This window comes from Benincasa hispida, chromosome 11, assembly GCF_009727055.1.
Source record: "Benincasa hispida cultivar B227 chromosome 11, ASM972705v1, whole genome shotgun sequence".
Lineage (NCBI taxonomy): Eukaryota > Viridiplantae > Streptophyta > Magnoliopsida > Cucurbitales > Cucurbitaceae > Benincasa > Benincasa hispida.
Window position 1 is genome coordinate 71,496,287 of NC_052359.1, and position 72,089 is coordinate 71,568,375.

At 35.3% G+C, this 72,089-nt stretch overlaps 2 protein-coding genes across 4 annotated transcripts; both read left to right on the forward strand.

The window, feature by feature from the left end:
- The first annotated feature begins 24,110 nt into the window (after positions 1–24,110).
- LOC120091918 (outer envelope pore protein 16-3, chloroplastic/mitochondrial) lies at positions 24,111–29,746 on the forward strand. Its single transcript, XM_039050087.1, has 3 exons — positions 24,111–24,248; positions 24,797–25,165; positions 29,326–29,746. Exons 2-3 carry the CDS (start codon positions 24,835–24,837, stop codon positions 29,469–29,471), a joined length of 477 nt encoding a protein of 158 aa, XP_038906015.1. The 5' UTR covers positions 24,111–24,248; positions 24,797–24,834; the 3' UTR covers positions 29,472–29,746.
- Positions 29,747–37,864: 8,118 nt separating this feature from the next.
- Positions 37,865–42,488, forward strand: LOC120090378 (FT-interacting protein 3). Of its 3 annotated transcripts, XR_005485530.1 has the most exons (4): positions 37,865–38,374; positions 38,972–39,038; positions 39,406–41,933; positions 42,203–42,488. XR_005485530.1 is itself a non-coding variant. In XM_039048000.1 (3 exons), exons 1-3 carry the CDS (start codon positions 37,989–37,991, stop codon positions 41,728–41,730), a joined length of 2,778 nt encoding a protein of 925 aa, XP_038903928.1. In that variant the 5' UTR covers positions 37,865–37,988; the 3' UTR covers positions 41,731–42,488. The 3 variants fall into 3 exon arrangements, 2 of the variants coding, with proteins under 2 accessions (XP_038903928.1, XP_038903929.1); XM_039048000.1 differs by having other exon boundaries at positions 39,406–42,488; XM_039048001.1 differs by having other exon boundaries at positions 38,300–38,374; positions 39,295–42,488.
- The last annotated feature ends 29,601 nt before the right edge of the window (positions 42,489–72,089 follow it).

Sequence of the window (72,089 nt, forward strand, 5' to 3'; positions counted from 1 at the left end):
TAAGCTTATTAAGCAGTGCTATTAGACTACTCTCACCGTTTGCAGATCAAAGGATAATCCCGAACAAACAAGAGTTCATAGCTAGCTCAGGATTAAGATCAAGTTAACCTAGGGTGTATAATAAATGAAATAGTTAGTTTTAACAGTAAATGGCCGTTATAAAGAAAAGTGACCATTTTCGTGGTCTAGTCTATATGCAAACTCATTGTATAGGATGCCCCACACTCATGTCTCAAGATGAATGATTTGTGGATCACATCGTTTGTAGCACCTTACAACTTCTTGTAATAACTACAGAGTGGGCCACATCCAATAATGTTACCAGGATGAGATACCCAATTTCATCCATATACTTATTAGACCATTTAGGCTATATACTATCAACTTGATCCTGTTTATGTCACTACATAAAGTTACAGCATTCAGACTATAACCAATGATGCGTTTACTGGATTTTCATAATAAGATGCAAAATCAACAAGTCATTGTTATTGATTAAATAGAATGTTTAACACGAACTGCGAGTTCTAAGACATTCCCAACAATCTCCCACTTGGACTAAAACTCCAGTGAGAATAAATATATACAATATAATGTTGAGATACATAATGGGAAAATACAATAAATTAGGGCATCTACAATACCATAAACATTCTCCCACTTGCCCTAGATTACACTACTCGGAGTCCTAGTCCCACTAAGTGGCCCTCGAAAACTTTAGCCGAGAGGGCCTTGGTGAATGGATCAGCAAGGTTGTCTTCAGAGACTATCTTTGTGACGAGCACATCTCCTCTGTGTACAATCTCCCGAATGAGATGGTACTTTCATCCAATGTGTTTTCCAAGCTTGTGACTCCTGGGTTCCTTTGAGTTAGCAACAGCACCACTATTGTCACAATATAGTATGATAGGCAGGTGCATATTTGGAACAACTTCCAAATCAGCTAAGAATTTGCGTAGCCATACTGCTTCCTTAGCAGCTTCGCATGCAGCCACGTATTCTGCTTCCATGGTGGAGTTAGCGATACAACTTTGCTTGATGCTTCTCCAAACTATAGCTCCTTCGTTAAGAGTGAAAACTGATCCTGAGGTAGATTTCCTAGAATCTACGTCAGTCTAAAAATCAGAATTAGTGTATCCTGTAAGGATCAAATCTTTATGTCCATACACAAGCATATAGTCCCCCGTTCTCCTTAGATACTTGAGAATATTTTTTTACAGCGGTTCAATGATCGTGTCCAGGATTGGATTGGAACCTGTTGACGGTTCTAACTGCAAAACATATGTCGGGGCGTGTACACAACATAGCGTACATTAAACTCCCAACTGCAGAAGCATATGGAATTATGTTCATCTCCTCAATCTTTTGAGGTGTCTTAGGACATTGTTCATTTGAAAAATGAATTCCATGCTTGAAAAGTAATAAACCTTTCTTGGAATTTTGCACATTATACCTTGACAACATCTTGTCAATATAAGATACCTAAGACAGTGCTTATGTTCTATTCTTTTGGTCTCGAAAGATCTGTATTCCTAGAACATAATGAGCATTACCCAAATATTTCATTTGAAATTATGATGCTAACCATCTCTTTACGTCAGCAAGAAAGCTTGTCTCATTCCCAATGAGCAAGATATCATCAACATACAGAATTAAGAATGCTACAGTTTTGTTGACTATCTTCTTGTATACACAAGGTTCGTCAACATTCTGTTCAAAGCCATAAGATTTGATTGCAGTGTCAAATCTTATATTCTAGGATCTGGACGCTTGTTTCAATCCATAAATGGATCGATTAAGCTTATAGACTTTTTATTCCTTTCCTGTTTCGACTAATCCCTCTGGTTGAGACATAAAAATACTTTCAACAAGATAGCCATTCAAAAAAGTTGACATGACATCCATTTGCCATATTTCATAGTCATAATATGTGGCAATGGCAAGAAGTATTCTTATTGATTTAATCATGGCAACAGGAGAAAAAGTTTCTTCATAATCAACTCCTTCTCTTTGGGTAAAACCCTTTGCCACAAACCTGGCTTTATAGGTTTGTACCTTGCCAGTTTGGTCTCGTTTTCTCTTGTAGATCCACTTACAACCTATAGATGTAACACCTTGTGGTTGATCTACAAGTTCCCAGACTGAGTTGAAGTACATAAACTTCATTTCATCCTCCATGGCTTATCCATTGTTTCCTGTCAACATTTTCCATTGCCTTCTTAAAGGTTAACGGATCCTCTAAACTATCATCTTGTATGTTGTTTTGAGTTTCTGTTAAACCCATGTAGTGTTCAAGTTGTTGAATAACCCTCCCACTACGACGAGGCATCCCCAATTCTTGGGATGGACATGTCGAGACAACAACTATTGTTGATGGACCAGCTTGATCAACAACTCTTGTTGATTTATCTGAAGTATCTTTAGACAGTTCTTGCAATATTCGTTTACTGCGAGGTAGATGATTCTTAATATGATCCTCTTCCAAGAAAGTTGTATTTGTTGATACAAACACTTTATCTTCTTGGGGGATCATAAAAGTATCCTCCTTTTGTTTCCATGGGATATCCTACAAATAGGCATAATTTTGAATGTGTTTCCAATTTTTTAGGATTCTGTACCAACACGTGTGCTGGACAACCCCAGATGCGGAAATGACGTAAACTCGCTTTGCATCATTTCCATAATTGATATGGTGTTTCTGAAACACTTTTGGATGGAACAACATTCAGAATATAAACAGCAGTCTGTACTGCATATCCCCAAAAGGATTGAGGTAATTGAGCATAACTCATCATAGACCGAACCATGTCTAACAAGGTTCAATTTCTCTTTCTTGCAACACCGTTTTGTTGCTAAGGTCCACTTGTTAAACGATCGTTTAGCTTTAGACGTTATACGATGAGAAGAAAAGCTAAATGATGGTTTAGTAATATGTGTTGTTCGTTGTGATGTTGAGCACTAAACGATCATGTACCTGCGGAGCTAAGTGATACGTTCATTTGCTATACGATAGCATTACACGATTGTTTAGTTTTTGTCGTGGGAACTAGACGATTCATTGATTTTGCTAAATTATGGCACTATACAATTGTTCAGCAATGATATGCGCTAAACGATGCGATGAAGTGCTACGTGATAGCACTGAGCGTTCGTTTGGTCGCGGAGCTAAGCGATTGTGTAGATAAATGCTATGCGACCCGATGATGTTTTATACGATGGAGCTATGCGATCGTTTAGCTATGGGCGGATACTAAACAACGACTTGAATGCGGTGGGCGATGGTGTTATACGATCACTTAGTACTATGCAATGAAGCTAAGTGATTGCACTGTGATGGAACGAAACGATCATCTAGTCCTATGCAATAGAGCTAAACGATCGTTCAGGTTTCAGGAAACACTATGCGATCGTGTACTTCCTCACAACCCCAAGCGATGACACTAGACAATTACATCTAGGCGTTACACGATCGGCCTTAACAGCATATTGAGGTTGGACTGAAAGCAACTATTTCAACCGGTTTACTCAAGCTTTAATCTGATTCAGCCTCAATGGTTGTGGTTGGTCCGGTTCAGACTCGTCCAGCCCGGTTCAAGTTGTTTTGGGTTCGGTTTGGCGGTTCAAAGACGGTTTTGAAGCTGTTTGTAATAATTAGCTATCTGTTTGCTTATTTATGCCAAAACAAAAACCATAACAGTTAGTATTTAATTGTTTATGCATGAGATATAAGTGATAATTAAATAAATTCATGTATATGCATACAGTATGCCATGTAGATTTAAAACCCCACCATAGGAAGCATGTTACATGCATTGACAGTGTATTATAATTGTTATAATATATAGTATGCATGTTAGGGTTATGTTTAATATAATAGTTACATTAGATACCTTTGTTGAATGTTGTGGATGTTAAGCATGCTAAATTTTGTAAGTTGCTATAAAATTGGTTAAAATCCATACCAAAGAACAGTTGCATGCTCAATTAGGTTAACAACTAATTTTAATCATTAAAATAGATTGTTGTCTTATAAAATACGGTTACAAACTCATATCGGTTCATAAACATGTCTAAGGCTGGGGGTACTTAAGTTGACGGTTTACGGAACACTTTCTACCTGGGGATTATGACCAAATAATTGAGAGTTGTTAACTAATTTTATGAGCTTACGTGAGTGATGTGAGGTAATAAAATGGTTTATCACCTAGACATTTTAGGTTAAATTCAATTATAAGAGTTATATTTGGATAAACCACTTACACTTAGGTTGTATGAAATTAGCCGTCATGCCTAAATAAATTACCCAAACATTTAGAATACTTCAATGGGAGATTAACAATATATTTGATATATAGTTATTAGCTCTCAAGAGTTCACACCGTGAGATCCATGCTCGGCTTCTTGTCGATTTTACCTCAACTACTCCATACGGAAAATGTTTGCATGGGTCAATAACAAGGTGAATGAAGGAAGTGGTTCATAGTAAGTGGGTGAAGGAAATGTGTCAACATTGTCCTATGGTCTCCTCCATTAGTTTGAACCGTGAGATTCTTATATTGCGCCTGCTGTCGTTTTTATGCAGTACTAGCTAATCATTAACCGCGGCGATCCCTACGGAGGGTTGTAACATATGATTTAGAACAACCCAAGCTTCAGTAAAATGAATAGGGTCTTATAGTTCCATCTTGGATATTGTCTTCTCTCTCGGAGGCATATTCATACCGTCCTATAAGATCTTAAAATGGCGGGTCACACTTACAAGAATTACTAAGTGTTAGTAAAGATCTTGATCGAAAACAATAACCAAAAGAACTATTGGGATATGAGTTATTCTAGATAATAGTATTTGGTCAAGAACTGTCTTGCTTCTGTGAAGGATTCTTAACTGCCCCACGGTAGCACTTGTTTTAAATCACTTAAGTATCGTTGCAAATAAATAAAGATTTATTGGATACTTTATTAGTTTTAGCAAATGGATTTAGATGCATATTTTAATAGAATTTGTTTAAAATGTTTTAGCAATGTCGAATTCGATTATACAACTACTTGCTTCTGAAAAATTTAATGGAGAGGGTTACTCCAATTGGAAATCAAATATCAATACAACATTAGTAGTAGATGACTTGAGATTTGTGTTAACGGAGGAGTGTCCTCCAGTTCCCATTTCAACGGTGACCCGAAATGTTCGTGATGTTTATGATAGGTGGGTAAGGGAGAACGAAAAAAAACCCGGTCTTATATCTTGCCGAGTATATCTGATGTACTCAACAAGAAACATGAGGTCATGCCCACAGCTTGTGAGATCATGGCATCATTACAGGAGATGTTCGAGCAGCCGTCATCGTCTGTTAGACATGAAGCCATTAAATATGTGTATATGACACGTATGAAGGATGGGACCAACATGAGAGAACATGTTCTTAACATGATGGTTCATTTTAACATCGCAGAGGCTCACGGGGCTATGATAGATGAAACAAGTCAAGTGAGCATGATACTAGAATCTCTTCTTGAGAGCTATCTGTCGTTCAGGACAAATGTTGTCATGAACAAAATCACTTATAACTTAACAACGTTGAATGAATTGCAAACTTATCAATCGATGATGAAACTCAAGGAAAAGGAAATAAATGTTATTTCTAAACCCAAAAAGTTTTACAAAGGGTCAACGTCTGGTATAAACCCGTTGATGATAAGAAAGTTGGCCCTTCTTCTTCTTCTAAAGATAAAACCGTACAGATGAAAAAGAAAGGAAAAAGGGAAAAAGAAAACCGCTACGAAGAAAAACAAAAATAAAACTCCCAAGGAAAAATGTTTCCATTGTGAAGAGGTTGGGCATTGGAAGCGTAATTGCCCAAAATATCTGGCTGAAAAGAAAGCAGAAAAGAATAAACAAGGTAAATATGATTTACTAGTTATTGAAACATGTATAGTAGAAAATTCTCACCTTACCTGGATATTAGATTCAAGCGACGCTAATCATGTTTGTACTTTTCTATAGGAAACTAGTTCTTGGAAAAGACTTTCTGAATATGAGATGAGTTTCAAGGTGGGCACAAGTGAAGTTATTTCAGCTAAAACAGTGGGAGATGTGAAATTGTTTTTTGGAGATTCTTTTATCTTACTCAAGAATGTGTTCTTTGTACCTACGATGAAAAGGAATATGGTCTCCATTTCTTGTCTTTTAGAGAATATTTACGGTGTATCTTTTGAATATAATGAAGTGTTTGTTTATTCAAGAGGTGTTCATAGTTGTTCTGCTAGACTTGCAAATAACTATAACAGCTTCTTCTTCAAAAAAATTTCTTTCGAAATTCTGTATTACCCTTTTCTCCAACAACTCCACTCTTCTTTATATATAATAGATGAACATGCAAAGAGATGGAGTGCATGGCTTGCAGCTCATGCTTGGAGAATCAAAATAAAGAAGATAATGCATTTTGTGTGAGCATAAAGATGATGTTAATGGAAAAAACCCATTTTCTATTTTTGTGCAACATGCAAACAAATTTCTATTTTCTTTTTAAAACAAAAAATGATATTAAATCATTTTAATTCAAAATTTTATTTTCTTAAATTAATTTCATATATTAATTTAATATCAAATATTAAATTAATTTTTGCACAATAATCATCTTTATATATTTAAATCATATTTAAATATTTATTCTCTTGTTTCGTTTAATTTGAACGTTTCAAATTAATCTCTCAAGCTACCCTAAAGCTCCAAGAGCATAGTAGGAAAGGCTTTGAGGTGGTTGACGTTGATAACAAGTGAAGACAACAGCTAAACATGCGTTTTTTGGAGAGTTCATCAAAGGTATGTTTAGAAAACCCACTTTTTGATAAGAGCATGCTTTAGTTTTTGCTAAAATTAGTGAATTAGAAAGCTTATGAATCCTTGATACTTCTACTGCATATTGTTTTACTCTTTCAATTGGTATCAGAGCATCTTTTAAGCTTTCAATTCGCTCTAATTTTGGCAAGGTGGATGTTTTTTCATGAGATATATGAAATTAATGCACAGATATGATTTTCTCTATTTTGGCATTTTAATTCTCTTTAATTTCTCAATTAAATTTGTAATTGGCTCTTGTTTGATGAGCATTTATGTGTTAGCAAGAGTCTGTAATTTATTTAAAGTCATTAGAGTTGAAATTAAGATGTAATTGAAGAAACAAGCGAAGAAGGTCGAGTTGCTGTTCGAGATTTTTCACCTTCTGCTTAAATTTGTTGCTGAGGTCCAGTTGCTAAACAATTGTTTAGCTCCAGACGTTTCACAATGAGAAGAAAAGCTAGATGATCATTTAATAATATGCGTTAATCGTTGTGATGTTAAACGCTAAACGATCGTGTACCTGTGAGAGCTAAGCGATACGTTCATTTGCTATACGATAGCATTACACGATCGTTTAGTTTTTATCATGGGAACTAGACGATTTGTTGATTTTGCTAAACGATGACGCTATACGATCGTTCAGTAATGATGCACGCTAAATGATGCGATGAAATGCTACGCGATAGCACTGAACGTTTGTTTAGTCCCGGAGCTAAGCGATCGTGTAGATAAATGTTATGCGACGCGATGATGAATGCAATGTTGTGTACTCATCCCGACATATGCTATGCAATAGGAATTGTCAGCAGATTTCAGTATAATCCTGGTCATGACCATTAGACTGCGGTTAAAAACATTCACAAGTATCTTCGGAGAACGAGAGATTATATGCTCGTGTATGGTTCTAAGGATTTGATCCTTACTAGATACATTGATTCTGACTTTCAGACCGATATTGATTCAAGGAAATCAACTTCAGGGTCAATATTCACTCTTAACAGAGGAGCAGTTGTGCAGAGAAACATCAAGCAGAGTTGTTTGCGGACTCCACAATGGAAGCTGAGTATGTTGCTATAAGCGAATCAACAAAAGAAACATAGCTAATCCATTTACGAAGGCCCTCTTGGCTAAAGTGTTCGAGGGTCACCTAGTAGGACTAGGTTTACGAGTTTTGAATTATTAGGGCAAGTGGGAGAATTGATGGGTATTGTGATTCCCTAGTCTATTGTATTTGTACATTTTATTCTCTCCATGTAAACTTAACATTGTATATATTTGTATATATTGATCCACTGAAGCTTTAGTCCAAATGGGAGTATTGTTGGGTTTTATGTCCTAAAAACTCGCAGTTTGTAAAATGATAAACATTTTCTATTATCAATATACTTGTTATTGATTTCATAAATTGTACAAAAGTCTAAATCCAATAAATTAAGACCCATGACTATTGTATGAGTACTTGAACTTTATGTGGAGACATAAGAGTGGATCGAGTTCGAGTAAATAGTCAAAATGATCTATGGTACATGAATGAGGTTGGGTACCTTATTCTGGTAACACCATTGGATGCGGTCTACTTTGTAGTTGTTACAAAGAGTTGTAAAGTACTACATACGAAGTGATCCTAATTCGTACATGTTATGACATGAGGAGTGGGGGCGTCCTATGCAATGAGTTTGCACAAGAGATCAGGACCAAGAAATAAGTCGCTCTTACTTTATAACGTTGTTTACTGTTTAAGACTGACTATATCACCTATATAACCTAGGTTAACTCGATCATAATCCTGAGCTAGTTATGAACTCCTGTTTGTTCGGGATTATCTTTTGGTCTGCAAATGGTGAGAGTAGTCCAACAACACTGCTCAATAAGCTTAACATTTTGGGGATAAGACCGGATCAATAGCTGGGGACATGGCCTTGCAAGATGGAGTTCACGCTTACCCAATTTAGGGATAGGAGAAAGGTTGTTCTCTCAAGTACTGAATCCAGGTCTTGAACAAGGGGCCCACCCTCTCACTGGGTTGAGAGAGTTTGGTTTGATGATTGGATCACAAACCAGTTATTCATTAGAGGATCAATAGGGACTTGAGGAATAAGACGTAATCTCGGAGGTAAAACAGATATTTGACCCAACCATTATTACGAACAACCTGTGAAGGGTCGACTTGCTGATTATGGTTAAATCATGTGGACATAATATATCTATAGTGAGGGGAGTGCAACTATGGGCTTTAGTGGAATGACCCATTAGTTAATGAATGGGGATTAATTTGGTCTAATGAGTTTAGTCAATTAATCTTGGAACGTTGGAGCCTATGATCTGTAGGTCCACAAGGTCCTCGTACTAGCTCATAACGGACTAGTTTTAGAATAACGTGATAAGTTATTTTGAAACGTTCAAAATAGAATTAAGGGAACTAGTAATTATATGAGATATAATTATATGTTTAATTTTAGAATTAAACGAAATAGGAGAACTTATATATTTAAATATGATTTAAATATATAAAGATGGATATGTGTTAAAATTAATTTAATATTTGATATTAAATTAATTAAGTTTTATTTAATAATTAATTAAATTTTCATTTTTAAAAATCAAAATAGATTGTTAAATCAAATTTTATTTTTGAAATAAAATTGAAAAAGGAAAAGAAAACAAAAACACAAAATGGAAAAATGGATTTTTCCATTATCCATCACCTAAGTAGCTCACACAACATGCAACGGAAGTATTAAGGATCCATAAGCTTTCTAATTCACTAATTCTAGCAAAAACTAAAGCATCTCTCAAGCTACCCTAAAGCTTATCCATTTACGAGCTAGTAAGAGGACCTCGCAGAACCCTAGCAGATCATGAGCTCCAACGATTCGAGATTAATCGACTAAACTCATTAGTCCGATCTAACTCCCATTCGTTAACTAATGGGACACTCCACTATAGCCCATAGTTGAACTCCTCTCACTGTAGATATATTATGTCTACTTAATAACCATAATCAGTAAGTCAATCCTTCACAGGTTGTTCGTAATCACAACTAGGTCAAAAATACCGTTTTACCCCTGTGACTACATCTTGTTCCTTAAGTTTCTACTGATCCTCTAATGAACAATTCTGATTTATAATCTCTATGAATCAAATCCTTTCTCTATCATAAGAAGGCAGGGCTCCGATTGTTCAAGACCTGGAGACAATACTTAAGAGAACAACCTATCTGTTAACCCTAAATAGGGAAGAGTGAATTCCATCTTGCAAGGCTATGTCCCTAACTATTCATCCGGTCTTATCCCCAAAATGGTAAGCTTATTGAGCAGTGTTATTGGACTACTCTTACCGTTTGTAGATCAAAGGATAATCCCGAACAAACAGGATTTCATAGCTAGCTCAGGATTAAGATCGAGTTAACCTAGGTTATATAATAATGAAATAGTCAGTTTTAACAGTAAACGGTCGTTATAAAGAAAAGTAACCATTTTCGTGGTCCAATCTATATGCATACTCATTGCATAGGATACCCCTACTCTCATGTCTCAAGATGAACGATTTGTGGATCACATTGTTTGTAGTACCTTACAACTTCTTGTAACAACTACAGAGTGGGTCGCATCCAATAGTGTTACCAGGATGAGATACCCAATTTCATCCATATACTTATTAGACCATTTAGGCTATATACTGTCAACTTGATCCTGTTTATGTTACTACATAAAGTTACAACATTCAGACTATAGCCAAGGATGCGTTTATTGGATTTTCATAATAAAATGAAAAATCAACAAGTCATCGTTATTGATTAAATAGAATGTTTAATATGAACTGCGAGTTCTAGGACATTCCCAACATGTACGATCGTTTAGATCGCCCTAGCCGTCATTTAGTAAATTCGTATTTACTTGACGACTACGTGAGTTTCTTTTTCGTGAGAGAGAGAACTCAAAAAACTTTTTACGAAAACTTTTCAATAGTTTGTAAATCATAGTAAAATTAGGAAAACTATTTTCCTTTTAAACTCACGGTTACCATGAATCCAATAACCACCCACTAATTTGGTTATTTAAAGAAAAATAATTAATTATCCAATAAGTAATATTATTATAAATATAAATGATAACTAACTTATCATACTATATGTATACCCTATAGTTTTTATATTTCATCTCATGAAATATATAAATCATAGTTCTTTTTCTATTCCATGGTACTTAATGTAAATCTCATTTACATCAATCCTCTACTAGTTATATCTCATAAATCATACCGATTATATCACGTATAATCAAAATACCTCTTGTTAATTTGAACTTTTCAAATCAACACCAAGAACTGATCCTCAACTGAATCCAATGAGCTACAAAGAGAACCTTATAGACCTGTAGCTCGAAGTTCCAACAGTATGTGAATAACTGACTAAACTCTTTAGTCATGGGATCTACCATCTGTTAACTGTCAGGCACTTCACTAAAGACCGACAACTGAACTTACCACATATATATTATGTGTCCATCTTAACCAATTCGCAGTTCGACAACCCTTCACAGATCGCTCGTAAATACAGCTGGGCCAATAACCATTATGCTCCTTTAGTTACATCTGTCTCCTTAAGTACCACGGATCCCTCTAATGAACATAAATCATAGTCCTACTATGACTGAGTCTTCTCTTCGAAAGAGAAGTTGTGGCCATTATGTTCAAGCCCCGGAATTAGCCCTTAAGGGAGCAATCTCTCTACTTATCTTTGCTTCGGGAAAGGAGTGAATTCCATCTTGTGGATTGAGTTTCCAACTCCTAGATTAGAAAAATCCTCAAAAAGGTAGGCATGTTGAGTTGGCAATCTAACCACTCTCACCCATACTAATCAAAGGACCTCCCTCAAAGGTAGAAGTTTCCAAAACACTCAGGATTGAGGTCGTGTCACCTATGGTTGTTTAGGTGAGATGCAAGTCTCTAGTATCAACGGTGTTATATACAGAGTCTAGTCATCTCGTGGTCAAGGTCTTATACAAACTCTTTGTATAGAACACCCCCGCTCGCACGTCTCTATATGAATGGCCAGGATCTGCCATTTATAGTAGTTTACAACACTTGCAAACCTCTACAAAGTGGGTTGTATCCGTAGTGTCACCAGGATCAGATATCCCACCTTAATCCTTATACTACAAACCTTTTTAGGTTATCACTTAAGGCATGATCCACTTGTATATCACATATACATGCTTAAGTTCACATAAGATAACCAAGGAGCTTTGTTTATTGGATATGAGTAATGCCAAAAGAATTAATTAACACTTATTTTATTCATTAAACAATGTGCATCTTTACAAAATAGCGAGACTTTGGAGAATTAGGACGCCAATCCCAACAATCTTCTACTTGTCCTAATGACTCGGAAGGCTAATGTACAATACAATAAAAATGTACAATATACAATAAACAAGGGCATATCCCAGTATCATCTCCCACTTTCCCTAGACAAAATGCCACATGTCCCACAGATCCAGACTCTCTAGGTGACCCTCGAACACTTTAACTGTGAAGGCCTTTGTAAAGGGATCAACAATGTTGTGCTCCGATGCGATCTTCGTGACTATCACATCACCGCGATGCACAATCTCCCTGATTATGTGATATTTCCATTCTATGTACTTACCCTTACGATGAGTCTGAGGCTGCTTCGAATTTGCACAGCCTCGCTTGTATCACAATAAAGAGTGATCGACAAATCCATATTTGGAACAATCAAATTGGAAAGGAACTTCCTCAGCCAAATAGCCTCTTTAGCTGCTTCACAAGCCGCTACGTATTCGGCTTCCATAGTGGAGTCCGCAATGCATCCTTGCTTGATGCTTCACTAGACTACAACCCTTCCATTCAGAGTAAACACTGACCCCGATGTCCATTTACGAGAATCTCTATCGGTCTGAAAGTCGGAGTTCGTGTATCCTGTAAGGATCAGATCCTTATCTCCATAACACAAAACATGTAGTCCCTCGTTCTTCGAAGGTACATGAGGATCGTCTTGACCGGTCGTCCAGTGATTAAATCTTGGATTGGACTGATACCGACTGATAATCCCTACTGCATAGAAAATGTCAGGTCTGGTACACAACATTGCATACATCAAGCTTCCTATAGCAGAAGCATAGGGAATCCGTCTCATCTCCTCAATGCCTTGAGGTGTCTTAGGACATTGATCCTTAGACAGAACGATTCCATGCCTGAAGAGTAATAAACACCTCTTGGAATCCTGCATCTTGTACCTGATCAACATTTGATCAATGTACGATGCCTGAGACAGGGATAATCGTTTGTTCTTGCAATCCCGAATAATCTAGATCCCGAGAACATACTGTGCCTCACCCAAATCTTTCATTTGGAACTGAGTAGCTAACCAACTCTTAATGTCAGTTAGATACCCTACATCATTCCCAATGAGTAGGATATCATCCACATACAGTACCAGGAAAGCTACTAAGTTGTTGATGATCTTCTTGTAAATACAAGACTTATCAACATTCTGGTCAAAGCCAAACGGCTTGACAGTAATGTCAAATCCGATGTTCCAAGATCTAGATGCTTGTTTCAGCCCATAAATAGACCTATTAAGCTTGCAAACTCTTTGCTCTTGATCTGGAACTACGAACCCCTCTGATTGAGTCATATAGATGGTCTCCACAAGATTACCATTAAGAAAGGCAGTCTTGACATCCATTTTCCATATTTCATAATCATAAAATGTGGCTATGGATAGAAGTATCCTGATAGACTTCAACAAGACAACAGGTGAGAAAGTTTTCTCATAGTCAACTCCCTCAACCTAGGTATAACCCTTTGCCACGAGTCTAACCTTAAAGATTTGCACCTTTCCATCTACACCTCGCTTTCGCTTAAAGATCCATTTACACCCAATAGGTCTTACCCCATTAGGTGCATCAACAAGCTCCCAGACGTTATTGAAGTACATAGACTCCATTTCCTGGTTCATGGCCTTAACCCATTTATCTTTGTTAACATCCTCCTTTGATTTCTTAAAAGACAACGAATCCTCAACCCCATCATTCGTAATGACGTTTTGGGCTTCAGTCAAACCCATGTAGTGATCCGGTGGGTTCATAACTGATGCGTTATTTTATGAGGTGGAATTATGGATGAAATACGGTGATGGAATGCGTTAAGCAATCAAGATTTCTCAGTGGAATCCAAGTATAAACCCCACTGAGTTTCCTGGTAAGTCCAGGGTCGAATTCAAGGACTTAGAAAAATAATATACGGTGGTAATTTTTCAGGAAACTTTGCGGTAACCGGTAACTTAAATAGTTGTTTGATGTTGTTGGTTGTGGTGATAAAAATAAAAAATGCAGCGGAGTTTCGAAGAGAGTTGATAAAACGGAAGATACGATGAGTATGCGGTGAACGGGTTGAGAAGGGTTTGGCTAACACTTCATAGGATGCGTTCATGTTATACGACCATGCAACACACAAACAATAGTAAACCATCTCTCGATGTGAATGCTACGGCTTCCAAGGCTAGAACGCATGCGATATATGCGATGAGTCTATAGGACCTCCACATAAGCCTCTATTCTTATTCATGCGATGACAAGAAGAAACACACACAAATAAGGGGACCACATAATATCATAATCTATCTCTAGGGTGCATGCGATGCATGTTGGCAAACAGAGTTTATCTCTAAGTCCCTATCTCTTGTTTATCCAGTTCCATCTTGCTCTTTCGAGTCTAGATTCTAACCTAGCTCTCTCAAGTCTTAGGTTTTTTCTTTAGACACTCTCTCGAGTAGCTCTAAAGGGTTGTTGGGTACAACATAAAACAAGATAATCGCAAACAATAAAAATCCTAGGTCATGTTAGCTTAGTTCTTCTCAACCCATTCGACAAGTTTAGCTACTCATGCATGCTAAGAGAGTGAACAGATGTAGAATAAGAACTTCCATTGTATAAATATAAATTTGAAGTACAAAATAACAATGCAAGAAGAGAATAAAGAGACTGGTTGCAATCTCTTGCTTCCCAGGCTTTTACACTGTCTTTTTTACTCGTGTTCAAAAGATAATCTCGCTCTTGCGAGATTCGGCCCGCTCTTTGCTTTCTACGCCTCCGGGTTCTCTCTCGAGTTGCCGTGAGCGATCTTCCGGCATCTCAGCTCTTCTCTTGCTCTGACTTTTTAAGAATAAAAGAAAACTATGGACAGGCTAAACTATGAACAAAATCTTGCTGAATTGCTGAACCAGCTGAACTGAACCCCTTTTCTAAAGGATGCCTTCGGTATTTATAGACCTTCGAGGTTAAAGTGGCTTCTCGCTTATGGTTGCACATATGGGATGACTTTAATTCTCTGACTGATGTGCCAAATATTTGTCACCAAAAAGCTGAGTATACTTGTTTTCATTAGTGGCTTGTCAACTTAATTCAGATTCGACCGTCATCAGCTTTCTGTCCCATCGTGGTTAATTATGCCTTTCACCTAGATGCGCCCACCAAGTTGTACTGACTCTATGCGATAATTCTTCTTGAGAAAATGTTTGCGAGCACAAATCATCGTAGAGCCTTGCGGTAATGCTGTGCTCGGCCATTGATTTCTTTGATCTCGCTTTCCGCCTTGCATCAACGCATATTCTGCATAAAATACAAGAATTAATTGTTCTTATGCGATGAACGCATGCGACCACAATATTATGAACTTAATGCTTTTTGGACGCAATCTAACATATTTTATCAACGCAATCCTTCATTGTTTAATAACTTAGCACTGTAATGACGTGCATTTCTACTCGTTAATAATAACCCTTCCACTACATTGAGGCAGTCTCAACTCTTGAGCTGGTTGACTAGACATTCTGACCTCAACAACTCTTGTTGATCTGTCGACCTATTCAACATCTCTTGTTGAACCCTCAACAGTCTAGGTCTCAATAGAGATCTCACGTAAAATGAGCTTACTTCGTGGCTTATGATCCCTCATGTGATCTTCTTCCAAGAAGATAGCATTTTTGAAAACAAACACTTTGTTCTCACTCGGATCATAGAAGTATCATCCTCTCGTTTCCTTGGGGTAGCCTCCAAAGAGGTAAACCTTCGAACGCGGTTCCAATTTCTTTGGGTTAGTCGCTAGCACATGTGCCAGACTTCCCCAAATCCTGAAGTGGCGTAAACTACCTTTACGGCTTCTCCATAACTCAAAAGGTGTTTCAGAAATACTTTTTGAGGGAACGTTGTTAAGGATATAACATGTAGTCTGCACTGCATAACCCCTAAACGAGTCTGAAAGATGAGCATAACTCATCATAGATCGAACCATGTCCAACAAGGTTCTGTTTCTTCTTTCAGATACACAATTCTATTGAGGTGTACTAGGGGCCGAGAATTCAGACACAATCCCATGTTCTATCATATAGTTCTAGAATTAAAGTCCATATACTCTCCACCATGGTCAGATTGTAGTGTTTTTATCTTCTTATCTAACAAGTTTTCAACTTCAGCCTTATACTCCTTGAACTTGTCAAGGGCTTTAGACTTACGTTGCATTAGGAAAAGATACCCAAACCTTGAATAATCATCTATAAAAGAGATGAAATATTCATACCCTCCTTTAGCTCTAACATTTATCGGATCATAGAGGTCTGAATGTACAAGCTCCAAGGCTTCCTCGGCTCTGTAACCTTTTCCAGTAAAAGGTTGTTTGGTCATCTTGCCTTTGAGGCATGATTCACATACCGATAAGGAGTTTTCTTCTAAACTCTTTAGAAGTTCATTTTGCACCAACTTCTCAACCCTATTGAGGTTGATGTGACCTAACCTTAGATGCCAAAGATGGGCGTTTTCCTTTGGAGAAACCTTTGGTCTTTTAGCTATTGTTTCCGTACTGAATATTTCAGTGTTAAACAAGGTTTTTATGACTAATGACCTTAGTACATATAAGTTATTTTCCATTGAACCATAACCAATCTCTATTCCATTCTTGAAAATAAATACTTTATTTTCAGAAAAGGAGACGACATAGTTTTGTTCAATGAGACAAGAAACTGAGATCAAGTTTCTTTTAATATGAAGAACTACAAAAACATTATCCAGTAATAGATAACATTTCTTGTCAACAAATAACTTCAGCCTGCCTATAACAATAACTGAAACAACCTCACCAGTTCCGACTCGAAGAGTCATCTCTCCCTGTGGCAACGTTTGCCAGGAACTGAATCCTTGTAAGAGAAACTGACATGATTGGTAGCACCTGAATCAAGGATCAGGCAGAATCATCATTCTCTACCAGACATGTCTCCAAGACCAATAAATCATATTTATTGTCTTGTCTCCTCTTTTGGAGAGTAGTGGGATGGAGGTCGTTTTCCACGAAATTCGTTTCACACGATTCTTTCCACCATATATAATCAGTCATTTTTAAAAGCTTTAAACGGAAATACTAATGAGTTTCTGAAAGGAAAAACACATTGATCTACGTTAGGTTTTAAGCAAATACTCGTTGTAAAACAAAACAACATCCAATAAGATTTTATCAAAACTAACATGAACACCGTGTGACATCTAGTTTCGCAATGACGCTTCAAATGCTTAGGACAAAAGCTGCCGAAGGAAGGTCAATTATCCTTCCTCTAAATTGATAAGTTCTCAACCAGTCATTAATACTAGAATAAATCTTGCTCCTATAACGACAAGTCATCATTGATTTGACCAAGAGATCATTAACTTAATTAACAATCTCCCATAAGTGTGACCTGCCATTTTAAGCCCTAGAGGTCCGTCCCAAAAGGCCAATCCGAAGGGAAAAATTTGGTTGGGGTAAAACCTAAAGCGATCCTATCCATTTTTGGAGTTCACCTTGATATCGACCAACTGCACAAAACCCATTCGAAAGAGGACTCTCCAAAGGCGACACGAAGGCATACAGAATGATCTCACGGTGTGAACCAATGACAGAGACCATAGGACGTGTTGACACACACCCTTCACCCACTTACTATAAACACTCTCTCTGTTCACTTTGATATTGACTCATGCAAACACCATCTGAAGGGGGATGCATCCTGGGCACCACGAGGCCAAACATGAATCTCACGATGGGAACATAGAAGAAGAAACGTGAGTGGAATCATTGACATATCTGATATGCCTCTTCCTCTATTGAGTATTTTATAACCTAAGGTTTAGTTTACTTAGAAAAAACACGACTAATGATTTTAAGTAAGTGACTTTTGGGTTTGCTCAAGAGTAACTTTTATCTTGGATAGTGAAACAACTTTTGATCATCGTCCATTAAACTCTTTAACGAAATTTTTGACCAAAATGTCGCATGCTTGTTGAAAATCTATCTAATTCACTTTTCCAGGTAGGTTCCCCAGGTAGGGGTGTTATGTTTCCGTCAACTTAAGAACCCCAGCCTAGCCAGAATCCGCCTTAGACAAAAGGTCCGTTATAGATAGGTTCACAACAAATTTAATCTTTTATTTAACTAATTTAATCCTATTAAACTAATTTTAAAAGACTAATCTAGGTTACTAAACTCTTTAGAACCACTTGACTTTAGGTCTATCTCAGTCCAATTTTAAAACCCTTTTAAAAACTTGAGTTCACCCTAAGTTCGCATGCAACTCTGAATTATTGATTTTAGGTTTAATTTCCTTTATAACACTTATAAACGGAAACAACCATCACAATACAAAGCTAATACATGCAAGGCATTCATAACGCCTATAAACAGCCTATATGTCATGCTCAATGCATTGTCCATTCATTGCTACTTCTTTTATATAACACTTATACAAAACGGTAATGAAAACAAGCAAAACATGCTTCCATTCACCCTTAGATTATAACATTTATAATAAAAGGATGATGCATGATAATGCTCACTACATGTAAAATATAACTCTTATATTTCATGATGCATGCCCATGCTTTCAAGTAATTTTTTCATGCTCGATTATAACAATTATAATACATGATGCATGATAATTGCACAACCTAAGGTGAGTTTTAACTATATGACAAACACTTTGGCATATAAGTACCATACATCACATGTATAAACAATACAAGTTGATGAACATAGTAAAATTGCCTGAAAAACACAAAAATAAAGCCAACTATTACAAAGACAAGGAGTCTCTGGTTCAAACAAGCGAACTGGGTCTTAAACCGTTTGGGCAAAGCATTGCTTCTCCAACCATCGTGTACTAAGCACCCCGCGATCGGTCACAGGATCCGCGGTCAGTCAAACCCATGTAGCAATCCGGTGGGCCTATAACCCACAGGTCACAGGATCAAAACCTGTCTCTGATACCAATTGAAGAAAATCATATTCGACATTTCCATGAGCAATGGAAGAAAGATTATTCCAAATCACAATCATAAATGAACAATACATTTACAGTCGACTTCAAACAAGCGGTTATACAATTCATACAGAAATTACAGCATGAAAAACTCAAATGCACAAAGGGAAAAACTGTACGAACAATTGCAGATGTGTCTTCACACTCTTTTGTGCACGACCACTTGGACAACAACAACTTCAAATGCTCGATCTATACGATCGCAACACCGAACACGAACACCGCACTCGTCCTCAACGATCACCTTAGTCATGAACTCCTCTGCAATAGCGCGAACTCCTTCGCATCACCACGAACGGCCTCCACAGAACCTCGATGGTGTCGAGTTGAGTCTGACACCACCAACAAGGCTACCTTGGTATTCTCGGTGTGAGAATCCAGAGGGTGGACTCTGTTCGGACTTGGAATGAGGCAGATGAAGGAGGAAATACCGATTGTGTACACAACTAGGCAAGTGAAAGATGGTGGAGACCTATCGTATAGGTCGATGCCTAATCGTTTAAATAAAGCTATGCGATCGTCTAGCAAAAGCTATGCGATCGTTTAGCTCGGTCTGTCGCGTATAAACTCTACACGATCGTTTACTTAGGGCAAGCGATCGTTTAGTAAAACTATACGATTGTTTGGTAAATACTGTACGATAATTAAGCTCGCCACTGTACGATCATTTAGGTTGCCCTAGCCGTCGTTTAGTATATCCATATTTACTTGACGACTACGTGAGTTTCTTTTTCGTGAGAGAGAAAACTCAAAAACCTTTTTACGAAAACTTTTCAACAGTTTGTAAATCATACTAAAATTAGGAAAACCATTTTCCTTTTAAGCTCGCGGTTACCATGAATCCAATAACCACCCACTCATTTGGTTATTTAAAGAAAAAGAATTAATTATCTAATAAGTAATATTATTATAAATATAAATGATAACCAACTTATCATACTATATTTATAACCTATAGTTTGAATATTTCATCTTATGAAACATATAAACCATAGTTCTTTTTCTATTCCATGGTACTTAATGCAAATCTCATTTACATCAATCCTCCACTAGATGTATCTTATACATCATACCAATTATATCACATATAATCAAAATCTCTTGTCAATTTGAACATTTCAAATTAACACCAAAAACTAATCCTCAACTGAATCCATTGAGCTACCAAGAGGACCTTATGGACCTATAGCTCGAAGCTCCAATGGTACGTGAATAACTGACTAAACTCTTTAGTCACGGGATCCACCATCCGTTAACTGCCAGACACTCCACTAAAGACTGATAGTTGAACTCTCCTTACCACAGATATATTATGTGTCCATCTTAACCAATCAGCAGTGCGACAACCCTTCACAGATCGTTCGTAAGTACAGTTGAGCCAATAACCATTATGGCCCTGTAGTTACATCTGTCTCCTTAAGTACCATTGATCCCTCTAATGAACATAAGTCATAGTTCTACTATGGCTGAGTCTTCCCTTCCAAAGAGAAGCTGTGGCCACTATGTTCAAGTCCCGATATCAACTCTTAAGGGAGCAATCTCTCTTCTTATCCCTGTTTCGGGAAATGAGTGAATTCCATTTTGTGGATTGAGTTCCCAACTCTTAGATCAGACAAATTCCCAAAAAGGTAGGCATGTTGAGTTGGCAATCTGGTCACTTTTACCTATACTAATCAAAAGATCACCCTCAAAGGCTCCAAAAACACTCAGGATTGAGGTCATGTCACCTATAGTCGTTTAGGTGAGATGCAAGTCTCTAGTATCAACGGTGTTATATACAGAGTCTAATCATCTCGTGGTCTAGGTCTTATACAAACTCTTTGTATAGCACACCCCCGCTCATATGTCTCCACATGAATGGTCAGGATCTACCATCTGTAGTAGTTTATAATACTTGCAAACCTCTACAAAGTGGGCCGTATTCGTAGCGTTACCAGGATCAGATATCCCACTTTAGTCCTTATACTACAGACCTTTTTAGATTTTCACTTAAGGCATAATCAACTTGTATATCACATATACATGCTTAAGTTCATATAAGATAATCAAGGAGCTTTGTTTATTAGATATGAGTAAATGTCAGAATTAGATAACACTTATTTATTCATTAAATAACATGCATCTTTACAAAACAATGAGACTCCGGGAGAATTAAGACACCAATCCCAACACATAGACCATTAGAGGGTCCATTATATGATGACATTGTCATAAGACCTCACGACTGTTTGAATGACGATGATATAAAGGTTGGTTAAATTTTCTTATCGTTTATGATTATATAAACAATCGTTTATTATTATATAAATGATCATTTATTAGCTAAAGGATCGTTATGATTAGCTAAATGATCGTTTAGGAATAGTTAAACGATCGTTTAGGACTATCTAAACGATCATTTAACAATGCATAAATGATCTTTAGCTTATCCTAAAGGATTATTTATCACTCAGACATTTTAAAAAATACACAGCAGATACTGAACCAACAACTTCATTTCATTCAGTTTTTGGGTAATGCGTTCATGTTGATGATTAAAGACATCACTCAACTAATGGATAATAATTGTCAAGTTCATTAAATCTTTGCAAACTTCCAATATTTCCCCTTTCAAGACCTTATAAGACTTTGAATGCTTATTGCTTCCCGAGGACTTAGATTGCTTTTCTGAAGAATCATGCCTTTTTTTCCCTTATGAACATTAGTCGGGTCGGTCATGCATTCACGAGGTCGTACATTTGGCTATGATGAATGCTCAATCACAGGCTTCTCCTCCACAAACGGACGTGATGACTAAGGGGGATCATACTCATGAGTATATTCATTAAATAGTTCATGACCCTCAGACTTCTTATGATGACCAACATGGGTATCGTGGGAGTGTTGATCAGTGTTGTTCTCATTAAGTCTTATTTGGCAGTCTGCTTGCATCAGATCCACCACTCCTAGTCGATTTTCCTTGTACCTCAACTCATCCGCTGTTGGTATAAGTCTCGATGTAACAATAGTCTACATGTGAATGATGTAAACAAGTCGATACATATCAAATACACAAGTAGTTACTAAACGATCGCCCACATATTTCTAAACGCTCGCTTAGACAAATTTCAGCGATTGTTTAGATAATTTCTAAACGATCATTTAGATTTGCTAAGCGATCGTTTAAATAATTTCTAAATGATTATTTAGATTAATGTGAGAGATCGTTTAGAATTATGTGGGCAAGTGTTTAGTGTGATTACAATATGGGCGATCATTTAGTAAACTATAAGCGATCGTTTAAAAACTCTAATAGATGCTTACTTTTCTAGGTTGGAATACATTTCTATCCAACAACTTATACGATGGAGTCTGAGACCATGTCCACCTAAGAATTCGTGGTATTGCCTTCTTGCTCACTTTATTGGCTCTAAACTTACTAGATATTGATAGTGTTTCGTAAGCCCAAGCCTACAATATGGAAGAAATATATACATAAATAACAAACCAATTAAAATTATATTGAATTAAATTGGAATAGCAAGTACGTACCTGAAATGCAAGTACAAATCCCTTTATACAGTAGTATGTGACGTGTTTGGGATTTGCTGCTTTTTTTATATCGTGTGACTCTTTCTTCCCGCGTAAAATGCACTTCATGTTATTCAACAAATGTTGGAATAAGACAATCGACCTGTCATAATGTCTAAAGACTTTGGTGTCATCGACGATCCCAAATATCTTATCATGGAATTGTGTTTTCTTGTGTTTTCCCATCATCACAAATTCTATTTACAATGCCAATGCAACCTTTATGACATATTCATCGTTTGTAAATCTATATTTTTCAAAAGCAGTCTCAACATCCTTACAAAGTTTTTCCTTCTTCTCATTTGGGTCCTTTGGTTCAAACAGTAGATGTCGTAGTCTCTCACCACTTATATCTCTTTCAATTGTTTCCTCGGTCGGTCGCAACCCAGTTATCAGATTAAAATCATCTTAGGTGAATGTAACATTCTTTCCCAGTATGTTGAAACTTATATATTCGGGTTCTCATCACTAACCTCCCTTAACACAAAATGGTGGAATAGTTGCTCATTAAACACAAGGTCCACGTCCAACAGTGGACCAAAATAGGTTTTCCTAAACATAAACATATGCTCTGTGGTAAGTTTCTTCTTAATCAGGTTATTCATTTTGTAGACCATGCAAGAGAAGGTAGCAGAGAAATATTTCTCAGTAGGGAGCCATCTTAGTAAACTATAACAAACATATACATTTGCAATAATAAATAGAATATCGTGCAATAAAACCTAAACGATCGCTTACTAAAACCTAAATGATAGCTTACCAAATCCCAAACGATTGTTTAACCTAAGTTGAGCGATTGATTGGCCTAAGTTGGGCGATTGTTTAACCTAAGTTGGAGATCTCTTAACCTAAGTTGGACGATTGTTTAACCTACGTTGGGTAATCAATTTCGTTAAACTAACCATTTTGATATGGCTGAACGAAAAAATCAACATGCATTGAAGGAAACGAGTAAGATACCTTTCAAATCACGAGAACGCTGGTGAAAAATGTGTAGAAAGTGACCGATAAGCAGTGAAGAACTGTTCGAAGATGACATTGAAGGCAAAGGAGAGTTGAGAGAAAACTGAGAGCAAAAAATAAAAGTATGAGAGAAATGTGAACGATCCCTTAGTTTTAGTTTGCCACCTATTTAAGTGCCACCTGAGTTGTATTAAAAGTGGAGGTAAAAATAGTATTTCACATGACAAGAAGGTCAAACATAGACAAGTTTTTAGAAAGATGTCATCTATAGTTGGTTTTTAAGTTTTTTTGTGAAATTTTTCGGGGTATTTGACAATTGACAGAGATTAACCTTGTATTTTAACTTTGCCATATACATGGACGGGGGTAGTATAGTAATTACGAATCCATCTGGGAATGGGGTTGTAACGGCGTCAGATTGAGTAAGACGAGTTGAAGAGAAGCTCTTCTTCTCGAGCCGGTTTAAGAACTTCAGTCTCCTCTTTCCAGCGAGCTTCATCATCGAAAGGGGTATGTGTTTCTCTCTTCAATCCAATCCTTCTTGTTCTACTGTTCATCGATTTACTAATTTGCAATACTTTTCGACCTACGATTATCGCATTCGATGTAATTGTTAACGCATTTCGTCTAGGTTTTACCCCTCTGGGTTTGCTTTGATCTGCCTCCCATTTTATCGCTGAAGTTCATTTTCATGTTTCTCTTGATGAGGGAATAGAGAAATTGAATATTTATCTGCAGTTGTAGCGGATATCGTTTGGGGCTTCCGGCTTGATCTGAACTTATTCATTTGGTTTAATTTTCGAATTGTTCGTTATCTAGCGGGTTACTGGTTCGAATTGACGATGTTAGATTGCTCGACTCTTTTTGCTGTTTCATTAGCATATTTGCATCTAGCTGCTTGTATTTCACAGGATATTAGAAATTCTCCGTGGTTTTTTTGTCCATTTTTTCTTTTTTCTGCTGAGATAACGAATTAATTTACTGTTAATGTAAATGATTTTATTATGGGATAGTTTGAAACGTTTAGGTCTGAGTCTTTGTTTCTTTTCTTTCTGCAGCTTTGGTCATCACGTAAACTTGAAGGGAAAAACAACTCATGGATGCTTCAGAGCGTAGGTACTTGGAGGATGATGATACGTCATTAATGAAAACGATTAAAGGTGCAACTACAGGATTTGTTGCTGGGACAATTTTTGGGACAATTGCTGCCACTTGGTATGATGTGCCCCGTGTTGAGAGGAATGTTGCTCTGCCTGGGCTTGTGAGGACATTGAAAATGATGGGAAACTATGGAATGACATTTGCTGCTATTGGAGGGGTATACATTGGCGTTGAGCAGCTTGTGCAGAATTATAGAATGAAGAGAGACTTCATTAATGGAGCTGTTGGTGGGTTTGCAGCTGGAGCATCTGTTCTTGGATATAAAGGTTCGACTTTCTACTCTTCCTAGATCTAGATGCAGTTGCAGTTTGAATTCTTTCATTAGCAAATGTGAAGTTGTTTTCGAAGTGTTGTTTCTTCTTTCTCTGCTTTCATCTCCTGGAGGATGGGATGAAGTTTTAATTTATGAATGTGGAGAGATTTTTTGTCTAACTGCAGTTTATGTGGCATATTTACACCTGTGGATGGGTGATAAATGCAACCTCAAATTGATGCATGTTTGAGTTTATAAATACTAATTCCAAAAACTTAACACCATTTGTCATCTGATTCACTCATTGTCGTGTTCCATCTAACCTTTTTGGTTTTCTTACTCCACCTTTTTATGAATGGTGCACTGTAGGGGGATTGAAAATATGTTTCTTAAGCTCAGCTAATTAGGAGTCTTTTCAACTGTGATTTTTGCATCCTTTTGGTGTTCTCTTTCTAATCCTGATTATGATTTTGTGCATATTTTGGCTAATTAGGAGTCTTTTCTATAAACCCTTTGGTCTAGTGGGGATATCTCATCTCCCTTTTTATATGACTTTGTTGCTGTCGATATATTCCTTGTTTCTTATAGGAAAGAATACACAAATTGTGAAAGACCACTGCTATTCTGCAGTTCAATACTGACATGGTTACAAACTAAGCAAATGGAAGTAGCACTATGGCATAACTGTGTGAAACTGATACCGTTACTCTCAAGACTTTAAAAGGCTTTGAACCCTCCCAACTAACGTTTCATTCCAGTGCAAAGATAATATCTACTTACTGCAGCCCCCTTTACATCTATATTGACATCTAACTACCATACCATTTGCAACAGAAATATAGAAAATGACCAAAAAGTCCTTGCTCTAATGATGTTGCATTGTCAAAATGAAACCTCTTACTTGTCCTCTTTCCCTCGAATGTAAGTGATGTGGGTGTGTGACATGAAGACACGAGGAAAGAGGAGGAAAACCAAAAAAAAAAAAAAAAAAAAACGTGGAGAGGAGAGGGAGAGAGAGCTATTGTGTCTTCTTCCTTCCACCCTTTTCTCAATTTTCTTTGTTTTTTCCTGGTTATTTTTTCTTCTCAGAAATCTGTTTATGTCTGATTTCCTTTCCACCTTTAGTTTGGCCTCTGGTTTGCCACCCTTTTATCTTGCTTTTTTGTTTTGTTTTGTTTGTTTGTTTGTTTTTATTAGAAATTTGGAGGAAATAAAAGGTTTATTTTCTTAGATGATCTACTACCCCTTAGTTTTTTTGTTAAATTATTGAGTATTATGTTATGTAAGTTTATCATCAACGAATTTAAATTATCACTAATAGTCCGGGACTAAACTGAAAATTGTTGAAACATAAGGGACTGAATTAAAAATTTAGATAGCAAAGCAAGCATAAGTAGTCAAGAAAATTGTAGAAACATTTTGGAGCTTTATTCATAGAGGTTTGGATGAACTGGAATTTTTAAGATCAGATGGTATTCTCACTCTTTGAAATGAAGATAAGGTGAAGGTAAATACGATGGAAAATTTTCAAGAAGCCTTTTCTATTTCTGTGAAAATAATGTTGCAGGATAGGAAATAATGTTGGGTGTCTAAATTTTGAAGATAACAGCATTCAAGAAGAGATTTTGCATATTTTCAGCGAGCACTACGACAAGAATAATGAAGTACTGTTCATTCTCGAGATTTTTCAATCTCGAATGTTCATGGGAAGTGGAAACTCTTGCTCACCTATTCCTCCATTGTTCTTTTGCAAGACAGTGCCGGTTCCTTTTGTTTAAAGTTTTTGACCTCTCTATTTGCTTAGCTTACCCAAGTTGATTATGGGTTCCGGAGGTTCTTGGTGGATGGTGTTTGAAAGGAAAGGCTAAGGTATTTTGGAGGTTGGGTCTTGTGTGATTATGTGGGGTATTTGGCAGGAACATATTGAAAGAATGTTTGACGATAAGTCTAATGATATCTTTATTGTTTGGAACTTTGTCCAGCTCACCGCTTGTTGGTGTTGTCACAGTTATAGCTAATTCTTTTGTACCCCCCTTGCATGATCCTTCAAGATTGGAAGATGTTTTGTAAATAGCTGCTTTGGGAGGGGAATTTCTCCTTGGCCCCTAGGATGTCTTTCTAATGCATGTTTCCAGGTTTCTTATAAAAAGGAATACTCATTCTTGAGGTTTTAATTGGCATCCTATTTGAATTGAGGGTAGTAAATGATATATTGAAGATATTCCAAGACTTTTTGGGAGAGTCACCTCATTTTTTTTGGTCTTATTAAGAGCAAAGCGCTGAAAAAGGGAAGGACTAACCAAGCTATCTACCAAGTCGTTGCTTTAAGGTCTTGGCTAAGAGATTAAACTGTCTGTTGCTTACAAAATGTCAGCAAGTCCGAATGCTTATACGAAAGGACTGCAGATAAATGATTATATTCTTGTTCAGAATGAAAAAATGTAGGATTATATAAATTGGAAAAAGTGGGGATGGATTCTTAAGTCTAGTCGATTGGGAAGTTTTGCTAATGGCGTTTAAAAGAAAAGGCTTGGGATGAGATGGATAAAGTGGACTAGAAACAAATTCTTGGATCGTGTGATAGCAAACACTAGCTCCCACTTATGGAATACAACTTTATATATATATAATTTTTTTTTGTTTAATTTAATTTAATTTAATTAATTTATTATTTAAACGGAGGATCAAGAGGGTGGTTGAGGGCTAGATTCAAAACAAGGAGATGCTCTTTCTCATTTTCCATTTGTCTTGGTTGGAAATGTGTTGAGTAGGTTGATTGAACATAGTATTCACGGGGTCTTCTTGAATATTTTTTTCTTGGGAAGAAGGAGCAGTTTCACAAATTCAATTTATCAGTACTTCTATGCAAAGATGATAGGAAAATATTAGATCATTTATTCAAGGTACTTGAATTTTTTATATTTATGCGAATCAAAAAATAAATGCGAAAGACCTCAGGTTGTGGTCTATAATATTTCTTTGCTGAAGTGAGGAATTCTGCGAAGAGACTGGGGTGCAAGCATGTACCTTGTCAGTCTCTTACTCGGGGATTCCCTTGGGCAATAAATCCATAAGGCTAGAGTTTTGGAAGCTCTGGAAGGAAAAATGGAAGCTTTACCTTTCTAATGGGTGAGATTCTCTTTGTCAAGCAGTTCTTGCCACCTTACCTACCTACCTATAATTTCATGTCATGTTTTCCTATGCTTAGGGAAGTGGTGGTAAGTTTTGGAAAGAAAGTTAAAGGAATTTTTATGGGGATGGTAATTCAGATAGGAAGCTTAGCCATCTTGTAAACTGTAATGTGATGTCTTTTCCTATCGATTGTGGTGGGTTAGGGCTATTTGAGATTGAAAAATGAACTTTTATCGCAAATGGGTACGACACTTTTTCGATGAATCAAATCAGTTTTCGCATAAAGTGATCTCTAGCAGTCGTAGAAGCCTAGGAAAAAAGGGGGAGAATAGTCGTATCCAGATGTCATTCCACGTCTCCCACCTAAATATGGAACCAAAGACTGCAGGACATCTCTATACCTGGTGATACACCTACTTATCCTTCCCATTCTTGCTAGCAGCATTTTTTTTGCCATAGTGCATTGTTTTCTAAAGGAGCCACGAAATGCATATCGTTAAGAATGAATCGTTTCACTTAGCTATATTCATGAAGCCAGGACCCTCGTGTTCCAAAGAGTGAGAGATAGGACACTACTTTATTAATAGACAACCTCCATCCTAGTGTGCACCTCCCTAAAGGATCCCCTCTCATGTGTGTATCAAAGCTTCTACCAACTGGAGCCTTAAAGACACTAATAATTAGTCTGCACATTAGCAACAACCCCTTAGGCAGGGGAGAGCCATAAGTTTAGCTGGACCTCACATCACTCTGTGATAATCCCGACCTAATCCTGGCGTAGCTGAATGAATGAAATTCGTATCCACACTGTAAATTTCTCCGAAGAGGTGGAATTGCCCAATATGGATACAGTTTGTTTGTTATATACTTGTACTTATCACAATAATCCCTATCAACACATGGTTGTAAAGTGAAGTGGCATTCTCATCTTTCTGATCCATTTCTTTAGGATGTGGCTATAATCTGTTTTTTTCATGTCTCTAATAAGTTAACTTACTCTGAAAAGTGGTTAGGTTAAATGTTGCTGTTGTTTTGTTTCAGGAAAAAGCATTTCAACAGCCATATCTGCTGGAGCTGCTTTGGCAGTTACTTCTGCAGTAATTGATGTTGGTGGTCAGACCACAAGAATTGACAATGGCAAGGAGTACTATCCCTACACCACCAAGAAAAGATCCCACATTGAGTAGCATTAGTAAACTTTGCAGCATATTGGAAGAGAAGAAATTGGTTGGCTTTCTCTTTTGGTTTTCCAGAGATGTAATTATACTCTCAGTTTCTCTTTGAGTGAGCTTAACAGGGAGATGGTTGTATGAATAAAAGGTACTGTCAATTTGTTTGACTTGTTTTTGGTTAGTTTTGGGCTTACCACCATTGATATAAGTTGGAAGCTTTTTACTAGCAATTTGGGATATGAATATCAAAGTGGTTGGGAGAAATTGTCAATGGTACTCTGTTTTTCCTTTTCAGGGCTTTTTTTTTAAAAAAAAAAAAATATTTTAATCTCAATTTAAGTCCTACCTGGCTACCTATGAAGTTAGCATATGGCCAAATATTATTGTCACCTCACCATTTGTTTTGTCAACATCTTCTGTTTGGTGATATAATATGGGTTGCTTTTAAGTTTTAAGGTCAACAATGTAGCTAAAAGGAAGGGCTGAAATATCTATGGTTATTTTATCCTTTAGAGTAGAAGAAATGAAGCATAAAAAAAAAAGGCTATTCTAATTAGTCAAGGGAGTAGAGTCAATAACTTTAGGTAAAGAAAGAATTGAAGAAGGCTGCAACAAAACGACTTTTCGTTGGCCTATGCTAATACGTGCACCTTGTGTCAGTGTAGTCCTGTCTATGTTTTCTTCTTCTTCTTTTTTTTCTCTTTGGGGTAATATATATATATATATATATATATATATTTTGTATTATTGTTTCCTGAAGAACCTTGTTCAATCCTGTCTCTTATACACATCTAGATGTGTATAAGAGACTTGTATTATTGTTTCCTGAAGAACCTTGTTCAATCTTTCATTGTATTGCATGAATTTAAACCATACTTTTATTTTCTTTTAAGAGACAAATAGAACAAAGTCATAACTAAAGAGACGACATGTTACAAGACACACAAGATATAGTAGCATCCAACTATGGAAGGTGGTTTTAAGCTAAATCATGAGTAACAAAATTACTACTTCGAAGACTAAAAGAAAATCCCAAAATGAGTCTTTAAAGGTAGGAAAGTTAACATACCATCAATAAGGACTAATGGTTTCGAACTTCAAATAAATTTCAGAGGATGCAAAAATCTATCTGTGACTCAAAATAGAAAAATCTTAGTTTGAGCCACTAGAAGGATACTGTCAAATGAGCAACAACCTCTTAGTGAGTTCCACAGAATCAATAAACTTCCAGAACTGTTTGCATTTAAATCATATTTCACCCTTAGGTTGCAAATATAGCTCCAAAGTCCATCAATCTCATACTTATGTTGCTCTCTAATGCTAAAGGCATTGAAACTTTAGTTGTCACATTACTTAAGCATTTAATATTACTCTCTCTCTTCCCTGCCTAGCTTAACACAACAGATTAAAAGTTTGTTATAACCCTAAAAAGGATAAGTGGTAAAAAGTGAAAAAAAAAATGATGGAAATAGTTTTTCCTTGCTAGCATCTCTCTAAAGATAAAACACAAAAAGAGAGAGAATATGAAGTTGTGGTCCATATATCTCTAAAGAAACAAAGAAACCAAATTCTATAACTTTCATAGAGAAATTGGAGGACGTGTAAAAAGAAGGCTTACATGAAATATCACTCATCTTGTGCTAAAAAAGGCACATATCTCTCTTACTTTAATCAATAAATGTACTTGATAATAAGATTAAACTCACATAAGCTTACACTTTGTGGTATATTAGAGTAAGAAGTCCTATATTCAAAGTTGGGTAATGTTTTTTTCTTTCAAATTAATACTGTGATATTCACTTAGGAGGCATTTGGTCCACTAAGTAGAGTTAACAAATCTAGGGTGGGTTAATATATTGGAGTTAGTAAGTTTGTATTTGGAGTGTAAAGTAGTAGGGATGTTCATGGATTTGATTGAAAGACTTTTTAGACCCAATCCAATTCTTCGGGTTGTAAATTTCTTCAACCAAAATAACCCTTATTAAAAAATGAACCCAACTCAACCCAACCATGAAATATTTGGGTTGGGTTGGTTCCGATTAATCGGGTCATTTGTTTAAAATTTTGTTCTAAAAAGCACATGTAAATATGTAAAAAACTTATTTAATTATTTTCATACATTGAATTAAGATTAACAACTCAATTTCAATTTATATAGTGAAAATTTTCTTTTCTAAAGTGCAAAGAAACTATTTTAAGAGTTGTTGAAAAATAAATTATTAAAAAAAATATTAGAATTAGATAAAATTAAAATCAATATATGTATAAATAGTTGTGTTATATGTAATAAAAAAATATATTTTAAAGTTAATAATAAATTTGGGTTGGTTTGGGTTATATTAGGTAAACCCATGAACCAACCCAACCCATAACATTTTCATTTATTTGAACCCAATCCAGCCCAAATGAGTTGATAACCCAACCCTAAACGGCACGAATTGGGTTGGGTTGATCGCTTTTTTCAGGTTATCGGATTTTTTGAACATCCATATAAAGTAATAAAGATTGAATTTTTCGATAATTGTGTAAAGTAGATTAAGAAAGTAATATGAAGTTACTTGGTAAATGCGAAAAGTAGAAATAAAGAGGAACAAGAAGTTCCTTGATAAATATAAAAAAAAATTTAAAAATAGAAAGATGAAGTTACTCGATAAATATGCAAGTTCAGTGCTGTTTAGTATTGAAGTTAGGTTATTTACACCAACTTAATAAGTGGTGGGTCAAACGATCCCTTAGTGTTTTTTTTTTTAGATTGTTTCTAAAACCCAAACGGAAGGTGAGAAAAAGAATATTAAAGTATTGATTAAAAAAAAATTAATTTATCCCTATGTATTAGCTTTACAACTTTAATATTTAGAATTAGAAATAGCATGTGGTGATTAGATTTTAGTGCAAATCTTTATTTATGAATATATATATTTTTTTATGTAGGGTTACATGAGATTTGAAAAGTAAAGTGATGCTAAAAGAGATATCTTTATGGTCAAATGGTTATGTGGATACAAGTACACTAGGTATTTTTAGGTAGTTCAATCCTACATTTATAAATGAAACATTTTGTTGTACCATTTTTTGGTAGCTGCTTTTATTTCTTTATTGAACAAATATAATATGGTTGTTGATTTGGAGACATATCTTATTAACTTACAAAGCCATCCAATAGGTATATAAAAAGGCCAATTTAAGGATAATAATTAGTGAATATTGAATAATTAATAATCCTTTATTCATAGGGGTATCTTTCTTAAAGGATAAACTCAATTACAACTTAAATAATTAGTACTTTAAAAGGTGATCTATTAAAAAAAAAATGAAGAAAAGTGCTATCTTGGATGATTAAGTGACAGAGAAAAGGGGCATTGTTATTTCAAATGTTTTTTTTTTTAATAATAAAGTTAGCTATAAGCACAATTGAACAATTGAACTTTTGTTTAGCTATTGTGCATGGGGGTTCCAATTTTTTAAAAATGTTAATAAATTAAAGATCTATAAACAAAAATATGAATATTTAAGTACTTAACAATCTTTTTCTAAGTTTCAAAGATATTTTAGAAAATACTATAGAACGTTCAAGAACCTTCTAGAAGCTATCGTGAAAATTTAAGGATAAAACTTGTAGTTTAACCCAAATTTAATTAAATCATTATATATAAAAAAAGGGTTTAATAGAGAGCACAAGTGTCATAATATTATTGTTTTAATAATATACTAAGACGTGTGTGATGTGACATGCCATAAAAAATAAACAAACTTTTCTACTAAGTTGGTAATTGGTTTTTTATTTGGTCGTCATTGTCGTCAAACGAAGTCCACAACTTTAATTAAGTAGGTTAATGAAACAATAATGTAGGGATGCAATAAATTTTTTGTTAACATTTTTGGCAATTTTATTTTGGTAGAATTGGATATATTGAGAGTAAAGTTAAAGGTAATAATAAAAAAAAAAAAAAATTAAGAACCATCCAAATCGAGAATTACACTAAGAATATAACACAACCGATTTATTTATTTACCTTCGTTTTAAGAGGATAGAGATTCAAATCCTCCAAATATAGTTGAACTGAAAGAAGAATTCAAACAGATATATTTCTATCTATTTAGTCTCGCATTAATTTATGTCTTGAATTTGAACTCTATTGAATCTAACACTTTTTCCATTGCTTACATTAAGGCAATATAAAAATTGTGTTTGGCAAAATTTGGATGTTGACAACATCCATGTTAGGGTGCCAAAGTTTTGTTTTGTTAGACTTTATTACTTTTATGCCCAAAACTAACAAAGATTTTCATTTGTGTGAAGTTAATTCCAATGATGTTGACTAGATCTTATTTATATTTATATATATACAAGTCCCCATACTACATCTTTTTAAGCCAACTTTAACTTTCGATAGTTTGGTTTACATTTCATTTAGGGGTGTTCATCGGTTTGTAAATTCTTCGACCCAAATCATTTTTATAAAAAAAATGAACCCAACCCAACTCAAGCATGAAATATTTGGATTGAGTTGGTTTGGATTAATCGGATAATTTATTTAAAATTTTGTTCTAAAAAAAAGCAAAACGTAAATATATAAAAATCCAATTTAATTATTTTCATATATTAAATTAAGAATAACAACTCAACTTCAATTTATATAGTGAAAATTTTCTTTCTAAAGTGCAAAGAAATTACTCTTAAGAGTTGTTGAAAAATAAATTATTCAAAAAATATTGAAATTAAATAAAATTAAAATCTATCTATCTATCTATCTATCTATCTATATATATATATATTTAAAGTTAATAATAAATTCGGGTTGGTTCATGTTGGTTTGGATTATATTAGGTAAACTCATGAACCAAGTCAATCCATAAAATTTTCATTTATTTGAACCCAACCCAACCCAGTTATAACCTAACCCAAACCACATGGTTAGGTTGATCGATTTTTTCGGATCATCAGATTTTTTGAATACCCCTAATTCCATGGTAGCCTAAACAAAGATTATACTACAATAAACATAACATAGTATTACATAATCTATTCGCAAATAAGATCTATAATTTAAAGAAAGAACATCACACAAAAGTTTGACAGCCACAACACAAGATAGATTAAATATTGTTTAAAATACTCTAGCTAACAACATAATTACCAAACATAGTTTTCAAACCCATATGAACAAATTTGACAATTTAACCATAATTCTTTGACCTAAAAACCATAAAAACATATAAAATCCCTTCCTTTTTCCTTCCAAAGTGTCAAAATCTTGAAATCAAAAGGGTAACTTCTCTTCTAAGGAATGTATATATACATACATATAGATATATATGAACCAATATACATAAACCCTAATATCACCTCTACCATGGGATTCTTCTTCTTTTTTCTTGGCCAAAGGAATAATTGGGTTTCTTCAAAAGCACTATATCTAACCAAAGCTTTATTCTTTACATTTTGTTGTGTTTCAAAAAAGAGAGCCATCTCTCTTTCAATGGAATATGTGTTATATATATGGAGTTGTGCTTGGTTCTGATGCTTTGGATGCCACCCCACTACTTTTTCTTCTGCCATATAATATATGTTTCTTTTTTCTTTTTCCTTTTTTTGCCATTTTATCCTTCTATAATATAAAGTCATTGAGTTTATGCAATTTATCCATGCAACTTGACTTGCTTGGTTAGTTTACCCTAGAATAGTATTGGTTTCTAATTACTCTTATATCATACCTAAGAGACCTAATTTTAATTTTAGTTAATAAATAAGGATGAAAAAATCCTTGAACATGTCGATATATTCGTAAATCGAAAGGTTTGATATCAATGTTGAATATCCATTGATATCTTCAACATCTTTAAATGCTCGTAAAATATAAGAATGTCATCTCTCTTGTCCAATATTAATATGATTGTTAATAATAATATTCGTTACTTAATTTTGGAGTCAAAATAATTTAATTATTAACATAAATAGATTTTACAAATTTCGTGACTTATAAAAATATTTAACGATATCAATATTTTAATCCTTGTTTATAAGTTGTAACTAATCAACTTTATAGAGTAGTTTCATGCATCTTTTAACATCCATATTGTTCACATCTAATGAAGAAATAATCCTCCATAATTATTGATAATACATTATTTTATTTTATTTTCACGATAAATTAACCATATACATAAAAAGAGTGTTAATTACTTGGAGCTGTCTCTATGGTAGATTAAACTAGAATTTTTACATATGATTCTCTCTAGAAAGGTAAAATTTTTTGGCCTACTGATGCTTTTGATCACTACTTTTCTTGAAATTTTCTTTTAAAACCTTTTTTCTTCCATCCCTTGCTCTTACTCCGTTTTTTGGGTAAAATATTGGATGTGCAAAAAAAAAAAAAAAAAAAAAAAAAAGAAAAAGTCTTTTAGAAAAGGGAAGACAAAAATAATACATTAAAAATATTGGAAAGTTACTTCTAGGATCATTCACTCTCATGACAAAATTTACCTACATATGTCTATATATTTACATATCTACTCATATAAATGTACGTTTAGTAGGTAAAAATGGTTGGCCATTTATGTAAAAACATCTTAGTATATGTTTGGCAACAAAATCCACAATAAATATTGAAGTTATCTATCTACCTTGAAAAGTACCATTTTCAGTCTTATCTTTTGGGCTAACATGTAAAAAATTCCACAATAAATTTGTGGTCAACTATCCAAATCCTTGAGTTAGCCACTTAAATACATTTTAGAATTTTCTAAATGCTTTTTTTAATTTAATTTAATTTTTTTTAGATGAATAGGAATGCAAAATTTAAACTTCAATCTCTTGTTGAGAGGTATGCACATGTTAACAACTAATTGTGTTATGTTCAAGTTGACATACTAATTTGATTAATTAATTTTGAGCCAAAAAATACAGTAAATGATCTCTCATTCTCAACCTTCTATTTTTCTTTTATTTTATTATATCTTATTCTAGTATGAATTGTGCAACAAATATATATTGGCATAGTATCTAACCTTTCAAAATATTGATTCTCTCTATGTCATTTTTAATATATTTTAAAGACGTTCTTGAATTGAGTTGAGCTTACTTTATTATTAATTTAGGTTAACAATTCTATAATTCATTCGATAAGAAATTATTTGTAAAAATTTGAACTATTAAATGTATTGAAGAGAATTTGTAAAAATATCTCGTATTCAATTGAGAGCATGCACGTAACTCTTTTCTTCGTATACTTTATGCCAAAAATGCAATTTCTCAATCAAACTTTTTTTTTTCTAGACATCTCTATTTAAATGAAGGTTGATACAACCCCTCTTACCAAATTAATATGCTAACACTTAGACCTAAATATTATCTCTTTTTTATTTTATAGGCTTAAATCATATTTCAATCCACTACTTTTAGCTTTGTCTCTATTTCTTTAAAGGTGAACGTTTCAATGAACTTATTTATTTTTATCACAATATATTAACTAAAAACAAGAATCAATAAATTGTTTGAAATATTGTCAAACATATGTATTAAAGAGTTCTTAGTATGTATAGAATCTATATTAGGATTTCACATGTAACATATATGAATGAAAAATTAAAAGGGAAGAAAATTAAAATAAACCTTTTGGGACGTTTGGGACAAGGGTTATCATCAAAATATAATAATCACTTCTTGCTATAGTAAAAACTATTTCAAAACACTTATTTGCTAAGGTATTTACTATTTACTATAGTTTTACTATTTTACATTCATCATTTTTTTTATTATTTGTTACAGTGTTTACTATTTCATTCCCAAACTAAAATAGTAAACACCTCAACCACATACTATTATAATCCAAGCTAAAATAATCTACACCCCAAACGCAAACTATCATAACCCAACTATAATAACTTAGGATTATAATAACTAACTCATTGCTCTAAACGTCTCATTTGTGTTAAATTTAGAAGGTAGATGTTTAAATTTCCTACTTTCACATATTGTTAAACTAAAAAAAATGTACATAGATGAATTAAAGTAGGTAAAATTGAAAATATTGAAATTCAAAATTAATAATCATCAATACCTAGTCGACTTATAAACCAATTTAGAAATATACTCGCGATTCTATCTATTATCTTTTATTGAAGTAAAAGATTCTAAAATAATACCAATTTAAACGACTACATATCTATAAAAAAAAACGATTTAATTATAGATTTAGTGTTTAAACTTTGAAATTCATTTTAAAAGAATCATTTTTCATTAGAATTTGAGTTTGGTCATTTTTGAAGAGGAGAAGATCCTTCTAGACTCGTATTGTCATATCTAATCCAAAGTTCTATTCCATTAACATTGTTTGTCCAGAAGTGAGAGGGAGAGAGAAGAAAAGAAAAGCATTAGAGAAGAAGAAGAAGAAGAAGAAGAAGAAGAAGAAGAAAAGAAGAAGAAAAGAAGAAAGAAAGAAGGGTTGTTGATTCTCCATTATACTATATGTGTGTGTATATATATTTATTAGGCCAAAGGCACAGAGAAATCCATGGCACCTGTGAGCTCCCATGGTGGTCCTTCACACGCTTCTTTTGGGCCCCTCCACCTTCCATACTAAATACTCTACTCCACACCACACCCCCCTTCTAACCATTTCTGTATATTTCTCGCAGATTCATCAGATCCCAACCCATAAAGCAATTCTGCAAAAAGCAAAAGCACTTCTGCTCTGCAAACTCCTCTTTCCTTTCCTTTCCTTTCCTTTCCCTTGCTTTCCCTCTCCCCTCGTTCCTTTTTTCCTCGTTTTCCCTCCTTATCCTCACCCCCCCTACCATTCTCTTCCTTATCTTTTTGCAACTTCACCATTTTTCTTTTCCTCAACTGGGTTTCTGTTGCCGATCATTCTTTTTCCCTCTTGTAATCGCTCTCATCAATCGCCTTCACCCCATTTTAGGTACTCTCTCAATCTCAAATGGGTTTGCATTATCGTTTTGATTTTCGTGTGAAATGCTTGCTTCGATTGGATTTTCCCCCCCGTTCTGTGTGTGTGTGTTTGTGTGGCTTAATCGGGTTTGTTCTTTTTTGCTTTTGGGTTTTGTGTTGGGGATATGATTTATTTTGTTGTTGTTGTTAGTGGCTTTAATGCCCTGTTTTCTCTGACTCTGTTTCTTTGGAAATTTTTTTGAATGGGGCATGAAATTGTGTTCTGGGTTTTTGTGGTTTTGAAACTAAACACTGATTGGTGTATAGAAAGTTCTCGAAACCCAAATGGTTGTTTTGGGTGTGGCGTAATTAGCATTATACACGAAGGTCTGTTTTGTTTCCACAAAATGACGAACTCACCGCTACTTTCATGGCTGTGTATTTGTTTTTGTCCTTTCTTGTGGATGATAACGTAGTATTCTTCATCTTTAACCGGCATTTCTCTTTTGCGTTTTTGCATCTTTGTGGTGTTTTTAGATGAAAGCCCCTTCCTCTCTCTGTTTCTGATTGTTTTTCGTTTTTCTTCTTTTGGTTTAAACTTGTGGATTTCTCTGTCTTGAATGTTCAGGGTTCTGGCATTTAGATCTGAAACCGTCCGACAGGAACTGTTTGGATTTCTTTGTACTACTTTTGAGGTAATATTATTTTATAAAGTTCTAAGATCTATGTCTTTTCTCATTCCATTTGCATTGGTGGTATTCAAAATAGTTTGGGATATCTTAGCTACTTTTGTGTTGTTTAATTTTGCGAGTTCGAAGCAGCATGACTATGTTTGGAACTGCTAATATTTTGAGTCTTTTAAGAAACTTTGGTTTAAAATTCTCATATTTTGAGGTGATCAACGGCTAGCTGATTCTGTTTTAATTTATTATGTTCTTCCCTATTTTATAGGCTTCTGAGAACTGTTTGACATAAATTTGGATTCAGCTTCAGCTTCTGTGAAGAAATCTGACCGTCTTCGCCTACTAATTATTTTGGACTTGTTTCTTTATCACCAAGAAGATGCAGAGGCCACCACCAGAAGACTTTCTATTGAAGGAGACCAATCCCCATCTTGGTGGGGGGAAGGTCACCGGAGATAAGCTCACGAGCACGTATGATCTCGTTGAGCAAATGCAGTATCTCTACGTCCGTGTTGTCAAAGCGAAAGAATTGCCTGGAAAGGATGTTACTGGTAGCTGTGACCCTTATGTGGAAGTGAAGCTTGGGAACTACAAGGGTACAACTCGACATTTTGAGAAGAAGTCAAATCCTGAGTGGAACCAGGTTTTTGCCTTCTCAAAAGACCGGATTCAGTCTTCAGTGCTTGAGGTTACTGTGAAGGATAAAGATTTTGTTAAGGATGATTTCATGGGTCGTGTTCTGTTCGACATGAATGAGATTCCAAAACGTGTTCCGCCCGACAGTCCATTGGCTCCTCAATGGTATAGACTGGAGGACAAGAAAGGCGATAAACTGAAAGGAGAGCTGATGTTGGCTGTTTGGATGGGCACTCAAGCTGACGAAGCATTTCCTGAAGCATGGCATTCAGATGCTGCAACTGTCAGTGGAACTGATGGTCTAGCAAATATTCGATCGAAGGTGTATCTTTCACCTAAGCTCTGGTATTTAAGGGTTAATGTTATCGAAGCTCAGGACTTACAGCCTACTGATAAGGGTCGATACCCTGAAGTTTTTGTTAAGGCTATCCTGGGAAATCAAGCTTTGAGAACAAGGATTTCTCAGAACAGGACAATCAATCCAATGTGGAATGAGGATTTGATGTTTGTAGCTGCAGAACCATTTGAGGAACCCTTGATTTTGAGTGTTGAGGACCGAGTTGCTCCAAATAAGGATGAAACCCTTGGTAGATGTGCGATTCCTTTACAATATGTGGACCGGAGATTGGACCATAAACCTGTGAACAGCAAATGGTACAATCTGGAGAAGCACATCGTCCTTGAAGGAGAAAAGAAAAAAGAAATCAAGTTTGCTAGCAGAATTCATATGAGGATCTGTTTGGAAGGTGGTTATCATGTTCTGGACGAATCGACACACTACAGCAGTGATCTTCGTCCTACTGCCAAAGTACTGTGGAAGCAGAGCATTGGGGTGTTGGAATTAGGTATCCTCAATGCTCAGGGATTGATGCCCATGAAGACTATAGATGGGCGTGGGACAACGGATGCATATTGTGTGGCGAAATACGGGCAGAAGTGGGTTCGAACTAGGACGATCATTGATAGCTTCACACCCAAGTGGAATGAGCAGTACACTTGGGAAGTTTTCGATCCATGCACGGTGGTTACGATTGGTGTTTTTGATAATTGTCATTTGCTCGGTGGAGATAAAGGTGGAGGGACAAAAGATTCACGGATTGGGAAGGTGAGGATACGTCTTTCAACTCTCGAAACAGATCGAGTCTACACACATTCATATCCTCTTCTGGTTTTGCACCCAAATGGAGTGAAGAAGATGGGTGAGATACACTTGGCTGTGAGGTTCACTTGCTCTTCCTTGCTGAACATGATGCACATGTACACACATCCCCTGCTTCCCAAAATGCATTATATTCATCCTTTGACGGTCAGCCAGCTTGATAGCTTAAGGCATCAGGCGACTCTGATTGTGTCAATGAGGCTTTCCCGGGCCGAGCCACCATTGAGGAAGGAAGTAGTCGAATATATGCTGGATGTCGGTTCCCACATGTGGAGCATGCGAAGAAGCAAAGCAAATTTCTTCAGGATTATGGGAGTTTTAAGTGGATTAATAGCAGTAGGAAAATGGTTTGATCAGATTTGCAACTGGAAAAACCCCATTACCACTGTACTGATACACATCCTGTTCATAATACTCGTCATGTACCCAGAGCTTATCCTTCCTACCATTTTCCTCTACCTCTTCTTGATTGGAGTTTGGTACTACCGGTGGAGGCCGAGGCATCCGCCACACATGGACACTCGTCTGTCACATGCAGACTCTGCACACCCTGATGAACTCGACGAAGAATTCGACACATTCCCGACGTCCAGGCCTGGTGACATAGTGAGGATGAGGTATGACCGACTTAGAAGCATTGCTGGGAGGATTCAGACTGTTGTGGGCGATTTGGCGACTCAAGGAGAGAGGTTGCAGTCCTTGCTTAGCTGGAGAGACCCAAGAGCCACTGCCTTGTTTGTTCTGTTCTGTCTTGTTGCTGCCATTGTCTTATATGTCACACCATTCCAAGTTGTGGCCCTGCTCACCGGATTTTATGTTTTGAGACACCCCAGATTCCGCCATAAGCTTCCTTCTGTGCCACTGAATTTCTTCAGGAGGCTGCCTGCAAGGACTGATTGTATGTTGTGATGAGAGCCTGACCAATGTCTGCGTCTCCCCCTCCGATTCTCTTGGACTGACCGACGACGATGACGACATCGCCACAGTATTGCAGTTTTTTCTGCATTTGTCTTTTCAGTTAGATAATGAAGACAGGGAAGAAAGAAAGCAAAAGCAGTCTTGTTTGCTTCTTGCATCTTGAGTGGCTGATTTTTTGTTCTTTTATGTGATGCGTATGACCTTTCTTTTCCTTCCTTTTTTACCCTTTTTTTTCCTTCTTAACAAAGCCAATGCAGTGGCATGTGGGGTTTTTCATTTCATTTCATTTTATTTTTTTCTTCCTTCCCTCTGTGAATCATGTTATAAAATAGAGATATCTTCCCTTCCCTGAACAGAACAGACCCTTGTGTCAAAAACTCTTTTCCCATGTTCATATATTACTGTTAACTCATTCATCGTCTTAGTTTCGCCCAAAAACTAACTTGCCCCTCCGATCGAACAGGGAAGCGATCGTATCCAGCGACCGTGGCTGTCAGATGGCGGGTCGAGCTGACCATGGATATGAAATTGTTGCTATTACTATGTCGAGAATGGGATTTGGAATTTGTGTGTTCTGTTTTCTGTTTTGAAAGTATATGAGGCTGTTGATTGATGGTGTGGAATTTAGTGACAGTGATATGGCTTTTATCGTATAGATTAATGTAAAGGGAAAGACAAGTTCATGCGAGACACGAGGCTGTATGGACTGGTCTTTGTGCTAAAACCAAAATTGTCTGTCGGTTCTCTTTCTTTGTTCCTTATCTGTTTGGTTTTGGGTCTTTGCTTTTTCTTAAATTATTAGCCAAAAATTCCTGTTTTCTGGATTCTGTCAATCGACGCTAATAATTTCAATCTCGTTTTTATATCCATTTCAATTTCTATGGTCACTTTTATATAGTGCACCCTTGTATTTTATCTAAAGTTTAAGTACTATTTTAATTTTCACTCTCCAAGTTTATTCCATTTTGATTTTTTGATTTTTAAACATTTAGAATGTTAAAGACGCTATTAAATAATCATTTAGGTTTTATTCTGTAATCTTTTCGCTCTTTTTGATAACCATATAAGCTTTATTGGGTAATAATTTGGTTTTTGATTTTTTGTTTTTGAAAATTAAACCTATTTCATCTTTTTTTAAGTATAATGGTTAAATTTTTAGTCAAATTTAGTTATCAAATGGGGCATTAGTTTTTGTTTCTATTTTTGAAATTTAAGCATATTTCAACTACATTTCTTACGATGTTTTGTAACGTGTTTACGTATAATGGATGGATTCTTAATCAAATTTTAAAAATAAGAACAATTTTTGGAAAATTACTTTTTTGTGGGTAGTTTTGTCATTTAAAATAATTTCTTCTTTTTAGTTCTCAAAATTTGGCTTGGTTTTCTTAAATAATTAGTAAAAAGTAGATAATAAAGGAAGAAATAATTTGGAAGTAAAAATAGCATCCATAGGCTTAATTTGTTTTTAAAAAAACAAAAAACAAAATGGTTATCAAACATGATTTTTGTATTTTGTTTTTGATTTTTGAAAATTAAATCTATTTATTCTCCATTTGATTTGTATCTTTTTTAAGTACAATGATTGAATTCTTAGTCAAATTATATAAAAAGAAAAATTTTAAAGCAACTTTTTTAGTTTTCAAAATTTAGCATAGATTTTTAAATTATTGGTAAAACGTAGATAAGAAGAAAAAAAATTGAAAGGTAGAAATAGTGTTTATATGCTTAATTTTTTTTAAAAAAATAGAAAATCAAATGGTTATCAAAAGTGTTTTAATCTTTTAAAATTGTGTTTGTTTGTTTGTTTGTTTTTTTTTTTTTTAATTTTTGAAAAGAAACAAACGTCTAAATTATTAGTTAAATTTTTAAAACAAATATGATCTTTTATGGTATTGAAAATACTCCTGGGGTTTAAAAAATTATACTTTCAGCACTAAGTAAGGATTAATGTAGTTTAAAAATCCACCAAGTAAAGCACCACAATTAACTTGTTAATTAACAGAAATTGATTGTTATAACTAACAAATGTAGTTGCAAAGCAACAATAGAAGATTGTAATTAAGTAATTGTCACAAGTAGGGTTAAAAGTTAAAAATGTCTAATTCTCAACTTTAATTAATGACTGAAAAGTGGTAGCTAATTTCTTGACTTTTTGAAGCAATGAAAATTCCTTGAATATAATTTTTATGAGGAGAATTGTTAGATAGTTAATATATTTGAGTTAATATTTGTAAATTTAGATCCATTAACGTTTAATTAGCTAATTGTTTTATTTTCTTGTAAGGCTATAAATAGTCACTTTAAGGTTGTAATAAAAATCTTTTGAATATTATTTGAAATAAAACATTTTGTTGTTTGGAGAATTTCCTCTTAATATTAGAGATGGATTTTTCTTGTTTGAACATGAACTTAGCCTAATATCTTTGCCTGCTACATCAATTTTTGAGTGATCAAAATGTACAATGTTATTCAGTTATTGAGATGGTTTAAAAGCTTCTATTGGATTTTTTGAGCCCAGAAAATACTTCAAATTCGAAAACAACTATACATAAACTCATTAGTTTGTTCCACAATTTGGCTCAAATTAGAGATACATCATTACACGATGGTTAGTAATAGCATGCACGATCAAACTAGGGTATGATTTTCCGTTGTTTCATTTTAGATGACGAAAATGGTTATTTGTTAAAAATAGATAGATCAAACTAACAAAAATTGGAAGTATAGAGATCCAAATGAGCTTTCTGATTCGTCTGAAAGAAAGACATGGACCAAAATAAATTAATCTCAAAAGTAAAGTGACCGAGGTAGCATTTGGTTGGTTGTAACTTTCATTTTCTTGCCGTTTGCTTTTCATCTGTGAGTTTTTACCCTTATTCATGACTGTATTTGTTTTAACTCCTTGAAATGGTTAAACTTCACAGTAAATTTCTTTTCATCTATGGTGACTACTTTGGAGAGAGTTGTAAAAAATTCAAACCATCTTGTTTAGGCAAATCTTTAGAACACTCAATATTGCCATTATTATTGTGTTTGGATCTTTCAAGCCCCTCCATTATCCAACTAATTAATGGTATACCTTTTTGTAGTGGAGTAAAAACCACACTTTATTGTCATTCCATGACTTTGAAACTCATGACATATTTATAGCTTGTCACCAGTTTATTGAAAAAAGTTGCATTGAGGACCTAACCATTCATGAATGGGAAAGGTACATCATAGGGTTGAAAAGTAATAGTGTATTAGTTAAAGATATTGAGATTGTTATAAAATTTAAAAATAAAAGATAATCAGAAAAACGTACACGATAGAGAATCGATACAAAGATTTACGTGGTTTACTAATAGTGCATTAGTTACGTCCACGAGTAGAGAGAAAAAGTAATTTATTACTAAAAAGAATGATTTAAATTACGGAAAATATAATTTTATACTCCAAATTTTGTGGTTGTATCAATTTAAACCTCAAACTAATAATTGTATTAATTTAAACTTTAAACTTTGATAGTTGTATCAATTTAAATCCCAAACTAATAATTGTATCAATTTAAACCCTACACTTTTATAGGTGTATCAATTTAAACCCTTAACTTTCCTAAGTATATCAATTTAAACCCTCCATTATGTTTTATTTTGATACACTTATAAAAGTTTAAGGTTTAAATTGATGTACTTATGAAAATTCAGGGTTTAAATGATATGCTTATGAAAGTATAGGATTTAAATTGATATATTATTAGTTTGGGGTCTAAATTGATACAAAATCCAAAATTCCGAGCTTAAATTCATACAATTATTAGTTTAGGGTTTAAATTGATACAAATCTCAAAGTTTAGAGATATAAATTGATATTTACCCTTTAGATTATAGATCAAAGGTGTCTTTAGAGTTAGAAAGGTTATACAGTGCATTTTTCTAAACTAGATCGCATTTGTTAATTCAAAGTGCTAGATAACTGATTCAAGACATTCTAACATAGATTTTATTAAGTAGTTTAATTTTCCAATTCCTACTAGAGGATATTTGTTCCTCTCTCCCGTCCGTATACATTCTTAGATTCTTTCGTATTGAAGTAAATTTTTTCTTCCATATTCACAGAACTCAACCTCATGCATGTTAAATTAGATGTCACGAATGTTGCTACGATGTTAAAGACTACGGCCCTGAAAGCAAATATGGCGCGACCTCGATGCAAAAGGATAAAAATTTAATTCCTTTTCGCATAAGCACAATTTAACCACCCATTCAATGATGTCACACATGTGATGAAAGGATTATACTTCCATCATTAACTCACTTTAGATTCTCATCTAGAATGCCTTGGTATTTAAACCTTCTAGGCAATTCATAAACTATCCATGTGGGACAAAATTTCTCACTCTCCTTTACATTTTCTATGCGCCTAAGCCCAAAAGTCATTTCCTACAATCCCCACAAATGTCTGTTACAGAAAAGTTAACAAGTAAAAAGTTTAAATGAAAAAAAAAAAAAAAATAGGTGTTCTAAGCAAATAAAGGAGATCACTTAAACATCAATATCTAACGATTTGAATTGATGCATAGTGAAGTAGGGCAACGACCTTGTTAGAGAGAGTGAGTTACCTCTTGAACTTTCAATAACATTGGTTGAGACCCCTAAAATATGCCTTACTCCTCGTCCTTCTCTCGATTCTGCGATATAAAGTATGCTTATTATGGCCATACACATAAACCTCGAGTCACTGTGAAAGCTCTAGAAAGCAACCTTCAAACTCTTTCATAGAAGGCGGCCACATCTTCACAATCACGTTAATTACTTCATCAAGTCTATCGCAATAGACCACTTAAACTAAGCTATGAAGACTTCTCATCTAGTCCATACTAGGACCTTCTTCATTAAGTATGTTAAAGACAAACCACTCAAAACTAAGCTATGAAGATTTTACACTTATCCATCAAGTCCATACTAGGACCACCCAAAGAAAGGCTATGGAGCATCAAGTCTATCGCAATAGACTACCCAGATAAAGGGCTATAGAATCCTATAAGGATTTAAGTCCCATGTTTACTGATGATTCTAAAATTATTTTCCTTGTTAAGCCTTTGGTCACAGGGTCAGCCAAATTTTGCTCATACCTCACAAAATCTAAGGAAATAATTCATCCCTTTATCACTTGTTTCACAGCTCCATGTCTAAGATGTATATGTCTCCTTTTGCCATTATATACACTGTTCTTGGAAATACTTATGGCAGCCTGTGAATCACAGTGCACAGATATTGGTACTGATGCCCCCCACAATGGTACATCCCCTAGTAGGTTTCTAAGCCATTCAGCTTACTGTTCTGCTAGTTCTAAAGCAATAAATTCTGATTCCATAGTAGATCTAGCTATGCAAGTCTGTTTAGCAGACTTCTATGATATTTCTCCTCCTCTGAGTAAAAACACATAATCACTTGTAGAATTGACTTTGTCATTATCAGATACCTAGTTAGCATTACAATAACATTCTAAAACAGTAAGGAAATTGTTAAAATGTAAACAATAGTTCACGGTTCCTTAAGATATCTTAATAGACGACGAAGAGCACTCCAATGTTTTTTTTTTTTTTTTTTTATCAGGATTATGTATATATCTACTCAATCAACTAACAACATATGCAATATCAGGTCTGGTATAGTTCATTACAAACATAATGCTACCTATAATCTTCGCATATTCAGACTGAGATATACTATCACCTTTATTTTTCTTAAGAAATATACTAGCATCATAAGGTATTCTTGCAGGAGGATCATCAAAACAATAAAACTTCTTTAGTAATTTTTTAATGTAGTGTGATTGGCACAAAGAAAAACCATTTTCAGTTTTCCTTATCTTAACACCAAGTATTACGTCAGCTTTCCCTAAATCTTTCATTTCGAAATAGGAAGATAATAACAATTTGGTATTACGTATCACCTCTATGTTTGTTCCAAAAATGAGCATATCATCAACATACAAACATTTTCACACATTCTGCTCCAAACAACTTTGAATAAACACACGTATCTGAAGAGTTTATCTTAAACCCATTATTTATCAAAGTATCATTGAATTTTTCATACCATTGTTTGGGAGCTTGTTTAAGACCATAAAGAGTTTTTTTTAGTTTACATACTTTGTTTTTCTGACTGACCGTTGTGAAGCCTTCAGGTTGTACCATATACATTTCTTCTTCTAGATCACCATTGAGGAATGCAGTTTTTACATCCATTTGGTGAATTAGAAGTCCATGGATAGCAATCAATGCAATCAAGGCCCTAATAGTAGCTATTTTTGTTACAGGGGAATACGTGTCAAAGTAATCAACACCTTTTTTTTGTGTATACCCTACTACTACCAATCTAGCCTTGTATCTTTTAATCGAACCATCTGGCCTCATTTTCCTTTTGAAAATCCACTTGCACTTAATAGGTTTACTTCCTTTTGGAAGATCTACTAAGTTTCAAGTTTGGTTCATGATTAGAGAATCTAATTTGCTCTTAATAGCTTCCTTCCATAAACTAGCGTCTACAGAACTTAAGGTTTATTGGTAAGATTTAGGATCCTCATCTATAAGGTACATACATGCAAACTGATAGTCAATATCATTTGATCTCTTAAGTAAAAAAGTAGTTAAAAAATCAGGACAAAAAATTTTCTCAGTTCTCTGTCTCTTACTTCTTCTTGGTTCTATAATAGGCATTTTATTCGTACTGCTAACATCTACAATGTCAGACATACTACTAAAACCTATATCATGCATACTATTAGACAAAGAAGGCATGGAAATAGAATCATTAGACAAAGAAGGCATGGAAATAGAATCATTATCATAATTAACTGTTCTAACAGATTCATCATTTCCCTTTTTCAAAGGAAAAACATGTTCAAAAAGTTCCGCATCCCTATATTCACACACAGATTTATCATTCAAGCACATAAATCTGTATGCAACACTATTTTGTGTATAACCAATAAGTACACAATCAAAAGTTTTAGATCCTACTGTAGGTATCTTGAATGGAGGATATGGAACCTTAGCTAAACATCCTCATACCATCAGATAAGAGAGATTAGGTGCATATCCCTTCTAGAGTTCATAAGGCGTCTTATCCAATTTTTTGTGAGGTACTCTGTTAAGAATAAAGCAGGCAGAAAGCACAACTTCCCCCCATATGTTATCAGACAATCCAGAACTTATCAACATAGCATTCATCATTTCCTTAAGAGTTCTGTTTTTACGTTCTGCTATACTATTTTGTTATGGTGAATAAGGAGCACTAAATTCATGAATAATACCATTCGATTCACAAAATTCTTTCAGTATATTATCACTGTATTCACCATCTCTCTCTGATCTTAACCTTTTAATCCTTTTATCTAATTGATTCTCTACTTCTGCTTTATATTTCAAAAATATACTACTAGCTACATCTTTTGTCTTTAAAAGACAAATTCTAGTATATCTAGAAAAATTATCAACAAAAGAAATGTAGTAATTTTTTCCACCTTTACTTTTGTTGTTTTTGAAATCAGCTAAATCAGAGTAAATCAATTCTAGTAATTCTGTACTTCTAGATGTGACATGTTTAAAAGGTTTATTGATAACTTTGATTCTACACAAACAGGACATTTACTAGTTTCATGTGTTTCAGATGCATTAATCAATTTCAAATCCTTAAGTTTCTTAACTGATGCAATATTCACGTGACCTAGTCTACCATGCTACATATCAAGAGACTCAACTATGTAAGCAAAATTAGAAGTATTTGCATTTATCATATTTGAAATAGAGACAATATTTAGTACAAAAAGACCATCAACAAGATATCCCTTACCAACAAAGTCTCTATTTTTTGTGAGGACAAACCTTGTTAGCTTCTAGAACAATCTTAAGCCCAACCCGATTCAACAAACTCCCAGATACCAAGTTCCTACGTAAGGAAGGTACATACAATACATTACTTAAGGATAAAGTTTTTCCAGAGGTTAATTTTAAAAGAATTTTTCCTTTTCCAAGCACTCCTGTTGTGGCCAAGTTACCCATGAATACACATTCTCCATCAACAGTGTCCTCGAAATCATGGAAGAGCTCTCGGTTTGTCAGAAATGTCTTGAAGCTCCGGTGTCAAGTATCAAATCAATTTTGTTTTCCACCAGGTTTGCTTCCATAATAGTAACAATTACGTCACCTTGTTCAACAAGATTAGCTTATGGTGTGGGTTGCTGATTTAGTCTTCCTTTCCTTTGACTACATTGGTAGGATTTGTGCCTAGATTTTCCATAGACATAGCAGATCGATTTTTTCTTTTCAATCTTCCCATCACCAGTTTTGCGATGTCCATTCTTCTCGAAAGACGTAATTTTTCTAGATTGCTTCTTATGATTTTTGGACCTGTCTTTGTTAACAGCAGAAAATTCAACCAAGTTAGCATTAACTGAATTTAGATTACCAGAAATTAGCTTATCTTTTAGCCTGTTGGCTTCTTCCATGCGCATGTGACTGATCAACTCTTGGAGTGTCAGATCCTTCTTTTTTTGTTTTAGATGATTTCTGTAGTTGCTCTAGGATGGGGAAAATTTCTCAAGCAATACATTAGCTTGTAGAATCTCACACATTTTCATGCCCTTGGTCAGAATGTTTGCCACTAAATTTCATACTCATGTATCTGCTCCATTAATGGTTTCTTGTCCGTCATTTAGAATTGAATCCATTTACCAACAACATACTTTTTGCAACTAGCATTATCTTCTCCATATTGGGACTCCAATGTACTCTAAATTACCTTTGCTGATTTTTGGACCACGAATAAATCGAACATTGAATCTGTCATATGATTCAGCAGATGGTCGTAGACTATTTTGTTGTCTTTCTTATACTTATCAAGATCAATTACGGACTACTTTGATTGATCAAAAATATCAATGAGTTAAACGGAGGATTTTGAATCAGAGACAGTGCTCACCTTTTCAGTAGGCACTTTTGTGGGGATTATGTAATCAATCTCCAGCTGCTCGAAGAAGATCAATAATTTCTGAGACTAGCAACGATAATTTGCTTCGTCCATGGTTCGAGTTGGATAGATCAGGGAGAACCTTATCGTTCTTGATCGAGATCTGTGTTATTTGCTTTCAGATTGTTAAATCAGATATCACGAATGTTGTTGCACCGTGAAAGAAGCACTGCCTTGAAAGAAAATACGATGTGATCTCGATGCTAATCGCTTGAACCGGTTGCTCCTCAAGGTTAACGCAGCCTCCTAATTCAGGTGTGTACTCATCGGAAAAAGGACTAGAATCGAAGAGAATGATGCTCAGAACAATAAAAATGAAATGGTGAAAGGAGAATAAATTTTGTTGTATCCTATTCACAAATCTGAATGTGTTTATATAGAAGAGGAGAGGAGGACACCAACGGACGGAATGGAAACTAAATGGTCTGTTAATGGACGAAACCAACTGTCGGTCAGTTAACAAAGGTCAATCAATGGTCAGAATTCCAACGGACCAATAACGGATTGAATTCCAACGGTAAAGAAGTCAACAATATTAAACAAAAATAAAAGGATAAGTAATAAAAATTTAATTCTTTTTCATGCAAGCACAGACCAAAGGCACAATAGTGGAAACATATGTGGTGAAAGAGTTATACTTCCGCCATCAACTCACTTTAGATTATTATCTAGAATGCCTTGTTATTTATACCCTCTAGGCAATTTAAAAACTATCCATGTGGGACAAAATTTTCCGCTCTCCTTTACTTTTCCTATGGACCTAAACTCAAAAGTCATTTCTTACAATGCATACAAACTCAAAGGTTAGTTTATCCATTTTGTTTATCTATTGTATTTTGAATTTTTCATTGATAACAATTGTTTCAATCTAGTTTTTTCATAACAAACTATTTATTTATATATAGTTAATAGGAAACTACCATGAGTTTCTTCCCTTTTTTTCATCCCCGTAAACTTTTTTTAATGGTTGATTTAGATAAGAATACTATGTCTATTGTTCTTTTTATTTATTGATTCAATTTGTTTACATAAATGTGATGCATTTTTTGTTTTTGTATGTTTGTTTAGATTAGTTAAAGATTGATTGGAGAAGAAATCAACTAAAAGAGGTTTTTATTTTATTTTATTTATTTATTATTTTTAATTCTTCCTGAATAAATTAAATAAACAAATTAAAAATTAAACGACAAAAATTAAAAGAAAAAAAAATTAAATATAAAACAGCAAAAATTAAAATAAAATCATTTGTATACTGAGGACCAAATCGTCAAGGGGCATAATAGTAAATGACTATACTTTCTTTTCATTTCTTCTAAGCATCCAAAAAAAAAAAAAAAAAAAAATTAATTTAAGTCATTTCAAATCACTTTGGTTCTAAACGCAAATAAGAATTTAAATTTATTTCCATATTTTAAAATCATTTCTATCCAAATCCTTATGCCAAACAGAGCATAAATGAAAATACTCTAGGAAATTACGTATGTAATTGAATTCTATTAGAAATGTGTAATTGGTTATATATTTGTTTAAGATTTTTGGTATTTGTTTCTTGATCTTTTTCCATGATGTCCTAGAACTTGTTCCAGAGATTGTCTCACAGGATGTTGTTTCAACATAATATTTCTTTTTTTTTTTTTGGATATTTTTCATCTTTCCTCTATGCTATTTAAGTCTAAGAAATATCTTTACTAGAGTTGCTGCATGTACTGCTATGTCAAATTTTTTTTTTTATTGAGTTTTTAGGAAAATGTATGTTCAGTATTCGAAAAACAAGACATAATCTTAGCTCTTAGGTCTTGGTGGCTCGTTCTCTATCTGTTCTTGTGGTGAATACTTTCATCCTGGAGAAGCATTATTTTGTCTTGGGGATGTTGGCTTTTTGGCTCTTAATCTCAAATTTAATTAATTTTAATTAATAAATTAATTAATATTTTGATGATAACAAACCTGATTTTATTTCTTAAGAATTTGAATGTTTTGAAGTATCCATTATGTAGAGCTTGGAACAACGATTTCAACGCTATTTTAATCACTCGAATCGGAGTTTAAACAAAGAAGATATGGTCGAAACAAGTTGAATGGAAAAATCCTGAACTGATGATGTGCTAAAATTTTTCTGATTAAAATGAACCAATTGAAAGGTGTCACTTAGAGCAGTGGAGGAGTGACACATGTTGGTCTTTTGATTTTTAGATTAATTTTTTTTAAAAAAATGAATTTTTAAAAAAGAATTTAATATTATTTATGTTTGTGTCTAAATGCTAGTTTTTGACACAAGGTAGGCTTTTACTTTTTGTTGGATTTTAAAAGAAAATGATTTAAAAAAATTATTATTATATTATATTATTTTGTGTCTTAATGGCTAGTTGAGTTTAAATCTCCACCATTCAATTTTCTTTTACCAACATCCAATGTTCCAAATAAAAGGTGGTTTTCATATACTTCCTTTTTAAACTCTTCATCTTCTCCAAAATTAAAAGCAACAATTTCACATCTTTTTACAGTCCTCTATAATTCATTAAATCTCCATTGTTGCTTTGTTCAAACTTTAATTTTCTTCTATTTCATCTTATTCTTGAGACAAATTTATGTATGGTGAGGACTGATTTGTTGTGAGCATAAAATTTGTAAATCTACTCTTTTAGAGAGTTTGTCAAGTGTATTCTTTAATTTTTCCAAATCATTGTAAGGGTTGCTTTTCATTCAAAAAAACGAGTGATTGCAATAGTTTGATCCTCAACTGTGAAAAGGATTGGGTTCATTCTTGCATCCAGAAAAGGAACGTTGTAGCGGTTTGACTCTAAGCTGTGGAAAAAGTTAAGTTCGGACATATCCAAAAGGAGCTTGGAAAGTGGATTTAGGCCGAGTTGTGCCGAACTATTATAAAATTATTGATGTCAATTTTCTATCCTTTTCCTATTTAATTTTGCAATTAATTTGTCAATATATTTCATTGCATACAGTCAATTGCTACAAATTATTTTATGTCAATTTATTGATCTCTTTGAAGTGGATGGATTTGCATAAAATTCTTGTTTAAATTACTTGTTGGCAAAAAGTTTATTAAAATTTTCAATTGGGTCTACATTAGGAAAAAAAATCTTCATTAGTTTTAAATATACCCTACTCACCCCCTCTAAGGTTTGTCATACCGATCCGATGAATGGAGCCTAAGGCATCATTGATTGAGAAGGGTTTCTCAATGTTAGGCGGAGCCTAAGAGTTCGTTCTTAGAGAAGGAGTTTTCAAACTTGGGGGGAGTCTAAGTTATTCAAGGGAGTTCATAAGGAGGAAAGACATCTTCATAGTGAGAAGAAGTCTCACACTTAGGCCTAAATGTTTCTTCATTAATATCCATATACTGAGGAGAGCCTAATTTCGACAGAGAAGGAGTCTCACACCTAGGAAAAATCTAGGTGTTCAAATAAGTTAGACTCTACATGTATCATTTTAATTGATTGTCACACCCCACCCCAAGTTACCCTACAAAACCTAGAACGTGGTATGATGACAATAGATTTCAATTAAACTATGACATCCATTGTCAAACTCTAAAACATTTTTCAAAATAACTGGCCAGCAAATATTTCTTTTTAAAATTCTATACAAATTTCGATAGAGTTTTCTCTAAATATTGTGTTAGAGATGTGTGAATTGGCTCTATATTTTTTTCTAAAGCAGCTTGTGGTGATTTTTGTTGTTGTTACAAATGTAGTCTTAACATCAGTCACAAACAATATTATTTCCTATAGTGTATTTTGTATCCTCATATGAAATTTTTTTGCATATTTATTTTGTCGAATATTTTTCTTAATTATGGTGCTACTTATTACTTCAATTGAGGAGTTTGTTTCCTTTCTTGGTCACGATTTTAAAAGAAGAAAAATGGTGTTTGTTTAGGGCTATTGCATTTGTTTATGGTCTAAAAGTATTTTTGTTCTTGGCAGTTGATTTCTGCAATATTGAAGGTTATTTATTTATTTATTTATTTATTATTTTTTTATATCTATACTCGTTGTATTCTACTATGTGATTGCACTAATTGAAAATTGTAATACCTTGTGTTAGAGTATATTAACATGTAGCAGAGGAAAAACAAAATCAATAAGTACTATAATCATACTTAATTTGAGTTTAAAGCATGCTTCAAAGTAACTTTTACAAAAGAAGGTTTGCTGAACACAATACCTTTGAAGTATCCTCTTCAAGTCCAGCTGAGTTCCACGTGAAAGCTTCAATCTTCAAGTAGACAACCACCAAAATCTTCTCTACTATTCTCTTACATGGATCGTGTGGTGGAAACACTAAATTGAGCTGGAAGTATATAAGATATGAAGAGGGTTTGGAGGTTTCTGCAAAGTTCTCTTTGGAGTTCTTGTAAGTATGAATCATTATTCATCTCAATACTTCAATTTATAGAGCTTTCACCATGCAAATTCATGGCTTGCATTAAGGCAGCTCCTACTTCATGGAGGAAATAGAGTTACGTGAATAAGGTAGTTAAATATATAGTGGAGATTTTGGAAATCTCCATTTTGAAAAAAAAATTTCAAAAAGTTTTCCCCAAAATGATTTTTAAATTAAATTTATTTAATTTCATTTATTATTTTTATAAAAATTAATTCAATTAATTAATTTTTAAATAAAACTAATTAATTAAACCTTTTAATTAATTTTGTTAATTTAATATCTAATATTAAATTAATATTATACAATTAATATTTAAATCGTATTTTAAACATTAATCGTTTCACCAATTTCGTTTAATTTCGATAAAATTAAACATTTTAATTGTGAACTCTTTGTAATGCTACAGATGTAACCCGTTTTGTGGAATAGTTACAAGTGTTGTGACTTGCTACAAATGGTCTGATCCTGATCATTCGTATGGGGACATGCGAGCAGGGGCGTCATATGCAAAGAGTTTGTATAAGATCTGACCACGAAGTGTTAACGTTTTGTTATATAACGTCGTTCATGACAGAGACTTCACTTCACTAGAATGACCATAGGTAACATGACCTCAATCCTGAGTGAGTTGAGAACGAGCCTTTGAGGGCGGTCCTTTGATTTGCATGGGGTGTGAGTGGCCAAGCTGCCGACTCAAACCTACCACTTTAGGATTCGTCTGATTTGGGAGCTAGGAACTCAGCTACATAAGATAAAATTCACTCCTTCCCCGAAGCAAGGGTAAGTAGATAGATTTCTCCCTTAAGGGCTGATCCCGGGGCTTGAACGATGTGGTGCCACACACTTTCTCATGCCCCAAAAGGTGTCCACACATAGTAGGACTATATTGTATTGTTTATTAGAGGGATCAGTGGTACTTAAGAATTAGATGTAACTACAGGGGTAAAACAGTAAATTGGCTCAGCTGTACTTACGAGCATCTGTGAAGGGTTATCGTACTATTGATTGGTTATATCCAATAGATACAAAAATATATTTGTGGTAAGAAGAGTTCAGCTGTCGATTTTTAGTGGAATGACTGGTAGTTAACGGATGGTGGATCTTGTGGCTAAAGAGTTTAGTCAGCTATTCACTTACCGTTGGAGCTTCGAGCCATAGGTCCATAAGTTCCCTTGGTAGCTCAATGGATTTAAGTTGAGAATCAGTTTTTGGGTCAATTTGAAATGTTCAAATTGACAAGAGGTAGGCCACGGTTAATTATATACGATATGATTGACTTTATGTATGAGATACATTAATTGGAGGACAATGGATATAAATATGATTTATATCTAGTGGAGGAGAAAATACTATGGTTGATATATGATATTAAACTATAGGTTAATGAATATGATATGATTATATTTATTATTTTATTTTGACAATTATAGGATAATTAGTCGCTGTTTTCTCCGTAATCATGTGTTAGTGGGAAGTTCCAATCAGTTTTCGTAACTGAAGAATAAAAAGAAAATTGTTTTCATTTTCAAAGAACATGGTATTTTTGCTCATGAAGTATTTGCTGCTTAACGCTTAGTAAATTGAGAGACTATTCGATAGCTCGGATTTACTACACGATCGCTTACACACGTTCACCATCTTTCTAAACGATCGCTTACATTTTACTAAACGAAGATGATCACTGCCTATTTACTAAACGATCGTGTACTTCACCTAAACGATCAAGCATTTTGTCTATATGATAGACTAAGCTTTCTCCTACTTACTTGATCATTGTATACGATATGCTTATCCTCCTCCCCTTTACCAAATCCCAACAGAGCCCACTCTTTGGATTCTCACATCGAAAATACTAAGGGTTCCAAGTGGTGGTGTCGTCCTCATCTTCGTCTGTTTGTATGGAGGCCGTTTGTGGTAGACGACCGGAGTTTTGGTGAACGATAGCTTGACGTTCCAGCGAGAGTGAGAGCACATGTTCCATTGTAGAGAGCGAGATTTGCTGAGGAGAAAAGTTCTTCAACTGGTAAGTTATCTTGTTCTCGTGTTTGTTAATCTTAAAGCATGCGGATAATTTTATAGTATGATGCATATTTATTTGTTTGAATGTGAATGTGGTAATTCTATCACAATGTCTTTGGAAAGATCCGCTTCCACTCAGAGTTACTCTTGTATAAGAGCTCCTTTAGTTATAAAGAAAAGTGACTATTTCGAGGTCTGGTCTTATGTAAACTCATTGCACATGATGCCTCCACTCACATGTCTCTACATGAATGATTTTTGGATCACATCATTTGTATTAGTATACAAAATGGGCCACATCCAATAGTGTCACCAAGATGAGGTATCCTATCTCATCCATATACTTGTAGACCATTTCGGTTACATACTAAAACTTGATCCATTTTTATATCACTACATAAAGTTAAAGTATTCATGTTATAGACATGGATTCGTTTATTGGATTTTCATAGAAGGATGCAATATCAATAGTAATTTATTGAATAAAAAACTCAACAACATATTTATTGATAAATAGAATATGTTAACAACATTTACTAACTGCGAGTTTAGGTCATTCCCAACAATCCCCCATTTGGACTAACACTCCAATGAGATAAACATATAAATATATAATGTTTACAATGTTAAGAAATAAAGAGAGAAAAAATACAATAAACTAGGGATCCAAAATACCCTTTAATATTCTCCCACTTGGTCTAGATTATGTTGCTTGTAGTCCTAGTCCAACCAGGTGGCCCTCAAACACTTTAGCCGATAGGGCCTTCTAAATAGATCAACAAGGTTGTCTTCTGAGACTATCTGCGTGACTATCACATCTTCTCGGTGTACAATCTCCCTGATGAAATGGTACTTTCTTTCGATATGTTTTCCACATCTGTGACTTCTAGGTTCCTTGGAATTAGCAACTGTACCACTATTGTCCCAATATAGAACAATGGGCAGGTGCATATTTGGAATGACTTCCAAATCTGCCAGGAACTTGTGGAGCCACACTGCTTCTTTAGCTGCTTCGCATGTAGTTACATATTCTGCTTCCATCGTGGAGTCAACTATACAACTTTGTTTAATGCTTCTCTACACTATAGCTCATTCGTTAAGAGAGAAAACTGATCCTGAGGTAGATTTCCTGGAATCTACGTTAGTCTGAAAATCAGAATCAGTATATCCTATAAGGATCAAATCCTTAGGTCCATACACAATCGTATAGTTCCTCGTTCTCCTTAGATACTTGAGGATATTTTTTACTGCCATCCAACGACTGTGGCCTTGGTTAAATTGGAACCTGCTGACGATTCCAACTGCAAAACATATGTCAGGACGTGTACACAACATAATGTACATCAGACTCCTAACTACCGATGCATATGGAATCATTTCCTCAACCTTTTGAGGTGTCTTAGGAGACCTTTCCTTCGACAGATGAATTCCATGTCTAAAAGGTAATATACTTTTTTTGGAATTTTGCATGTTATATCTTGACAACATTTTGTCAATATAAGATGCTTGAGATAGTGTTAAGGTTCTGTTTTTTCGATTTCGAAAAATCTAAATCCCAAGAACATATTGAGCATCTCCCAAATATTTCATTTGGAATTGTGATGCTAACTATCCTTTTACGTCAGCAAGGTAACTTGTCTCATTCTCAATGAGCAAGATATCATCAACATAAAGGACTAGGAATGCTACAATTTTGTTGACTATCTTTTTGTATACACAAGGTTCGTCAACATCCTATTCAAAGCTATAAGATTTGATTAAAGTGTCAAATCTTATAGTCCAGAATCTAGAAGCTTGTTTCAACCCATAAATGGATCTCTTAAGCTTAAAACCTTTTGTTCTTGACACTGTTTAATAAACCTTTCTGGTTGAGACATAAAAATACTTTCATCAAGATGACCATTCAAAAAAGCTGTCTTGACATCCATTTGCCATATCTCATAGTCGTAATATGCGGTAATGGATAAGAGTGTTCTTTTTTTATTTTATCATGGCAGCAAGAGAGAAGGTTTCTTTATAGTCAATCCCCTCCCTTTGGGTAAAACCTTTTGCCACGAGTCTGGCTTTATAGCTTTGCACCTTGCCAGTTTGGTCTCTTTCCTCTTGTAGATCCATTTACAACCTGTAGGTTTAACCTCATGAGATTGATCTACAAGATCCCAGATAGAATTGAAGTACATAAAGTCCATTTCTACGTCCATGGCTTTTATCCATTGTACCCTATCAACATCTTCCATTGCCTGTTTAAAGGTTAATGGATCTTCTAGACCATCATCAAGTATGATGTCTTGGATTTCTATTAAACCCATGTAGTGTTCAGGTTGATGAACAATCCTCCCACTACATTGAGGCATTCTCAACTCTTGAGAAGAATGTGATGAAGCAAATTTTGTTGACTTATCTGTAGTATCTTTGGTCATTTCTTTCAATATTAGTTTACTGCGAAGTTGATGACTTCTAATATGATATTCTTCTAAGAATGTAGCATTTGTTGAAAAAAATACTTTATCTTCTTAGGGATCATAGAACAATCCTTCTTTTGTTTCTTTTGGGTATCCAACAAAGAGGTATAACTTCGAACATCATTCCAATTTCTTAGGATTTTGTACCAACACGTGTGCCGGACATCCCCAGACCTGAAAGTAATGTAAACTACCTTTACGTCCTTTCTATAACTCATATGGTGTTTCAGAAACACTTTTTAAGGTTACCATGTTTAGAATATATACCGCAGTCTATATGCATACCCCCCAAAAGGATTGAGGTAACTGAGCAAAACTCATCATGGATTGAACCATGTTTAACAAGGTTCAGTTTCTCCTTTTTGCAACACCATTCTGTTGTGGTTTTCCAGGTGCTGTGTGTTGGGATTGAATTCCATGATCTACCGAATACTTCTGGAATTGTAAATCCATATACTCACCACCTTGATCTGATTGAAGTGTTTTAATTCTTTTACCTAATAAGTTTTCTGTTTCGGTCTTGAATTTCCTGAACTTTTCAAGAGTTTCAGACTTGTGACTTATTAAGTAAACATAGTTATATCTAGAATATTCATCAATAAAACTGACAAAATATTCATATTCACCTCGTGCTCTTACATTCATCGAACCACAAAGGTCTGAATGTATAAGTTCGAGGGGTTATTTGGCATGGAGACCTTTTCCAGTAAAAGATATTTTAGTCATTTTTTCCTCAAGACATGACTCACAAGGAGGTAAAGAACTGTCCTCTAACTGATTTAGATGACCGTTTTTAACTAATCTCTCAATCCTGTTGACATTTATATGACCAAGTCTGAGATGCCAAAGATATGCGTTAGGAGAAATTTTCCATTTTTTATTTTGAGTTTCAGCCTTTTTAAACATCTCTATATTTAAAATGGTTTTTGCTTCAGTTGGTTTTAACACATACAAGTTATTCTCAAGTCTAGCAGAACAAATATGAACACCTCTTGAAAAAACGAACACTTCATTAACTTTAAAAGATGCTTTATACATATTTTCAAATAGATAAGAAATGGAGATTAAGTTTCTTTTCATCTTTGATACATAATATATATTTCTTAACAAGACAAAAGAATCTCCAAAAAACAACTTGACATCTCCCACTACTTCTGTTGAAATGACTTCCCCCGTTCCCACATTGAAAGTCATTTCATACTCTGAGAATTGTTTCCAAGAACTAGTTTCCTGTAGAAAAGTGCAGACATGGTTAACGGGCGCTCCTGAATCTAATATCTAGGTCGAGTGAGAATTTTCTACTAAACATGTTTGAAAAACAAGTAAATATGATTTACCTTGGTTTTCCTTTTCTGCCTTCTTCTTAGCCAAATACTTCGGGCAGTTCCATTTCCAGTGACTGTCTTCTCCATAATGGAAACATTTTCCTTTGGGAGTCTTGTTTTTCTTTGTATTGGGTTGTTTATTCCCTTTTCCTTTTTTTTTTCATCTGTATATTTTTGTCTTAAGATGAAGAAGGGACAAACTTCTTTTTGTTAGTGGGTTTCGTTCCCAATGAAGAATCCTTTAGAAATTTCTTTTGACGTGAAATAACATTTGCTTCACTCTCTTTTAATTTCACCATTGACTGATAAGTCTCAATTCGTTCAATAAAGTAGTCAAATTGTAACTTATCTTATTCGTTATGGCATTAGTACGAAAAGTTAGGTAGCTTTTCGAAAGAGACTCTAATATCATACTAACTTGACTAGTTTCGTCTATAATAACCACGTGAGTGATAATGGGCAGAAATGCACATTAGCATAGTACAATGTTGGATTGCATTAATGAAATATGTTAACTTGCATCCATTAAGAATCGTTTTCATAATATTGCGGTCGCATGCGTTCATCGCATTAGAACTTTTGATTTTTGTATTTTTGTGCAGAATATGCATTAATGCAAAGCAAGAATTACGATCATAGGAAATCATTGGTCGAGCGCAACTTCACCGCAAGGCTTTGCATTGATCGTGCTCGCAAACACTCGCCCGGGAAGGATCGCCGCAACTTGGTCAACGCAACATAGTGGGTGCATCCGGGTGAAAGGCTAATCAATCGCGATGGGATATAAAGCTGATGACAGTCGAATCCGAATTAAGTTGACAGCCGATAACGGCACAAAGTACATTAAGCTTTTTGGTGACAATTATTTGGGCATCAGTCAGGAATTAAAGCCGTCCCATCTATAAAACCATTAGAGAGAAGTCGTCTTTCACCATGGATGCTCTATAAATACCAAGGGCATTCTTCAAAGAAGGGGTTAACCGATTCAACAGTTAGAGATTTCTTACTTCAGTTCACATGCTTTTGTTCTTAGTTTTCTTTAATTTTAAGGCGGGCGCTAGGGAGGAAGTTATGCTGGCAGATCGTTCCGGTAAGCTTGGGAGAGCGTCGAAAGCTTCAAAGATAGAGAGAGGGCCGACGCCTGCAGAAGCGGGAACATCTTTAGAACAAAATAGAGATTTCAGTGTAAAAGCCTCAGTCAGCAAGGAATTGCTACCAAGCTCTCTACCTTTAACTTCCATTGTCATTTTGTACTCAACTCATTTATAAAAATGGAATTTTCTTCTCTATATCTGTTCACGCTTTGTTATTCACGCAAGAGTAGCTAAATCAATTGAATGGGTTGAGAAGCATTTAGCTAGTACAACTAGGGAATCTTCATTCTTTACGATTATCTTGTATTATGTATGCTTTATTTGTTCATTAGAGATACTTGGGAGGGTAGTCTAAGGACAGGATCTAGACTTGGGAAGGTCAGGTTAGAATCTAGGCTTCTGAGAGTCAGATTAGAACACATAATACAAGAGATAGGCACTTAGGAATGAGCACTATTTGTTATTAACGCATCGCATGCATCCTAAAGATAGGATATGATTGTATGCGGTCACCTTACCTTCATGCATTTTGCATCATCGCATAGGACATGAGTAGAGACTTAGGAATAAGCTCTATGGACACTTTTGCATTAAACACATGCGTCCTAGACATAGGAGCATCGCATCTACATTGGAAAATGACTTGCCGTGTATGGTTGTAACATAATCGCATAGTCTGACCCATTCCCAAGTAACGCTAGCTAAAGATTTTCTCAATCCGTTCATCGCATACTCATTGCATCTATCACACAATTGCCTTTTCTTGAATTCACCGCATTTATTTATTTTTCATCAACGCAAACAACAAACCCAACAACTTATGTATTTATCCGGTTATCGCAAAGTTCTTCATAAAAATTACCAACACAATCTGTTTTCACAAGTCCCTGTGTTCGACCCTGGACTTACCAGGAAACTCAGAGGAATTTACACTTGGATTCCGTTGGGGAAACTTGAGTGCACAACGCAATTCCATCAACGCATATCATCCAAATTTCCACTTCATAAAATCAAGGATCAATTTTTTAGCGTCGTTGCCAAGGACTTCGACAAAATACAGTGCTAATGGTAATTTTTTTATTTCTTTGTAGACTCTCAATCTCTGGCGAATTACGACTCGGAGATTGAGAGGACATTCAGAAGAAGATTAAGAGGTCGTTAATAGCATCACAATCCGATAAAGAAGAGATGGTGGAGCAGCCTGGAAATGGAGCACCAAATGATAACAATGTCATGACGAATCCAATTCTGTTGACAAACGATCGCAATATGCCTATTAAAGACTACACATCGCCAAACCTCTATGATTTCTCCCCAAGAATCATGAGGCCTGCCCTCGACGGAAGTATATTCGAAATGAAACCGGTGATGCTACAGATGATCTAGACTGCAGGTCAATTCGGAGGAAGGCGTGGCGAGGATTCGCACGCCCACCTCCGAAGTTTTATTGAAATCTGCAATACTTTTGTGTGCCAGAACATCTCTGTCAAAGAAGTTCGACTAACGTTGTTCCCATTTTCTCTATGTGATTAGGCTAGGAAATGGGCATATTCTCTCGAACCGAGAGAGATCACTTCTTGGGAACAGGTAGTGGAGAAATTTATGAAGAAGTATTTTCCAGCTACCGAGAATGCCAGACGAAGGAAACTGATTAAAATTTTGAACAAGACATGGACGAATTGCTCAGCGATGCTTGGGCGAGGTTTAAGAGGTTGGTCCAGGACTATCCACATAATGAGTTGCCAAATTTCCTTCAAATGGAGATTTTTCATCATGGTTTGAATCTCGCTTCGTAGACCGCTGCCAATGTGGCAGCTGCTGGTGGTCTTCTTGATAAAACATATGATAAGCCGAAGAATATCTTGGATCGCATCTCTAAGAACCATGAAGATTGTAGAGAGAGCGACCAGAGATTGAGACTCAAAGACACTAACGCAAATAACGATTCTATTGCTTCACTGCAAAACCAGATGACCGCAATGATGAATTTAATCCAAGGAATTGCGATCAGCAGCCCAACACCGCAAACTCGTCAAATCAACGCAATCAGTCAAAGCAACGCAAGGTGTGCGACTTGTGGTGATGGGCATGCGATGGAAGATTGTCCGCAAAATCCACAATCTGTCTACTTTGTAAAGAATAACCCTTTTTCGAATACCTATAACCCTGGGTGGAGAAACCACCCCAATTTTTCTTGGAAGAATCAACAACAAATTTTCTAACCTGTGGCGCAAAAAGAAGGGTCACTAGGATTCTTTCCATGCAACCACGGTCAAAGGAGCAATCAAGCAAGTAGCTCACAACAAGCACCACAATCCTCTTCTTTGGAAAGCCTATTGAAGCAATACATAGAGAAAAACGAAATCATGCTTCAAAGTCAGGCGACGTCCATCCGCAATCTTGAATTACAGATAGGCTAGATTACGAGTGAGCTGAAGAGTAGACTACAAGGGGCTCTGCCAAGTTCAACTGAACTTTCACGCAACTCGGGGGGATCAGGTAAAGAGCAATGTCAGGTTGTGACATTGCGCATTGGGAAGACTGTGGAGGGATAAAAGAAGAAGCTCAGTAGAACAACTTCTATTGTGGCTGAACCTGAGGTTGCGGTGATGCAAGAAGAGGAAAGAGAAAAAGAAGCAGTAGAACCAGAGGTTGCGTCGACCTCAAAGCCAACTGAAACAGGAACCGTGAAAGTTCAGTTACCCTCTTTTCTGCAGAGACTAAGGAAGAAAAAAAAACGAAGAGTACAGTACCAACGCTTCTTATCTATGTTAAAGAAATTACATGTTAATATTTCTTTCAGTGAAGCGATTGAGGAAATGTCTGCTTACGCCAAGTTTCTGAAGGATATGGTAACTAAGAAGAGAGGAGCTGGAAAATTTGCCACGGTGGCATTAACGCAAGGTTCCAAATCTATAATTCCACTGAAGATGAGCGATCCTAGGAGCTTTACCATTCCTTGCTCCATAGGAGGACTTTACATCGGACAACCCCATTGTGACTTGGGAGCCAACATAAATTTGATGCCTTTGTCGATCTTTAGATAGCTAAATGGGGGCAACTTGTGCTTATATTAGTGACTCTCCAACTAGCCGACAGATCTCTGGTTCATCCGGAAGGAAAGGTGAAGAATGTGTTGATAACAATTGACAAATTTATCCTGCCAACTGACTTCATCATTTTAGACTATGAGGCCGACAAAGATGTACCCATCATTCTGGGGCGACCTTTTCTATCAATGGGTCGTGCTTAAATTGATGTGCATAAAGGAGAAATCACTTTGAGTATCAACGGACAGAAGCTCAAGTTTAATATAATTCATGCCATGAAGTTTCCGGATGAAGAAGACCTACATGACTCTGATGATAACCAAAATTCAATTGAAGAAGAAAAGTTTGATGAAGAGTATGAAGAAGAGGATGTCATCGCATCCATTGCGGCATGCAATGCGATCATAACAAAAACAAACAAGGAAGAAAAAGTGATCGCAAAGCAAGAAGTAGAGCCAACAGAAGAAAGAAAAACAATGCAACTGTCCCTAGTGGAGCCATCAACACTTTAATTGAAGACCCTACCAACCCATCTAAAGTACGCATTTTTGGGGCAGAATGAAAAGTTGCCAGTTACATTTCCTCTGTGCTCAACGAAGATTAGGAGAATGCATTGATGTGCATCCTCAGGAGGCATGTGCGAGTAATTGGCTGGACGCTCGTTGACATTAGAGGAATTAACCCTGCGTATTGCATGCACCACATTCGTCTTGAAGATGACCACAAAGTAACAATTGAACATCCATGCAGACTCAACCCTGTGATGAAGGAGGTCGTCAAGAAGGAGATTATCAAATGGCTAGATGCGGGCATTATCTATCCCATAGCAGATAGCACGTGGGTCAGCCCCGTGCAGTGTGTGTCGAAGAAGGGCAGAAAGACGGTAGTCCTGAATGAGAACAACGAATTAATACCACAAAAAGGACTATCACTGGATGACGCATATGCATGGACTACCACAAGCTGAATGCGGCCATAAAGAAAGATCATTTCCCTTTGCCATTCATTGATCAAATGCTAGATTGTTTAGCTGGAAATGATTTTTACTGCTTCTTGGATGGTTATGCTGGATACAATCAAATCATGATAGCTCTTGAAGATCAAGACAAGACTACATTCACCTGCCCATATAGGACATTTGCTTTTTGCCACATGCCATTTGGCCTCTGCAATGCGCCAAGCACGTTACAAAGGTGCATGATGGCTATCTTTTCAGATTATCTCGAGGACTCTGTGGCAATATTTATGGAGGACTTCTCCGTTTATGGGAACACTTATGAAGTCTGCCTAGGCAACTTAGAGAAGATTCTGAAGAGATATGAAGAGACGAATTTGATGCTCAATTGGGAAAAATGTCATTTCATGGTGAAGGAGGACATAGTATTGGGACATAAGGTCTCCTGGGATGGGTTGAAGGTGGACAAAACAAAGATTGAAGCAATTGAAAAACTTCCACCTCCAACCAGCGTGAAGCCTGTGCGAAGCTTCTTGGGGCACACTGGATTTTACAGACGATTCGTTAAGGATTTTTCTAAGATAGCACGACCATTGATTGCATCGTTAGAGGCTGATAGAAAATTTAAGTTTGACAACAACTGCCTCAACGCATTTCGAGTTTTGAAGAATGCACTGATTTTTGCATCTATATTGATTGCGCTGGACTAGACATTGCCATTTGAAATAATGTACGACACAAGCGGGTATGCGATGGGAGTAGCTTTAGCGCAAAAGAGAAAAACAATTTTGCATCCCATCGCATATGCAAGTAAAACATTAAACCTTGCTTAAAGAAATTATACCACCACAGAGAAAGAACTCTTGGCAGTAATTTTTCGTTGGAAAAATTTCGGACATATCTGTTGGGAACCAAGGTACTCATCCACACTGATCACTCGGTGATCAAATACTTAATGACAAAGAAGGATGCAGCGCCGAGGTTGATCAGATGAGTTCTCCTCCTTCAAGAATTTGATATAGAAATAATTGACCGGAAGGGGACAGAGAATCAAGTTGCGGATCACTTGTCTAGACTAGAAAATCCAGAGGTTGACCACAATGAATCTAAGGTGAGTACCGTATTCCCAGATGAGTAGCTGTTCCACATAGAAGAATTGCCCTGGTATGAAGACATAGTCAACTATTTGGTTTGCGAGCAATTTCCTAAAGATTACACATACCACCAACAGAAGAAGCTCAAGAATGAATGCAGACACTATTATTGGGATGAGCCAAATCTGTATAAAAGAGGTGCAAACCAGATTATTCGATTATGCGTACTAAATGTTGCTCAACAATGCATATTGTCACAATGCCACGACTCACCATATGGTGGGCACTTTGGAGGGCAGTGCACTACAGCCAAAGTTTTGTAAAGTGGATTCTTTTAGCCTACACTACTCAAGGATGCAGTTGACTACACAATGAAATGTGATCGGTGCCAACGCATAGGTAACATTTTATGGAAAAATACAATGCCAATGAACACTATCTTAGAGCTTGAGTTATTCGACGTATGGGGGATTGATTTCATGGGGCCATTCCCTCCCTCGATTGGTAAGCATTACATTTAATTGGCCATCGATTAGTCTCCAAGTGGGTAGAGGCAATAGTATGTGCCGCAAGTGATGTGGCAGTAGTCTCCCAGTTCCTGAAGAAAAATATTTTCACACGTTTTGGCACTCCTCGTGACATCATAAGTGATGAAGGATCCCACTTTGTTAATCACAATATCAAGGAGCTGCTGCGCAAGTACAATATCCTCCACAAAGTGGCCACTGCATACCATCTAAAACGAATGGTCAGGCTGAAGTGTCCAATAGAGAAATTAAGCTGATACTTGAGAAGGTAGTAAGGCCTTCACGAATAGATTGGGCAACAAAGCTTGATGATGCATTATGGGCATACCGAACCGCATTTAAAACACCCATAGGTATTTCTCCATATGCGTTGGTATTTGGTAAGGCGTGTCATTTACCTTTGGAGCTGGAATATAAGGCACTGTGGGCGGTAAAGAAGCTGAACTTTGATTTGAAGAAGGTAGGAGAAGCGCGAAAAACGCAATTGGTCGAGCTAGAAGAATGGAGGATCAACGCATATGGAAATGCAAAGATTTATAAAGAGCGCACCAAGCGTTGGCATGACAAGCACATATGCGGTAAAAACCTCCAAGTCGGGCAAAAGGTCTTACTCTTCAACTCACGTCTGCGGCTCTTCCCGGGAAAACTAAAATCACGCTGGTCCGGACCTTTCATCATCAAAGAAATATTTCCACATGGTGCGGTGGAGATGAGCACTGAGGATGGAAGCTGGATATTTAAGGTTAATGGACAACGAGTTAAGGCATATTGCGGAGGTGACTTCCAGCTAGAAAAGGCCTCCGGGAAGTTGAGAAACCCGGAATAACCTTTGTTTGATTCTTGAACTCTCATTCCTTCGCTACTTCTATCATCATTTATCTATCTGTATTTTACTTATTGCTATTCTTATTTCTCTAAAAGAAAAAAAAACTTGTTTTGTTTTAAGTCATTTGACCCTCTCTTTGCTTGTTTACAACGATTTAGGCACATGATTGTGGAGATGTTACTTGAAGCAGCAAATTATCTCACTCTATCACCACAATCCAAAGAAGAGAGATCGCCGCAAAGATGGATGCGTCAATACACAATGCAGGTGACAACACGAATTTGGGGGTGTACTCTTCCTTATCTTTATTTCAAAATTTGCGCTATCATATCGTATGTTAGTTTTAAAAAGTCTTATCACCGCATCCTCTTTGATTACCACAATCATTTGACATAGATAAATTTAATAGTTTACCTCATTCTATTTCTTTGCCAAGTATGATTTCAATGATGAAAAATATGCTTCTATTTCTTTCGTATATACTAGAGTCAACTTAGTCTTAAGATAGTCACCTCATGAAATATTTTTAGAAGTTAGGGGTTTGCTAGCTTTCTTTTAAATTCTCTTTACAACACATTATAAGAACATCGCATGACTCATTTCAATCTTTTGGCAATGAGGACATTGCCGTATTTTAAATTAGAGGGTGAGGTATTTATTTTCAACCTTACTATTTCCAAAAAAAAAAAAAATTGAGAATAACAACTCTACTGTCAACGCAATGAGAAACCCATGTTGATAAGAGTTAAGTTGTGAAAGGAACTTACCCGTAGTTGGATGTCCGCATGACACACGTGGGGGCAAGCCAAAACGAAAGCAAGTCACCAGAATCAACGCATAAATAAATGACAACAACTCCACTGCCAAATAGGTATGAGTTTAGTCTGAAAAAGAGTGTATTGCTCGTAGTTGGATGTCCGCATGACACCCGTGGGGGCAAGCCAAAACGAAGGTAAGGCATTTGGATCAGCGCAATGTCAGAAAAGAAATATATATCAATGAAGAAAATTTTTGTACAAGGATAAAATCATTTGACGCTCCAGTAGAAAATTTTCTTTTTGAAATAAATCATGCGATGTTCCAAAATTTAGTAAAGTCCTTTTGAAAGATAAACTTGCAGTCCCTAGGTCTTAGAAATATTTCAAGAAGAGACTTGAATAAGACTTAAGGAAATTTTGGTATATAGAATTTGAACGTTGTATTCTTGAGAAATCTAGGAAAAGAACATTGTGGTTGACTTGCTAAAGGAATCTTTAGCTTATGCTTGAAGACAAGCATTGTTTAAATTTGGGGGTGTGATAATGGGCAGAAATGCACATTATCATAGTGCTAAGTTCTTAAACAATGTTGGATTGCGTTGATGAAATATGTTAACTTGCATCCATTAAGCATCGTTTTCATAATAATGCGGTCGCATGCGTTCGTCGCATTAGAATTGTTGATTTTTTTGTATTTTTGTGTAGAATATGCATTAACGCAATGCAAGAATTGCGATCATAGGAAATCATGGGTCGAGTGCAACTTCACCGCAAGGCTTTGCGTTGATCGTGCTCACAAACACTCGCTTGAGAAGGATCGCTGCAACTTGGTCAGCGCAACATAGTGGGTGCATCTGGGTGAAAGGCTAATCAATCGCGATGGGACAAAAAGCTGATGATAGTCGAATCCAAATTAAGTTGATAATCGATAACGGTCACAAAGTACATTCAGTTTTTCGTTGACAATTATTCGGTGCATCAGTCAGGAATTAAAGCCGTCCCATCTGAACAACCATAAGAGAGAAAGCTTCTTTCACCATGGATTCGTTTATCAAATTTTCATAGGAGGATGCAATATCAATAGTAATTTATTGAATAAAAAACTCAACAACATTTTTATTGATAAATAGAATATGTTAACAATATTTACGAATTGCGAGTTTAGGCCATTCCCAACACCTTGAAGATAATTTGTTCATTAGGGAAGTCTAAGGTGTTGTTGTTGAGAATGGATTCTCGGTCTTAGGAGGAGCATAAGACTTCATTCTAGAGAAAGAGTTCTCTATCTTAAGGAAGACCTAAGATTCGATAGTGAAGGGAGTTCACTGAGCTAATGGAAGATAATCAAGAGGAGAGAGTCTCACATACTATCGAAAGCCGAAGTGTTCAACACTAATATTAACACACTTTTGTGGAGCTTAAGTTTAATAAAAAGGGAGTCTCACATCTAGGGAGAGCCTAGGTGATCTATGAGTATGAGTTGGGCTCTACGTGAGTCATTGTAGTAGTTGTTGAATTACAGATAAGTACAATGTTGTAATTACTTGACTCTTTATTATTAGTGTATTATCTTTCTGGGGCACACTACCCCCAGACGTAAGTGGATTTCATCGAACTGGGTTACCTACTTCTGTGTGCCTTCATCTGCTTTCTTGCATTTAGTTTTATCTACTATTACAGTGCTTGTCTGTGCTTTCTATTTAACATCCATGTTTCGAGTGATGAGTTATCTTATAGCTTTTTCAATTGGTATCAGAGCGAACTACCTTAAGCTCAGATGCTTCGATCATGAACAAGATCAAATAAGGTAGCTCTACCACTCGTCTCCCTGATCTAGATGGAACAAACTATTTATACTGGAAAGTTCGAATGATTGCCTTTCTATAGTTGAATGATAGAAAACTTGGAAGGTTGTAGTTACTGGTTGGTCTCATCTTACCACTAAAACTGATGATGGAAAGAAAGTCTTGAAACTTGAATTATAATGGTTTGAAGCTGAAGTTTAAGCATCAGTAGGGATTTCTTGAGCACTGCATGCCATAGTTAATGATGTTGATTGCAACATATTTAGACTGATTAATACATGTGTCTTTGCTAAGAAGGCGTGAGATATCTTATCCGTTGCTCATGAAGGTACTTTAAAAGTTAAAATGTCAAAGTTGCAGTTATTGATTTCAAAGTTCGAGAATCTTAAAATGCACAATGATGAATCAATTACTGAATTCATTGTTCGATTACTAAACATTGCAAATGAGTCGTTTTCTCTAGGAGAGAAAATTTTTAAATAAAGACTTGTTCGAAAGGTGCTTAGGTCTTTACCTAAAAAATTCACATGAAAGTTACTACTATCGAGGAAGCTCAAGACATAACATCGTTGAAAGTAGATGAGTTATTTGGCTCCTTGCTCACATTTGAGATACTCTGGATAGAAAACCCGAGAAGAAGAACAAAGGAATTGCTTACAATCCTCAGTTGAAGACGAGGATGATGAATCTGACAAAGATTTTGAGGATTTCTTTGCTAAATCTATTTCATTGCTTTCAAAATAATTCAACCGTGTTCTCAAAAGACTGGGAAAGAAGTCTAGAAATTTTAATCCTAAAATCATTAAGTCTGGTGGCTCTCTTCCTCTTGAACGATTTAGAATTCAAAGTAAGAAGAAGGAAGTTGACAAGTCAGGGGCTTCTAATTTTCAAAAAGAAAAGTCTTTATAATGCAGAGAGTGTGAAGGCTATGGACAATTTCAAATTGAATTCTTAATTTCTTGAAGAAACAGAGTAAAATTTATGTTTTAATTTTGTTTGATGATGAGT

What these genes read in the sequence shown, in the direction of transcription:
- LOC120091918 (XM_039050087.1), top strand. Translation starts at nt 24,835, where the DNA reads ATGGATGCTTCAGAGCGTAGGTACTTGGAGGATGATGATACGTCATTA. An exon ending in ATCTGTTCTTGGATATAAAG is followed by an intron (nt 25,166 to 29,325) that starts GTTCGACTTTCT and finishes GTTTTGTTTCAG; the next exon opens with GAAAAAGCATTTCAACAGCC.
- LOC120090378 (XM_039048000.1), top strand. Translation starts at nt 37,989, where the DNA reads ATGGTGGTCCTTCACACGCTTCTTTTGGGCCCCTCCACCTTCCATACT. An exon ending in TCGCCTTCACCCCATTTTAG is followed by an intron (nt 38,375 to 38,971) that starts GTACTCTCTCAA and finishes TTGAATGTTCAG; the next exon opens with GGTTCTGGCATTTAGATCTG. An exon ending in TTCTTTGTACTACTTTTGAG is followed by an intron (nt 39,039 to 39,405) that starts GTAATATTATTT and finishes ATCACCAAGAAG; the next exon opens with ATGCAGAGGCCACCACCAGA.